The sequence below is a fragment of the Argiope bruennichi genome, chromosome 1 (assembly GCF_947563725.1).
Source record: "Argiope bruennichi chromosome 1, qqArgBrue1.1, whole genome shotgun sequence".
Lineage (NCBI taxonomy): Eukaryota > Metazoa > Arthropoda > Arachnida > Araneae > Araneidae > Argiope > Argiope bruennichi.
This window is the reverse complement of record NC_079151.1, coordinates 122911795-122983883: the sequence shown is the minus strand read 5'-3', so window position 1 is coordinate 122983883 and position 72089 is coordinate 122911795. Positions and strand designations below refer to the sequence as shown.

Here is a 72089-nt window from a genome sequence, read left to right as displayed (position 1 = left end):
TGGTTTCAATTGGTCAAAAAGAGGTGTATAAAAAACATGTTTTCTTACTTGCGTATTAAAATAGCCAAAGCGTCTCCTAGATACAAAATTGCCAAAATCCCAAAATTTTAATCGCCAAAAAATTATTACCAAAGATCACAAGTTAATAAGCTCTACTGTGACAATTGCTCGCGAATGGCATGCAGTTAATGATATAACAATAACTTCCTATTTTTACTGTAATGCTAGTCGGCGTCCTGGCTTAAGGGTAGCGCATCTTTTCAGTGATCTGAGTGTCTTGGGTTCGAGTACCGGTTCGGGCATGGTTGTTCCTCATCAGTTCTATCTGTGAGATGTGTGATTGTGCCCCCCCCCCCCTTAAAAAGAGGTTGTGCAAGCGAATGTGATGCGTGGGTAGCTAAGACGTACTCTTGACCCTAGTTGGCGCTACTAAAAAACAAGAGACGCACCCTCGGCTTAAAATCGCCGATTTCGTCAGCGAGCTTGTCCATGGCAAGTGCCATTATAAACAACAATTATAATTCTACGAAGTACACAATTCTCATGTGCGAGAGTTTGAAAATAAATATTTGAGCTCTCGTAGTATTCACCGCCTTCCGAAAAAGCATCTATTTTATGCGAATCGGAAGGCGAATAACACCTTTATTAGGGAGTACGTAAGAAAGTTTCGCGTACACCACTCCCATTAATTTTTCTTAACGACTATCTACATCCCCTAAAATAACCGCCTATCCAAACCTGATAGCTCTAGGCGCAACGGTTTACTCTATAAAATGTTTTGGGCGATTTGTTTCGTCAAAATCATCATATCACGCATAATCAAAGTTTATCGATAGAATGTTAAGAATTTAAATACTTACTATCATACAAGATGATAAACCCATCATGACGGCCCATTATCCTGTTAGAAATATCTCAGATTGATTGTGAAAGAATAATTAACATATCTTGTAATGGATAATGCCAATCACATTGGTATAGTACTTAAGAAATAAAATAAAAAACATATATTACTTTCAGTCCACTTTAGAAGTAAATATATAGGAAAGTTAAAAATTTTGTTTTCATGCAACAGAATCTTCTCTATCCATAACATTCACGAACAATCAGCTTCAAAATTAATCCTTTAAATCGATTTGAAGCAAGTAGGTATACACCAACAGAAAAGAAATGAAAAGTCAAAGAGATTATTCTGAAAGAAAGAGTCAAAAAAGAAGAGTCAAAAATTATTCTGAAAGAAAATATTAGCATAAATGTAAAATAATAAAAATTTCAGATCTCAGTTCATTAATCTTTGCTACAATCAAGCCACAAAAACATATGAGAAGGAATATGAAATTTGGGTTCCTATAACTAATTTTTATTCATGCTTAACTTTATTCAAGCATCCATCAATCAATTTAAACAGAAAAATAATCTATCTAAATTGCTAAATGTTAAAACAGAAAGTAGGCCGCGGTGGCCTGGTGGTAAGATCCCGGCTTGTGAGCCGTAGGGTTTCAGGATCGAGATCCGATTCCATCAAATAATCTTCGTGTAAGAGGGTCTCTTGCAAGTTAAATCCGTCATGCCAAACATCCTCCCGCTGGTGTGGTGTGGAGAGGGGGGTGCCAGCTCAGGTGTCGTCCTCGTCATCTGACCACGGTTCAAAATGACGAGGTCCGTCCCAAAAATAGCCCTAGTGCTGCTTTACAACGGTACGTTAATATAACTTAACTAATTAATTAACTAATTTAAAACAGAAATTGGGAGGTTTGCATGAACTAATGGAGAAGGCTCGAAGGGCGATGGTATATTTTATTCCACCCAGCGTTGCAAACGTTGGTGAATGATTATATATATAGTTTAGATCTCCTATAAGCTTTCCAACTCTTAGATATCTTATAAGCAATCATTATAGATCAAAAATTAACTTCTAACATCCTATTCCGCCATGCACCGGAACTACAGAATTCATTAAATTAATTTGATTAAGCGAAAACCTTTTATCGAAATTCTGGCGGAGTTTCTGAATCTGTTTAAAAATTTACGCTTTATTCGATAATTCTAATTCCAGGAAATGGGAAGATGCTTCCTCACATAAGATTACTTGAAGTTTCATTTGATGTACAGATAAAGATCGGTAAATGAAGCAGTTCATTCTAGAATCATGACCGAACTTTCGATTTCCTATCACTTTTCAAGATTTAATTAGAGATCATTTGATTCATTTTCCTAGTTCGAGATGAATGATTTTGGTCGCCTTTCTCTCTATCCAATCCAAATCATTTCCCTCTATTCATTAAAAATTTGATACAAATCTAACATATTAATGATGTTGGCACATGCCAATTTCTTTTGTTAAGTCGATTCTTTTTTTTCTCTTCTAGTTATTGCATTTAGGTGCATAAAAATACACAAACCAATAGACATTTGATGAAATTGGTCTAAAATTTCATCCAAAATCTACTATTCTAATGATAAATCTTCCTGCTAAATTTCATCTATCTAGTAATTTTTATTTTTGAATTATCTTAAGCAGGAACAGGAAAAAAAGACATACTAGAGATATGTTTCGTCCAAAATATGACTGAAATCTGCAATTGTGGTGTCAAAACTAGACACTAAATTTCAAGCCTCTAGCTATTTGGGTTTTTGAGTGATTGGATTCTCAGACAGACAGACAGATAATTCCAAAAATAGTTTTTTTTCTATCGAACCCAGAAAGGACTAAAAAAATGGACATTTATCAAAATCTTGAGATAAAATGCTTTGAAAATTGTTACTTCTGCTAAATTTCAATAACTTAATAGGTGAGAATATAAAGCATTTGTGGCTGGGATAGCCTGGTTGGTAGGGCGTTGGATTCGCGTCCCTTGTGTTGCGAGCTCGAACCCCGTTGGCCGCGTTGTTTTGAGATGATCAAAAGCCACCGTTTTTCTAAATATTGGTGATTTCAAAATAAAATTCATGTGAAAACATGGCGTTTATCTATCGAATGGATGCCACGTGACTTAAAAAATATGTTTTCACACCATAACTTGAAATTTGCGATAGCAGATTTCAATTTAAAAAAAAATTTTTTTAGATTTATTTACATTTGTTTTTAGCAAAATACTTTCTATAAAACAGCATCCATAAGAGCTCAGTAAAAGACCACGTCTACCTCAGAAATTATGTGACTTCGATGGGACAGTGGCAAATAGTTTCCCGTCTGGACAATTTTTTGTCATCGTCCTGATAACGTTGTCTCAACTATTCATATTATGACAAATACCAGGACAGCAGCAAAAAGACAATAATTGTATATAAAAGTTAGCCTTTCGAAAATGAATCTTAAACTTAAGTCAGCTGGAGTGGTCTCCAAGTAAACTGTCTCGCATACTCTCTTATAAAGGTGTGATCCCTGAGAACGCCTTACATGGTATTGGCGCACAATGGTTACGAAATATTAACTTTTGCAGGGAATTTAGCATTTGCACTGAATCTTTCGAGTCCAGATTAATTCTTGACATATGGTCAACAAGATCCAAAAACAGTGTTATTTTTAGATGCGATTTTCGCAAGCATTGAAACCAAAATTTGACGCAAAACTGCACTTGTAGACACATATATGAAATTTGATATATTTAAATCATTGCATTTTAGAATTATCGCGTTTACATTTTAGAATTATTGCGTATGTTTCTGAAAGTACAGACCGACAGACAATCCACCCGATGTTGGATTTGGATCAAAGTTTTTTAGATGTCTCTTCTGTAGATATTAAATCTTTATACCGGATTTCATCTATATAGCTCTCTTAGTTTTGTAATTATCGTGTTAACTTATATTCGTACAGCCGGACATACGTACTTCCTCATAACAATTTTTACTCGAAATTTGATAAAAATATGCAAAATTGATGTACAGATCATGTACGAAATTTAAACCGTCCGGCTCTATGTATTTTTGAGTTAACTTTGTCATAGACAGATAGACGGACATTTTCCAAAAATGTATTTTCGAACTCAGGAGGTCTAAAACGTTGAGATTCAGCAGAATTTCGAGTTCGAATTTTTTGACGATTAATATATTTTCTCTATACTACGTATTGGAGAAAGTAAAAAATTGAAAAAAAGGCAAGCATCGTAAATTTAGATTACTTCAAATAATCACGTGTTTTAATCACAGTGAATAAAATTAATGGAATTGCTCTGCCATAGCAACTATAGGGATGAGCGTTGTCTTCTGTTATCTATGAATTCATTTGTGATAAGCGTAATTGAGTACTTCTGGGGAATTCTATTTATAGAATATGGTAAAAGTAGGCCATGGCCTTGTCGAGATGTAATCTTTCGGTGCTATAAAAGATAATACAAAAACTTTTTCTCAGTTGATATTGTTATCAGGAAGTTAGGTAATAATTTTTAGATAACATTCCTTTATATTATAAAATCTGGCAGGTTAAAATTCAAGAATTTGACATTTTAAAAATCAAGTAGATACTTATTAATAAGTCTGTTACGCCCAAATTTTGAAGTTTTACTTTTTCTTATTGATTTAGGTCACAGATTAAATATTTTAAATATTTAGTTCCCATTTAAAAAAGACTAAAACTAATTTTCAAAAAAAGCACGCTTTTAGCACACGCAAAAAGCACAGTAAGAAGAAGAAAGCAAATTTTTAAAAAATCAAGAGATGAATTATGAATTCATAAAAGGTCATTGGTCATTATAAAGGATGTCTCAAAATTAACGAAAGATTTGAATTTGCCGCCATTCTTGCAATAAACTGTCGGCAACCCTAATAATTAAAAAAAAACCATTTGACAGCCGATAGTTGAGGGTTAGTAAAAATTGAACATTACATGATAGAACAACATATTTACATTATTGAACAATATTCAAAAAAATAATAAAAGTATGGCGACCAAAGTTCGAAAATTTGAGAATCGGTCCCCTAAATCGTGTAATTTAACACCACTGGATTTTTTTTATGGGCTTATTTGAAGTCAACGGTCTATGACAGGAAGCCCACAAGCACGCGTGCATTGAAGGAGGAAATTCAACGCTGAATCAACGAAATTCAGCCACATTTTTGCAAAATGGTCATGGAAAATTTCGACATGCGAGATTTCGACATTTTTTAAAGAGTACGTATGTGCCAGCAAAGCCTTGGAACCCTTTTTCAATATGTGTCATTCCATATATAACCTTATCCTGTGTACTTAACGATTCAATAAAAATATAAAAATTTAAAGAAAAACTGTGTTTTTTATTTAATTTATATCTTGCGTTTATACGTAGTTCTATCATGTGAATATTATTTACTGGATAGTTACCATTTTTACTTACCCTAAACTATTAGCTGTCAGCTGATTTTTTAATAGGGTTGTCACCACTTAAGTGTACGAATGGTGTCAAATTCAAATCTTGCGTTAATTTGGGGACACCCTTCATAATGGCTCTATGTAAATTGAAAAATTTACGCTCTTGTAATATATTTAATTTTTAAAGAACGATTGGGAATTTTCTTTCTTACGTTGTGCAACAACAGACACACAAACGAGTGTACGCATATTCTTCCTTATTATTTGTAGAGATTATGCGTATAATTTAATTAATAAAACTATTTGAAATTGAATGAATTTTCTTAATGGAATCATTTCTTCTTAATGTAACCTATGCATATTTCAAATAGAATTCTATTGATCATAAAACAGCAAGAAAACTAATGCGACATACTATCTCAGCTTAAGATAACGAGCTGTTAGATGTTATATGGCATGAGCAATTGTGTATGTCGCTGTTTCGCGTTCATTCCCATTTTCTTCTCTTTGCTTCTTCGGGCGATAACTTCTTACGACCCTTCCCTTTATTGGACAGACAGGAGAATTGGGTATATGGTGGACATTCTAGTCAAATTGTAACTTTTTGCTGGCGATATGTCGCCAAAATGTGACTGTTGATATATGATAATGATAAATGTCTTGATCATTTTACTATATGATAATGTCGCCAAATGTCTTTATCATTTTACTATATGATAATGTCGCCAAATGTCTTTATCATTTTGCTATATGATAATGTCGCCAAATGTCTTTATCATTTTCTAATAACTCTAAAAGTGAAAATGTTTCAAATGTTTCAAAAACGATAAACTGCCAGTTTTCTGCTCGTGAATTTTGAGGCTTTGAAAACCCAAAACCAAAACAACATCATGTTCTCACGTGATAATAAACTTCTTTTTTTTCCCTCCAAAATTACGGAAAAGAAAGAGATATAGGGAATTAAAGAGACATAAGTTGTTCTCGGTAAATATTAGGAAATCCTCTGCATCTTCGCGAATGCGTGTGAATGCGAAATTGATAAATATTTGAATTAAGGATAATGCAGAGTGAGGAGCATTCTCTCATCATAAATTATACGATTGTTCAGTATAGAACTGAACAGAAATGAGTTACCAAACGATTATTCTGAACCTAGAGGAATACTTTATCATACTTACATGCGAAGTTCCCATTAGTACGTAGTTCATGTATCACAATGGTGGGATGTCCTTGCTTGTTATATAATTTAAATTTTATGATTTATTAAGAAACATTTCATACATCTAAATTTCTACCTTTAATAAACTTTGTTGGAGAGAACCGTTAATATTGTAGATTTGTTTAAAAGGGGATGGATTTCTTATATTTTTAAAACGAACAATTCTTGCTTATAAATATAAATTTATTTAATTCGCATATCTCGGAAACGGCTTAATGATTTCGATCAAATTTTATATCTAGTTATAAAATTTGATTAGATTGCTTTTTAAGTTTATCTGTATCTTTCCTGAAAAAATGGGATTTTACACACAAAAAATTATTGGTAAATGTTAGAATAAGTATATTCAACTTCCTCTTCGAAGTTGGGCAGTGCAATATAGTAGTCAGAACGATAACCCGTGAGTTGCGGGTCCTTCTGTAAGAGTAGCGATTTTTGCTTTAATATTTTTTATAAAATATCTGAATTTTTTAAAAATAATAAATATTTATGATTTTTATATTTAATATTTTTGCTTTTTAAGTTTATTTATATAGGTGACTTTTCCAAAAAATGCGATTACGTAGAAAAACACATTTTATAACTATTACAGCCTTTTTCTATCTTCTCTCGCGCTGACAATGTCACATAGCGCCATCTCGGACTCGATTCCACCATGGTAAAACTGAGAGTGAGTTCAAAAATATAAGTAATGATATATAAACTGTAAAATGAATGCTGTAAATATATCAGATTGTTTCGAATAACATGTTAAACTAAGTGCATTCATGATTTTTTATTTAAATGGACAGGTCATACGTAGGTAAGATTGAAAAATATATGTAAATATATGTAATCAGTATGTAATTCGAATTTAAATATTTTCTAAAAAAAAGTTTGCTAAGCGAGCGTGATCTTTCAGATAATTTATTTTATCTTAGTTGTATTAACGTCCTATTTTAAAGTAACACTAGGCCTATTTCTGGACGGGCCTCGTAATTTTGAACCGCTGTCAGATGACGCTGGTGTGATGTGGAGGGGTCACCAGCGGGAAGAAGTTTGTCCCTGACGGATTTAACGTGCAACAGACCCCCTTACACGAGGGTTCTTCGGTAGAACCGGGTCTCGAACCCGAAGCCCTATGACTCACGAGCTGAGACCTCACCACTAGGCCACCGTGGCCTCTTCAGATAGTTTATAACTATTCGCATAAACACACTTTAAAGGTTAAAAAACATAAGAAAGGTTCGTTTGAACGGTGGATGTAAGTATTTTGCAATCACAGGCAGTGTGCATAATGTGACTCATCTTTTAATGAACTGTTTCATGTATTTTCTCACTTCAAATTAACATAATGTATTACATCAAATTAACTTAATCAAGGAGTTAATGATTTATTAAAGATAAATTTTTTCTTTGTCGTACGCAATAAGAAAATATAATAACCGTCAAAAAATTTCGTGTTCCAGATTTTGTCGAACTGCCATCTCCCTGAATTCGTAAGATACATCTCTAAATTTTTGTCTATCAAGTTGATAAGATATAGACTCTTTAAGAAAGACGGATAAAATTTGAAATGCAGTCTTTACTTCACTTTGATCTTCACATTAAATGTTCAGATTTTTATCATTTTTTTTAAAAAATCCATTTATAGTAACCCTATATTATTCAGTAACCCTATGGTATTTAGATTTAGCATCTAAAACATTGATACGAATGACATATCGAACGGAATCTATCAAAGAATCGAACTTCTCGCGGATTTCAATTTCCCGATCCACAGCATATGATAACACAAAAACGCAACGATTTAAATAAATGAAATTAGTTTCACCATTTTAGCTTCTGTCGTGTAGAGTATTGTAATAAAATATTGTACCAAATAACCACCCTGACTTTGGTCAATCCATTCACATGTACATAAATGTGATCACTCAAAAAATTCAACGATTTCGACAAATGGTATATATCTTATGGCATAAATGGCATTTAGTGAAATTATAGCTCTGTGTCAAAGTTTGCTTTCAATCGAAATCTAGGAAGAAGGCTTTCAAAATACTTATTTGGTTTCCTTTACTGCACTTCGATGCGGAACTCTGAAAATAAAAATCTGAGTACTTATGGGCTGCATGATCTTACTCAAAGTCCATAATTTTATGCGGAGATAAGGGAAATAAAACTTTTATTAGTAATATGTATGTAAGTTCGAGCTTTTATTTTAGAAACTTCATGAAAATCTACGTTATAATAATTCTATAATTATTGTGACTTAATTAAATCTATATTAATCTCAATTAATCTTGTGACTTAATTAAATCTATATTAATCTCAATTAATCTTGTGACTTAATTAAATCTATATTAATCTCAATTAATCTTGTGACTTAATTAAATCTATATTAATCTCAATTAGTCTTGTGACTTAATTAAATTATTAAATCTACGTTATAATAATTCTATAATTATTGTGACTTAATTAAATCTATATTAATCTCAATTAGTCTTGTGACTTAATTAAATTATTAAATCTACTTTATAATAATTCTACAATTATTGTGATTTAATTAAATCTATATTAATGTCAATTAATCTTGTGACTTAATTAAATCTATATTAATTTCAATTAATCTTGTGACTTAATTAAATTTATATTAATCTCAATTAATCTTGTGACTTGATTAAATCTATATTAATCTCAATTAAACTTGTGACTTAATTAAATTATTAAATCTACGTTATAATAATTCTATAATTATTGTGATTTAATTAAATCTATATTAATCTCAATTAATCTTGTGACTTAATTAAATCTATATTAATCTCAATTAATCTTGTGACTTAATTAAATTATTAAATCTATATTAATCTCAATTAATCTTGTGACTTAATTAAATTATTAAATCTACGTTATAATAATTCTATAATTATTGTGACTTATGATTCTGTCACGTTTATGTATAATATTATCTAATCAGACTATCGATGATTATAAATATTGTTTAACAAAATGGTCATAATAAAATACATAGGAATCTGTTCAATTCTGCTTGGCAAAGTGGTAATATTCTCCTAATATTTTATAATATATAGTATAAGTCACAAATTTATTATTTGTTTGGTAACTAAGCTAATTATATTTATGTATTAGCCCTTCGGCTTTAAATAGCTACCATTACGACTTTTGTTTACGCAGCAGTGATGGAACCAATCAGAAGTTAAAACGACATCATTGTCAAAACTATATCTGGAATTTATATTAGCACATTCACAATAGCAGCCAATAACAATTTAAAAAAGAGATAATAAATTTTGAATTTCAACATAGCAATTATTTTAATTTTTATCAAGTTACTAATTAATAAATTTTCTTTGCAATCTATATTTCGCTTTTTTGTGTGTTATTTCTTTATTATTTGCAAATGCTACTTTGCATTATATATGTTTTCTTTAATTATCTTTGAAATTCGATTTTTCATATCTGATCTCAATTAATGTATCGACAAATTAATACAAAAAATAATTTTGAATAAAAAAATTTGGAAAATGGTCAGATGTCGGGTTTTAAAATAGGCTTACCAAATTTCAAAAAAATTTAAAAATTGCGAAAAAATTTTATTTTACTTTCAGTACTTATTTTATTGCATTGAATATTCTTATATAAAAAACATCTTTTTATGCTTACAAGTTGGCTCTTTTTAAGCTCATAAATATTAAATGATGCTTTTTAAATAAAAAAAAAAACTTTTTAACTTCAAATGACTGGAAACAAATAATTAACTTCTTAAGTAAGTATTCCACCGATGTAAACTTTTAACTTTAAAAAAAATGTTAAAAATTTGATCAAATGATATAACGATCAAATATTGGGTTTTAAATTAGGCATACCTGTTTTTTTTAATTAATTTAATTGCGAAATTTTATTTATTTTACTTTCAATAATTTCATTTCTTTATATTTATTTTATTGCTCTGAGTGTTCTTATATAAAAAAGTATCTTTTTTATGCTCAAAAATTGGCTCTTTTTATTGTCTTAAAAATTAAATGATGTTTTTTAAATAAAAAAAAACTTGTAAACATTAAGAGACTGGAAACAAATAATTCTTAATTGAGTATTCTACTGATATAAAGTTTTAGCTATAAAAAAATGTTACAAATTAGACCAAACGATAAATTGGAAACTGGAGCGACGGAATTGTCTCACAGTTTGCCAAGTTTTTCAACAGCATTGTTTTTGTTGCGGTCGAAGCCGAAACGCAGATATGTATGCAAATGAACTGTTTATCACAAAATATCGTTTGACCTTTGGAGCGGAACTTCTCAACTCCGGACCACACTAAGTAATAAATTTGGCTTACTAACTTGTTCTCCTTACCACCTTTTTAGAACAGGAACGTGACCTCCGCATGCATCGTGCCTGAATTTTTAATGCATGATACTGCAGGAATTGAAATGTTGACATTATGTTCTTGTCGGACTGTTTTTACACAAGCAGAAAAAAAATTGTAATAAAAAATGTTGCATAGAATGACTGGGTAGACCAGTCAGTTAAAACTTTTTGTTCCCAATTCCCCCCCCCCCTTTTTTTTTCTTTGTTTGAAAATATCACTTAACAGACTCAACAGAGGCCGTGATAGCCTGGTTGGTAGAGCTTCGGATTCCCGCCCCTTGGTTGCGAGTTCGAACCCCGCCGGCCGAAGATTCCCCGCGTGCTCGGTGGCTGACGCGCGTTAAATTTGCCGTGGTCACAAAGTCCTCCATGTCGAGAGTAATACCACTGGGGGTACTGGATCAGGGGTGATCGCTGTCTGATTCAGGTATAAATTACGATCTGTGATTGAGTGAATATAAAAAGGGTTGTGACGTGTTTGTAGCTAAGTCGTTCTCTTGGCCCTAGATGGCGCTACTATAGAAACAAGAGGCATTCCCCCCCCCCAGGCTTAAATCAGCTGTCTTCGAACAGCGGGCTTGCCCATGGCAAGTGCTATAAGAAACAACAACTTAATCAACTGTTGATATTCTTTTAGAACCTGCGCACAAGCGGGATTAAACTTTTACGAGTATAAATGTCATAAAAATGAAGCTAATATAATGATTCCATAAAGGGTTATTATCTTTTGGTATTTTTGGCTTAAAATATCATCCAATAATAATCTTTTGATGTTTTTTTATCAATTGTGCATGAATATAATTTTGCTGTTTATGAATCTGAATATCGTAGAAATAATGTTAATACTGTCACGTAGGTGCTATAGGATAGAACTGAATGGCACACGCAAGAGGTAGAGATAAAACAATTTATTAACTGAACTCTGAACTGAGAATACAGTAACTGACAAATTTTTTGCTTTTATACAAGCAGAGAAAGTTCCAGAATACTCTTCTGGAGACAGTAAGAAAAGCCCAGAACACTTGTCTGGTAAACTAAAGAAATGTCCAGTATCTTCTGGAACATGAAATAACGGAAAACATACAATCAAACAATTAAGTATTTACATATACTAATAATCGCATTGTCTCTAGCGGGATTCGAACCCAGGTCTCTTGATCATGAGACCAGTGCCATGACCATTCGGCCATGCAAATTCAACTGTCGTTCTTCAATGTGGCAATAGTATTCTATTTAAAATATTATTATCTGCTGGTAATTTTATTATTAAATATCAATCATTTCTTTCTTCTTCTTTTTTTTTAGAAATTGCATATGATCAAAGTAATGTTGTTATGGATCTAAATATTATAATGATTATGCTTATATGATAATAGCAAAAGCATTATCAATTAGAAATTTTGGACTAAAACATCAGTCAATTTTCCAATGCTGGTTTTTTTTTGAAATTGCACATGATTACATTAATATTGATATTTGTCTGAATAACATAAAGATAGTGCTTATATGATGTTAGTATAAAGAAGCATTATCTTTTGGAAATTTTGGTGTAAAACATGTCAATTATTTGTTGATATTTTTTTATAACCTGCGCATGATTATGGATTTGAACAGCATAAAGGTGGAGATAACATGCTGATATCATGAAGTTTCTTATCTTCTAGTATTTTTGCTGTAAAACATTAGTAATTTATCTGTTCATATTTTTTTAGAAACTGCCTGTGAGCACGGTTATGGTGATGCAAGTTTTAATATTCCAATGATGTTAGTAATGTGATGGCGTCATACAGGATAAAGTGTTCCGAAAACATTGAAAACCAAGCATACGACATTGAAACTAGCATTTTATACGACATTTTGTAAATACTTGTGCCCATAGTTTAAAGTGCATCTCAAATGTTTTTTTATTTTAAACCTATTTATATTATTTGTTCAAAATTATTTTATTTTTGATACAAAAACTTATAACGAGTAAGTCTGTCTGTCCGGTTATCTGAGTGCAAGTAAATACGATAACGACAAAACTTAAAAAGCTATATATATATGAAATTTGATCCACTGGTTTAATATTGAAAGTGTCGCGTCGTATCAAATTTTAAACGAAATCTCATTAGCACTTGACTGTCTATCTACCTATATTTTCTTGACTGTCTATCTGACAATATTTTCTTGATTGTCAATCAGACTATATTTTCTTGACTGTCGATCTGACTATGTTTTCTTGACTGTCTATCTCACTATATTTTCTTGACTGTCTATCTAACCATATTTTCTTGACTGTCTATCTAACCATATTTTCTTGACTGTCTATCTAACCATATTTTCTTGACTGTCTATCTCACTATATTTTCTTGACTGTCTATCTGACTATATTTTCTTGACTGTCTATCTCACTATATTTTCTTGACTGTCTATCTAACCATATTTTCTTGACTGTCTATCTAACCATATTTTCTTGACTGTCTATCTCACTATATTTTCTTGACTGTCTATCTGACTATATTTTCTTGACTGTCTATCTCACTATATTTTCTTGACTGTCTATCTGACAATATTTTCTTGATTGTCAATCAGACTATATTTTCTTGACTGTCAATCAGACTATATTTTCTTGACTGTCTATCTCACTATATTTTCTTGACTGTCTATCTGACAATATTTCCTTGATTGTCAATCAGACTATATTTTCTTGATTGTCAATCAGACTATATTTTCTTGACTGTCTATCTCACTATATTTTCTTGACTGTCTATCTGACTATATTTTCTTGACTGTCTATCTCACTATATTTTCTTGACTGTCTATCTGACAATATTTTCTTCATTGTCAATCAGACTATATTTTCTTGATTGTCAATCAGACTATATTTTCTTGACTGTCTATCTCACTATATTTTCTTGACTGTCTATCTGACAATATTTTCTTCATTGTCAATCAGACTATATTTTCTTGACTATCTATCTCACTATATTTTCTTGATTATCTATTGCACTGTATTTTCTTGACTGTCGATCTCACTATATTTTTCTTGACTGTCTATCAGATTATATTTTCTTGACTGTCAATCTGGCTATATTTTCGTATGCGTTAAGCGTGATAATTCAAAAAGTAATCAAGTTATTTAAATAAAATTTGGTTCATAATGATGGCTTACTCTTCTATTTGGTTCATAATTGCAAATTCCTCTTCCATTTTTGAACCAAATCTATCACAAGATTGACTGTTTGCCGGTCTATGACGAATTGAGATGAGCGAGGATAGAACCTGGGACCTTGTGGTTCGCAGTCCAGTAACATGACCATGATACAAAAGAAATTGCTCGGGTAGCGTAGCTGTTAACTGGCTGATAAGCTTTCTCCACAGGTCTGTACTATCGAATTATGTAAATACAATAAATCAAAAACGCCCCGTCTTAAATGAATAAAACTTGCTATGTGATCTTGCAAGTACAATTATAGATCTATATCAAATTTTATTTTCGGCCGGACGGAAAAAAAGATATCCAATATACATATTCGATTTTCTTATAAATTTGTATAACAGCATGGTCACCAAACGACAAAAATAAGCAAATATCGATATTTCTTAACTATTCTCCAATAGTGTCATGTGATAAATTCACAAGTATCGATTTTCTTTACTATAATACTAAGCAGACGACACTAATGCGGTGGACTCTGAAAAAAAAATCTCCGAATTTGTAACATTCATTGCATTGACCAAGGTTCACTGACAGACGGGAAGGGGTTAATGTCAGTATTAGAGAGTATATGAGAAAGTTTTGAGGCGATCACTTCCGCTGGTTGTTAAGTATACGAGGGCTGTCTGAAACGTATTCCAGGGAAAAGTTATTATTTACGTGACGAAATTGAGACCCTGATCCCCCTCAAAGTAGAGGCCTTGAGCCTTCACACGCTTAGCCCACTGATCCTTCCAATTCCCTTTGGAATGGTGTTCCTCTCCGTTATCGCGTTCTGCATTGTCCCTTTTCTATTCTCAAAACAGATCCTTACAATGGTATCTTCAATTTGGAAGTCGCAAGGAGCCGTATCTGGAGAATAGGGAGGTGGGGAGACGACTGCAATTCCGTGTTTCGCCAAGAAAGTCTGGATCAGGTGTGACCAATGAGCAGGAGCATTGTCATGATGCAAGTGCCGGTTTTTCGTCGACCAGAGGTCAGGTCTATTGCACAGAAATGCATCTCTGAGTCGGTGTAAAACTTGTTGACAGTACTCTTTAGTCACTGTTTGTCCTTCCGCTGCGTATTCGTGATCCCTTCCACCGATGTGTGGCCATTTTTAAATCGGTGCAAACCGCTTCTTCACTTGTGTTATCCCCATAGACATGTCTCCAGACACTTGCTGAATCTTACGAATTGTTTCGCTTTGAGAGTCACCAAGCTTTTTAAAATATGATGCAGTATCTTAGCTCAACTCGTTTAGTCATCTTGAGAGAAATGAAAAATCCGAAGAACACTTATGACAGCACCTTACTCAGAGACTAGCAGGTAGCGGTTGACACACTCGAATACGGAGAAAAAAAATTCAAGAATGCTCAATAAGTTGTCTTCTTCCACTGAGCACAGTGGCGCCGCTCTGGCATCATTACCGTACGCAGGAAAATTCAAGGTCGGATACTTTTTAGACATTCCTCATAAACATATTGTTCACGAATAAGGGTTGCAGGAAAATGGAAATTTATCTCCTCTTCAAGAATTCCCTCATCACTCTAAGCTGATCAACCCATCTACGAGATCTTTGGAGGTTTTCATCCATTTTCCTTACAATGCATTCTTCTCCTATTTATATGCAGCCAAAATTATTGTGGTTATCACGTTCGTAAGATCAATGATAGAAAAAAATATGCAGAAATTGTCTGGAAATCTTGTTATAGGAAACATTGTAGCATCTAGTCTTTCTAAAAATAAACAACATAAAAGCGTGTTTTTTAGATGATGATGTCTCTTCCGCGTTACCATGGAAAGAGGGTGCAGTAGCTTCTGAGGGTAAAGACCCCTGAGCACCCGAGGGCAGAAGTCTGACTTCTAGCTCATATGAAGATGAAACTTACACATTTGCTAGCACAACCCTTTTTTACAGGGGGGCACATTCACACACCTTACAGATAGAACACAGACGAAAAACAACCATGCCCAAACAGGCATTCAAACCCGGGACGCCTAGATCACGGGAAAGACGCGCTACAACTAGGCCAGGACGCCGGCTGTTTTTTATATATACTAATTTTATTTCTGTACTTTTTGTAAATTTCAATAAATGTTACAAAATATTTTTAAGTGTATATTATAACAATAATTTCCATGGTTTTAGTTACAGCGTTTATGCATTGTCTTATTATGACAGAATTTTGTATATTTTTCTTGATTTCGCTTATACGAAAAATATCGAGGGAAAGTACCGTAGCAGTCAAAATATTCGAATTTCTCCGTGTTAGGCCTACTATTTTGAAAAAAAAAATCTTTGGAATTATGTCGTTTGTCGTGAACGCGATAACTGAAAAGCACATTGAACTATACAAATGAAATTTGGTATATGACGCTTTCATCAAATTTGTAGCTTTCTTCCCAGTTTTAAACAAAATCCATTTAGAGAAACTTTGTCTGTGTAGATATCTGAATATGCGTTAATACAGCAACTACAAAACGAGGAAAACTGAAATTTTATAAATTTGGTTAACTAATTTAAAATCTAAAGTAGATATGTGTCAAATTTGAAATAAAATCGGTAATTAATCGACCGTCTGTCAGTCTGTCTTTTCACAAGCCCACAATTCGAAGTCGCAATGACTTAAACAAATAAAATTTGTTACGTAATCTTATAACTACAATCATAATTCTGTATTGATTTTAATCGGTCAACAAAAAGGCATCCAAAATGCACATTTAATTCTTTAATATTTGTCTACTAATCTCATGGCAACCATTCATCGCCAAATACCACATGCTAATAAACTCATTCGTAATTGTTGTCGCCAAATTCATATGGTAAATAATGCAGAAATGCATTCATTAGGGAGTAAATAAGAAAATGTCTAGAAGTACATTCATTAGAGTACTTCTAGACATTATTAACCAACTAATAAATAAACTTATTGGAAAGTTTATTTTATAATTAAGAACATTTTTGCACGTTATGATAATTAATAACTAAGAACAAATTTTAAAAATAATATTAACATTGAAGTATCAATATTAAGTGTAAGATTTTTTGAACGATATAGACTCAAATCTCCATTAAATTTTTCCTGTTTCTTATACGAAATATACGGAAAGAAATTATAGCAAACGTAAAAAAAATTCGAGGTAATTTCAGCTATTCTCCACAAAACGCTCCAAATCCCAAAACCTTATTTTTGGAATAATCTCTCTCTCTCTCTCTCTCTCTCTCTAATTTTGAAAGACTTTTATTCTCAGAAAATTTGTCCGTCTGTCCGAGTACAAGAAAAAATGATAACTACAGAGTTGGATCAATAAAATTTCGTACATTTGGTTTTAACTTTTAAAGTATTGATCCGATCAGATTTTAAACCCAATCTATTAAAAGGTTGTCCGTCAGGCTATCCGTACCTCCACAATCATGTAAACGCAATAATTCCGAAACGCAGCTACTTAAATAAACAAAATTTAGTTCAGTCTTATTATTATGATCTCAGTTACATAAAATTATTACTGTTATTCTAGTTCTGTTATTTGATTTCAATAGATCGGCATTGGTGTACAGTTGTGGTGGTAACTTCATAAGCCTCTTAACAGCCTCCGGACTAGAGTGGTCACTTTTGTCTAGTAGTTAAGTTACGCGGCTGCGAACCCAAGCGTCGCGGGTTTTGTCATTGGCAATGCAAGTTTCCACGTTGGTGACCCGTACGTGATAAAAACACGCACAATAATAAGCTATCACCACACAGTAATTACGAAATATTAACCGTTGACGTGAATTTAGTACTTTTATTCAATCTATCAGGTCATCCATGGCTAGTTATTTAGCGACTCACCTGGAGTGCGGTTATTAACATCTGAAAATCGAATTAGTATTTTAGATGCTTTTTCCCAATCGATTGAAACAAGAATTTGTTAAAAAAAGCTAAGCTTACAGTCATAAAATCCCACACTAAATATAATATATTTTACTTATTGCATTTTTCAGTTATCGTGTTTATATATTTCTGAAAGTACAGACAGTTCACTCGTCATTGGATTTAGCACAAAATTTGATAGGTGTATACACTCTAGACTTTAAATCTATGTGCCGAATTTTATCTATCTAGCTCTCTTCATTTCGTAGTTATCGCGTTAATATATACGAGCAGCTAGACAGACAGACTTCCTCTGAACGGATTTTTGTCAAATTTTGATATAATTCTACAAATTTGATGTAAAGATCGTATACCAAATTTCATCCGTCTAACTCAGAGAATTCATGAGTTAACTCCGTGACAGACAGACAGACATTTTCCAAAAAGGTGTTTTTCGAACTCAGGAAGGTCTGAAACGTGAAGATTCGACAAAATCTCAATTTCGAATTTTTTGACGATTACTATACTTTTTTCTATACCACATATACCAGAAAGTAAAAAAGAAAAAAAAATGGTGAATACTTCCAAAATCTTCTCGAACAGATTCATACTCATTAACTTTTCGTATATTACCAATGAATTATAAAATAATTACGGTGTTCTCGACCTTTTGAGTTTATAAATACGAGCGGCGAACAACAAAAATAATTTAATGAAGAGATATAGAACGACAATGCAAAAAAGTTCTATTTAAAAAAATATATAATAATAAATAAATAAAATAAATAAATTATTTTTAATTTCATTTAAAAAGAATTCGTTGCGTAATATTTCGTTCATCTAAAAAAAATTGATTACGTGAGCTTAAATAAACAAGTAAAAGCAAACGATTCATACACCAGAGACAATAAATACACACAGCATGGAAATATGAATTTCAAATGAATTATTTATTTATTTTTACTCATTTTCGCTTTTGTTTACAGAACTATTTAATTGAAAAAATGGTTTAATCCATGTTTGTTTAGAAAAAAAACATTTCTTATAAGAATGCTCTCTTTAAGATCGTTCGTTTGAGATAAACTAGGAGAACAAACAAAGAACGGGAATTTTAAACAGAATCTTTAAATACTTCAAAAGATAGTAGCGAACTAGTCCTGAATCCCGATGGATAGCCCCAACAAAATTCGGCTTTTGTTTTGAAAAATATTTGCATCAGAAATGATTAATTATTATTAGAAATAGAATTAAGGTATCATACTTGATTTATAAATGAAAAAGGTGTAAACAAAATAAGGCATATATAAGGAGAAACCCCTCAAGTAGGCAATAATGCTCAAGAAAATAAAATAAAAATTAACCGCTTTTTTTTAATTCCCATACTACGATGCATAAAGAATATAAAATTTCAACTTAAATAAGAAAAGGAAAAAAAATTTGGATAATTTATAACAATATCCATCTTAGGTGAAAACTGATAAAAACTGAAGTATCCAAAAACAGGAAAAACTTAATACTAATCATAGAAATATCTCTACTTATAATAAGGAGAATGTGTGAGTGCGTGTGCATCTATCTGTCTATTTGTGTGCGTGTTGACGAATATGAAAAATTCTTTTTGGCCGATTTCTTCGAGATCTTCCAGAAATCTACAAATTTGGTGTTAAAAATCGCACATCAATTTTTATACATCTCCCTCAGAATGTTTTTTGGATTATTGAATCTATATACAGATGTAATTCTAAAAATGACTAAAAATGACAGATGTAATTCTTTTCTGACTTAGAGAGGTATAAAACGTAAAAATTTGTGAAAACCTTAAAATTGAATTTCTTTTACCAATATAGTACACGGTGTTTAAAAATGAATATCAAAACATTGCAGGGCTATTAAAAAAACAAAGAATAGCCTACTTGTTCATCAGAAATTGCACATAATAGTTGAAAGATTAAATTCATTCATTAAATTAACGTTATAAGTGTTCATTGCAAGCCCAAAATTCGAACGATACTGAGGTGATACGATTTTATTCCAGACTCTTTCAGCATCTCTGATGTGATGCTTTGAAAACTTGAAGGTATGCATTGTGTTAAGTTTGTGCGGGTTGAGGTTCGAACTCGCAACGTTAGGGTTTATAGCCGAGTAACATAACCACTAGTCAAAAGAGTACTCTCTTCTCCGGAAGTTGTTATCTGGCTTATAATATTACCACCACAACAGTCCCCCACCAGTGAGTCGGTAGAGTTTATTGCGCCAGTTATGGCGAGCGACGAACGTTGATATCGCGCCAAGTGTTATGGCGGGCGACGGCGAGTGTGTGTGAGTGGTTGCTGCCGGTAGATGGAGCCACGACAGCAGAACGAAGGATTCGGTAGTTCAGAACCAGGGTCACCAATGTGCAGGTTGAGGTTCGAACTCGCAACGTTAGGGTTCATAGCCAAGTAACATAACCACTAGACAAAAGAGTACTCTCTTCTCCGGAAGTTGTTATCTGGCTTATAATATTACCACCACAAGTTTATCAACGTCAGTTGGTAGCGAGGGGGACAAACACCTGTCGTTAGATAGAGTTCCAGAAAAAAAAATCTAGTATCCTCATTACGAATATTTCTTACTTTCAAAGCTTCACACCAGGCATGCAGAAAAAAATTGTAGGATAGGTATATTATTAGATGGCTTTCGATATTCTTCCTTTTTCTGGAGAAACTTACTCTGAACACTTATAAATGTGTTGGATTTATACTTCTAATTTTTAATTTCGATTTTTAATGAACAACAAGGTTTTCTTTTCTTTTAACAGACCTCTAAAATAGGGATATTCTTCGATAATCACCCTGTACTTTCTTTTTGCATATTGCGCATATGAGAAAGTAAATAGCTAACATGTTCTTATTTCGTTTTCTTTCCGGTGCTGAGGAAGAAATAAATTAAAACTTTAGTGGATCGACCATACATTAGCATCCATCCATGACTTGAACGATCATCCATGCATGTAACAGTTAAGAACATAATTTTCGATGCCAATGCACATTTACAAGAACAACTACTGAATAGTATCTTTAACAGACCTTCAATCATGTAAAAATTAGAAGTACGCATTTCAGGAAATACCACCGCTGAAGTACGTTCCGACTTATATATATTGTTACAAATCTGTAATTTTGCTACCCGGCATGAATAGTGCCATCGTGAGAAAGACCGTTGTAAGATCTGTGCTGAGCAGCTGCCGCGTCAATGACCTGAGAGCTTGGCGACTTGGCGACGAATTTGGCGACTAAATGGATAATAGTAGAAAGTTCGAGAACTTTCACGATCCATCCAGTGATAACCGAGATACACCCATGTACGCCGTGATTGGTCTGAAGATTCTAGCCCCGCCTCCCGGAACTATAAAAGACGAGCACTCTGAAGCTGCGAGGAAGTCGTGTATATCGTCAGAAGTTGTGTGGATCGTCAGAAGTTGTGTGGATCGTCAAAGGTTGTGTGTGTGAGAGGAGTCGGAGTCGCCGACAAATAAGAGAAATTAGAGGATGAGACAGCAAACAAACTGCTGAACTATAACAATTAAATGTGCTGCGTCATTACGATTGATCGACGGTATTTTTCTGTATAGAAAAATTTTGTAACAATATTCCGATTCGTACCTTTGAAGGCTAAAAATTGCATCGCTTGACCTGCTAAATAATTATTGTAAATCCCTGATAAGTACGCAGTTAATCCTTCATATGACGAAAAATACCATTTAAGTAATACTGATTTCTTCACAAGATGATTATTTTTTTCTGAAAGTGGTATTTTTCCCGTTTTCAAGGGTCATAAATAAATCGCCAAACTGTTGGCGATTTTTTTTGTTGGCGATTTTGCGAAAATAATTTAAATGTCGCCAACGGCCCTCGGAAACGGGAAAATACCCTGGAAGTATTCAAAAGAACAATAAGCGCGTAACTCCAACAGCACAAAGTAGATACCAACTAAGAGCAGGAATTAAAAATCTTTAATTATTAATTAAATTAATTGTTATTTTAATTAATTGTAAAAGGTTTTTTTTCCTTGGTTTATTCTGAATTAAAACTTAAGAAACGATGCAAAAATGAAATTGGAAAATTGATGGTGAAATAATTCGGTAAATAAAGGTAAAAAAAATATGGTCCATTGAATATAGTCCATCAAGATTATATGCTTTTTTAGCAAGGGTGGTGACAGCAGTGATTCCTGACCCCTTTGTCGAGTGTGACACTCCCACTTCTATCAAGGCAGGAAGTAAATATTGAAAGAAATTTTCTTGGAAAAGAATAGTTGCAATTTTTCTCCTTTTGTCAACTTTTCTTATTTTATCAGAAGAATTACGAAATTTGTGCAGAATCAAACGCTAAATCTTGGGTACTTTTAAGCATAAAAACTTTGATACCAAAGACACGCTTAGTTTTGGTGCATTTCTTTACATAAAATAACACGATTTTTGTAGAAGAAAATTTGTCGTGTTTTTTGAGGACGCAAGATACATCTAAACATCAAAAATTATTACAACTACAAAAATACATTTCTCGAGTTTGTGACGCAAAATGAATAGCATGATAAAAATAAAAGTTTACAAGATGAACGAGTTAATAAAAAAGTATATGCATGCAATTAGAGTCAACGTATGTATCAGAAAGAAGCTTTGTACATTTCATATCGTTAAAAGTTGTATACACAGAACAATCTTTCAGAATAGGCGTTATGAGATTACATAGTAACAGGCCAAGAAAAGTAGATTTGTATCATATAGTAAAAAATCTTGATAAAAAAATATCCAAGAATCCGAATTTAATTGCACTAATACCATTAGAACCTCTTATCATTAATATTAGCTGTCTTAATAATGAAAAGGTCTCTCTCTCTCTCTCTCTCTTTCTGTGTGTGTTGGCGATGTACAGGCCAGAACACTTGATCAGAAGTGAACACGCACCCTGAAGTGACTTTTTAAAAATTTTCAATTAGAATTTTAGTTAATTAAAAATTAAGCTGAATTTTATCGTTTTTTCGTCATAACTTCCAAAAATATTATTGCACAAAAATTCATTTTACACCGTTTCAAAATTTTTTAAAAAGTTGTCTTTTCAATGATACCATATAAATTATCGTACAAGGTTTTGCTGAATTTTGGCAATTTTTTTTTTAAATTTTTGTTTGATTCTAAAAATACATTGTTGCCCTGAATTTCGAACCGTTTTTCACTGTTTCGTCCACTAACAGATCGCATGATTTTTTTTTTCCTTATTGAAAGTTAAAGCAGTATTTTGTTTGATATCTGTGTACTTTACGAGATAAATTAAAAAATTGAAATTAAAATTCCACAAAATTTATAAGAAAAATGAACGCCACATTTATATTTTTAACAGCATCATTTTTTTTTTATTCTAAAAATACATTGTTGCCTGAATTTCGAACCGTTTTTCACTGTTTCATCCACTATCTGATTGCCTGATTGTTTCCCTTCTTGAAAGTTAAAGCAGTATTTTGTTTGATATCTGTGTACTTTACGAGATAGATTAAAAAATTGAAATTAAAATTCCACAAAATTTATAAGAAAAATGAACGCCACATTTATATTTTTAACAGCATCATTTTTTCTTCTTTGATTCTAAAAATACATTGTTGCCCTGAATTTCGAACCGTTTTTCACTGTTTCGTCCACTAACAGTTCGCATGATTTTTTTTCCTTATTGAAAGTTAAAGCAGTATTTTGTTTGATATCTGTGCACTTTACGAGATAGATTAAAAAATTGAAATTAAAATTCCACAAAATTTATAAGAAAAATGAACGCCACATTTATATTTTTAACAGCATCATTTTTTTTTGTTTGATTCTAGAAATACATTGTTGCCCTGAATTTCGAACCGTTTTTCACTGTTTCGTCCACTAACAGTTCGCATGATTTTTTTTTCCTTATTGAAAGTTAAAGCAGTATTTTGTTTGATATCTGTGTACTTTACGAGATAGATTAAAAAATTGAAATTAAAATTCCACAAAATTTATAAGAAAAATGAACGCCACATTTATATTTTTAACAGCATCATTTTTTTTTTTATTCTAAAAATACATTGTTGCCTGAATTTCGAATCGTTTTTCACTGTTTCATCCACTATCTGATCGCCTGATTGTTTCCCTTCTTGAAAGTTAAAGCAGTATTTTGTTTGATATCTGTGTACTTTACGAGATAGATTAAAAAATTGAAATTAAAATTCCACAAAATTTATAAGAAAAATGAACGCCACATTTATATTTTTAACAGCATCATTTTTTTTAATTCTAAAAATACATTGTTGCCCTGAATTTCGAACCGTTTTTCATTGCTTCATCCACTATCTGATCGCCTGATTGTTTCCCTTCTTGAAAATTAAAGAAGTATTTTGTTTGATATCTGTGTAGTTTACGAGATGGATAAAAAATTGAAATTACAATTCCACAAAATTTATAAGAAAAATGAACGCCACATTTATATTTTTAGCAGCATCATGATGTCATGGGACTGATATCCATGAGAAAATTTCATGTACTTAATGAGCGGAACATATGTAACATAACTGAATTAACACATCTTGATTGTCTGGTAATTCCACGGTTTTAGGGATATGATGCTATATCTAAACGATTTAACTGAAATTAAAGATATCCAGTATATCCGACAAAACAGCTGATCGCCAAAGGTGACTAGTAAAGAATAAAATCAAAATTTAGAAATGAAAAGTTTTAGCAACTCACTTCAATTATGAAAAAAGTAAAAATATATAAAATCTTTAAAGAATGTTTTGTTCATAAAATTTTTTCGAACAAAACTCTTTTTTATGTTCATCATAAAATATATTTCAATGCGCATATTCCTACGTATTAGTGTCACAGTGAAGAAAGAGATTTAACTATGTATAAAAATTAAGTTTTCTCATAAATTAAGTTTTGCATTAACTAAATCGTTAACAAAATAAATTAGGAAAATTAAGTAACTCAGTAAAATTAGGTTGGACTAAAGCATTTTCATATAAAGAAAGGGATTTATTATGACACCTTTCCTTCAATTGCAACAAAATTTAAAAAAAAAATACCTGAAACGCCGAATAATAATTTATATGGTTCATTAATGTTTTGCTCAAAATATTTTTCGAATGAAATTATTTGTTAATTTCTTCATAAAATATTCTGTAAAACCGATGTGCATTTTTCTACATGTAAGAATCGCCGTGATGCAAAAGATTTAGTTTTTCTAAAATTTGATGCCGTTATAAAGAAACACTCAATTGTACAATAATTACAATTTTTTTCGACATAGAAGTTTGTAATATTCTTTTTATAAAACAAATTTTTTTTCGTATATTTGACTTAATATGTTAAAAAAAAATATATATATATAATACCAAACGATAATACCAACAATAAGAGTCGACATATCTTTTGCTCAAAACATTCTTTTCGAACTAAATTATTTGCAATATTTTTCATGGAATAAATATCTTTCAAAATCTATGCACATTTTCCAACTTATCAGTATCCCAAGCGATTTTAACTTCTCAGAAATTCAGTATTGCGCTAAACAAACGCACCAGAATTTTGATTACAACTCTTGTAAAGTTGGGTTGGTCTTGGTGGCAGCTCATAAATCATCTTCCCGAGTAACTGTATCGATCTTCAAGAAGTTCATAAAAGAACCGTTTAGAAAATCCATTAACCAAGCATTTCTCGCATTTGTGCCGACTCGTTGCCATGGCTACCCATGAATATTAAAGTGTCAGTGTCTGTAAGAAATTGTCTAAAATCATTGGCTGTTTCTAAAAATATAACGATTACGACAAATCTCAAAATGCATCTGAATTGTTTCAAGCCTAACGCATGCAAATGAAATTTAAAAAAATAGCTAATATATATTTTATAAGATTCAAATTATAAAAGTTTTTTTTTTTAATTTTTAAAATAATATGAGATCTATTAAGTTCCGAATCGGAGATTCAATTTTAAAAGGATCGATATTGAATTGTTGCATTTTCGTATATAACTCTTCAGCTTTTATGATAGCAAGTTTTTGACTAAAAATACAAAAAAATTTGTGATGCAATTAGCGGTTTTGCATGCTTTCGAAAAAACTACCCGTTTTCTAAAGCTTCAAACTATAGCTTGTAGAGCATCTTAAATTCTTAAAACTTAAATAATACTCCAAGCAATTTAGAATTCCATCGGCTTGTTTATTCTTTCAACATAACAGCGTATCTTACAAACATTGCCAGATTCCAGAAGGTTTACAATTGATCATCAGCTATTATACAAAAAAATAAACGAAATAATATTAACAAAATATGTTTATCAAAGAAAAAATCGTTTGCTTTTACTTTTTAATAATATTTTAACAAATAAAAATAATAGCAGTTATAAAATGTCTGAAAAGGAATCGTTTGCTAAATGTCTTTTTACAGATTTAGATTATGATATTTACCGAACAAGCGGAATTGTTCTAACCTCGAATTTATTGTGTATTTGTGCAATATGGTTCATTTAATACTTTGCTTTAATATTTTTGCTTTTAAAAGGGATTAAAATATATGCATTTTAAATTCCTTCCTGTTCACTGATTGACTCTAATAAATTCTCACATAGATAAAAAAAAAAAAATTGAAAGATAGAAATTCGCTCGGGATTTATTGATTTATTTATTTATTTTTTTGCAAATTATTTTTTTAGAGGAAACATTTACGTACGAAACACATATTATATATGCATATTTTTCAATCTTACCTACATATGAACTGTTCATTTAAATAAAAAAAAATCACGAATGCATTTAGTTTAACCTGTTATTCGAAACAATCTGATATATTTCAGTATTCGTTTTACAGTTTATCTGTTATTACTTATATTTTTGAACTTACACTCAGTTTTACCATGGTGAAATCGGGTTCGAGATGGCACTTTATGACATTGTCAGCATGAGAACAAATAGAAAAAGACTAATAGTTTGTTATAAAAAATGCCATTTTTTTTTTGTGCGTAAAATCCCGTTTTTTCAGGAAAGACACTTACATATAGCCAAACTGAAAAATCAAAAATATCAAATATAAATATATAAGTAAACAAATGAAGTAAAAAGCGCGACATACTGTACGACCCACACTTCAAAGCGGAAGCTGAATATACTTATTCTAATAGTTAGCTATAAAAAAAATTGTGTAACATTCCGGTTTTTCAGGAAAGGTACCTACATAGATAAACTTAAAAGGCAAAACCTTATCTAAATATAAAATTTGACCCAAATCGTTAGAATCTTTTCCGAGATACACCAGATGAATTTATATATATATAAAAATTGCTCGTTTAAAGTTATAAGATTTTGGCACCAAAATCTCAAACTAAATTTCATTTATTTTGGTAATTTCACTTTTCCGTTACCTTGTTCATGTATATCGATAGAGAAGCATGGGATTTTATCATACACGGATTTACTTCAGAATAATACAAATATATATGCGTTTTGCGTAAAGACCATATGATTTGGATAATAAAGACCATATAATTCTTCTTTTAAATGATGAAATATGATGCATTTATTTCTAAATTCATATTTTTTATCGTACTTTTTACTTTCTTATGCATGAAGTATAGAAAAAGTATTGTAATCGCTAAAAATATGAATTCGAGATTTTCATGAATCTTCATGTTTTGTATCTTCCTCAGCTTAGAAATAAAATGTTTAGAATTGTGTCTGTCTGTTTGTCTATCAACCGGCAGGGAGCATTATGGCTCCGAAGGTTACTTTCACTCCAGAGGGTTACATTTATGGAAAGGTCTACCTGTCTGCGACATAGATAATTCATATACGCTGTGAGCAAGATGGATGGAATTTGGTGCATAGATTTTACACCATATTTGTAGATTCCTATAAAATGTTCAACAACATCTATTTAGAAAAAGTCTGTCTGTCCGGTTATTCGAATATAAATTAACAAGATAACTACAAAACGAAGAGAGATAGACAGATAAAATTCACTACATAGATGTAACTTCTATATTGTAGACACCTGTCAAATTTTGATCTAAATCCAACAAGAGTTTGAGCGTCTGTCTGTCTATACTTTCAAAGGAATGCTAAGACGATAACTCAAAAATGCAATGACTTAACTACTCAAATTAGAATATGATTACAAGTGTAGTTCTGTGTTAAATTTTTGTTTCAATCAGTTGGGAAAGCGTATCTAAAACACAAATCTGATTTTGAGATACTATTAACCGCACGCCAGAGATTAATCGCCAAAAAAATTCGCTAATGATTACGATGGATTGAATAAAAATGCTAAATTCACATCAAAAATTTATATTTCGTAACTATTGTTTGCCAATGCCATGGAAGGCGCTCTCTTCCTTATCCAAGGTTCACATTTTTTTCGCCGAAGGGGGGGGGGAATAGCACCTTTATTGAAGAATATGGGAGTAAGTTTTGGGAGACCACACCCACTGGTTATTATGAAATTCAGAACCTTCTTTCCTAAACGTTATGCGCTCAATGCTTTGAGTTAATCACTTCACTTGGCATTTATATTCACAGCTATTTAAAAGCCCTCGGTGGCCTTGTGGCAAGGTTTCAGAATCGGAGAGTTTCAGGTTCGATACATAATTCCATCAACGGATTATCGCATAAGCGGGTTTGATGCAAACTAAATCAGTTGGTGTCAAATATCCCCCCCCTGCTGGTGTGGTGCGAACTCAGGTGTCACCTCACCATCTGACTTCGGTCCAAAATCACGAGGTCCATCCCAAAATAGTCTTAGTGTTGCTTTAAAACGAGACGTTAATATAAACTGAACCAAGCCAAACTAATCACAGCTATTTAATCGGAATTGCATAACCAATTCTATTCAATATACATTACTTATCAAAGACTTTGGGATATAACAACATTCTAGAACTTCTAGATTTTCCCGTTATAATCTCCAGGGAAAAAAATCAATACTATGCAATTATGTTTGTTTATCCTGGTGAATAAAAAAAGAATAATTCAAAAATTAAACCAGTCTGAGAAATAAAATACGGTACTAAGCATTTTCTTTTTTCCTTCCCTCCTTTTTTTCTTCCTTTTTTTAAAAAAATTCATTTTATAAAATTATGGATTTGCATCAAAATTTGGATGATATCCACTTAAGGGTAATCTGTCTGTCCTTCTATGTGCATCTTCAGTCAATTTAACAGCCACATGAACAATAATAAAGAAGTAATTAACCTTCTATTAGAGATAAAACAAGACTAAAAGACTTCATTTTTAAGTAGTTCTTATTATACTAATAATAACATTATCTTTATCCCTGCCTATTAACTTTGCGCTTTAATTTTTTTAAAAGTTCGAACGCATTTCTCCAAATTCTTTAAAAAAAGAGAGAGAGAATGAAGCCCGCTGCAAAAATAAATGAGGGAATTTATTATAAAGTTAATTGCCTAATTAAAATTAATCAAAAAAATCTTAATTAAAATGACTTTATTAATAATAACGTCCATCTAATCAAGAATGTAATAGCAAACTTTATTAACTAATTATAAACCTGTTGAAAATTAATTAGAAATATGTTTTTAGGAATGAAGGACTGCAATTTATAACCCCGTCATGATGGAGTTATAAATACATAAGCATAAAACATGAGCTGACACTGGCGGCAGGTAAAACATAACTTAGTAGGATTAAGCTTTTATTTTGAACTTTGTATTTTTATTTTTACTTATTTATTTGAAAGCACTGTGATGACTAAATAAATGGCACACAATAGCTTCTATTAATAAGCATTACATTTTAATGATTTTTTTTCTTTTTAAAATTTATAATTGCTCCTCAGTTTACCTTCAGTAGAATTTACTGTAGAAATTCCTTTTTAGAAACAAATTTGATGCTTCGATTAATCACTCTTTTGTTATTTTTCTATTTAAATTAATACAATTATTCACATTACAAGACTTGGCAAAAGAATATGCGACAAAAATAATACCGATTTAATATGAAAACAATGTATTTTTTTACCCTGTTAGCTTGTATGATTAAAAAAAAAAAAAAAAAAAAAACTTCTTGAAAATTAAGTTCAAAATTAAACATAAAATTCACATTCAAGCATATTTTTGTAAGCTATTACTGGATATTTTGACTAATCCAGAAAAATTCTTAATTTTTGTGAGAAGATCCTGTTTTAAAATATTCAGATTATTTTTCCCTGAACATTTCCATATATTGATTCTCTTATAAATTGTGATGGAAAATTATTATGTTTGTATGTCAACAGAACAAACTCTCTTTTTCACAAATATCACCAATAAATTCTATATACATTTAAAATACAGTCTGTAGTGAACGCTTATAAGCCAGTTAACAGCTACGCTACACGGACAATTGCTTTTGTATTGTGGTCATGTCACTCGGCTGCGAACCACAAGGTCCCAGGTTCTATCCTCGCTCATCACAATCCGCCACAAATCCCTCATCTCCAATTTCGTCAATTTTTGTTTTATATGAATCTCCATGACTTCTGACCAATGATCGCCTATTCCCCCCTTTCAAATTTCAAAAACACTATTCCACTAAACATTCTCTCTAGGGGAAAAAAACATCAGCATAATCGTCCAACCCAATCACTATACTGATTTTTCCACTTTTATTTCGTTTGAAAACTTTTGACATTTAAATACATTATCAATGGGGTTTTTTTTCCCCTATATAACGAAATAAAACCTTGACACAGTCCATAGCCTCAATGGCTAAACTCTTTTTGTGTGCATATATGACCAATCAAAAGGCTTTGTGTTCATGGTTTAAGTATAATTTAAAATAGTGCTTTCATTTCTTATAATAAAATCAAGTTCTCCAAAATGACTTGGCATTATTAAATAAATGTCATTTATCATTGGCGAACCGCTATGGAAGGCGGTTAATTATTTGTAAGATATTTTATATAATTTGCGAATAATTTTTTTTTCATATTACTTTTCTATAATTCAGCTTTAGTTATTGTCTTTAACAACTGTCTATTTTGAGAAATTCATTATCTGTTAATATTTTAAATTAAGTAGATTTTGATGACATATATTTGACTCTATCTGGGCAAGAATTTTTGAAACATTTATTTTTAACATTTCAGAATATTTATAATAATGAATTATGAACTAAGGACTGAAATGTAATAAAAAAATTCCCCTTTCAAGTTCACTGATAAAAGTATGTTCTAAAAATATAATTTTTATTTTATATCTTTATTCGAATGTTGTTCTTTAATTAGTTTTAGAAAGAATTGTGCTAAAAAACTTAAAATCATATTAAAATTAGAAAACCTATTATAGCAATTTAATTTAATTATTTTTAAATATTGTCACAGTATATTTTACACATGTGCTGCTTTAAGAACAGCAAACATTTCCCTGTTATTATGTAGCTTACAATACAGAAGGCATCTTTTAATCCTGCATATTCAGTGCCATGCACGTATTGAATAAGCGATTTTTTCAGAATTAGTGAATATCAATAATATTCTAATGTGAATACCAAAGAAAAATTAATAAAATGCTATATAAAATAAGCTAAGATAAATGTTCGAAGACAAAGAAAAAAAATTCCCATCAACAAACTGGAAAACAAAGATACATTGATTCCTTATCATTTAAAATAATATTTTAAAATATCTTTTGATACTTTTACAAAAACTATGAAATAATGTATATTGAATCAATCATAAATTATATCTTTATTGTATAGAATAATTCAATATTCATTGCCATTTAAATAAATAACAAAGTAACAAATATTAATAAAATATAAACAGTTTATTTCAAAGTTTAAAATATATTATTAAAAAGCTTTGAAGTCTTTAAGCAAATGCCAAAAGTCGCGAAATGTTAAAAATTTATCGTCTGAATTTTAAACATATTTGAATAAATTAAGTATCGTTTTCAGTTATTTTTCGTTCTATTAAATGCGGAGAATAACATTTTATGATAAAAATTAAGAATTTATCGTTTGATTTTTCAATTATACTGGAGGAAAAATCGTCTGCTTTTCCCAATTAATATTGGAATTAAGATCTTCTCTAGTTGCAATTTTTAATACTTCATTTATAACTATTAAATGGAATAAAAAAGGAATTTATCATCCGTTTTTTTATCAATCTTTTGCTAAAGTTATAACGGTTCTTTTTTAATGTAGTTTGTTCTCAGTAATGCGACAGATAACAAAACTGCTAGATTAACAAAAACACTGGATCAATGAGGTATTACACTAAAGTATTTAAATTACTAATTTTGTTAATTAATGACAAAATTTATGTATTTAAATTACTAAATTTATGTTTCTTGCACAAAATTATATGGAAAATTATTGCATAATATAATTGTATACATAATTCAAAATTTGAGCAGCAACCTATTTTATACTTTGGCTAGGTAAGTAATATTCTTTTAGTAAAATACTTGATCATTATAAAGTCAGTTTCATGAAAAGTATTTTCAATGACCGGAATAAATCAGTATTGGATAGCAAAGAATTTATTCTAATAGCCTTTCATTACATTTAAAGAAATCTACTATAGAAGAAAAAACAAACACATGCCAAATTCAAATGTCTTGTCCTAATAATTAAAGAGGGTTCTGGCTCTTTATATTGTCATGAAAAAAATACAATTTTCGAAAATAATGTGGTTTATTTTGAAAGTTGAAATAACATCAAAAAAACAAGTTTACATTCTCACTTTGAAGATAAAGTTATTAATAAAATACATTCAAAACAAATAAACTTTAAATAATGTTGCCAATAAATATCCATCTCCTTTATTTTTATTTAATTAGATTTCAGTTGTTGTTTCTAGTAGCACTTGTCATAGATAAGCCTACTGACTTCAGAGGTGAGTGATTTTAAGCCAAGGGTGCGTCTCTTGTTTTTTCAGTAGCGCCATCTAGGGCCAAGAGTACATACATACGTCACAAACCTTATTATGGGGCGGACTTCGTTCATGCATTATATACATTCAACCACAGATCATAATTTATACCTGAACCAGATAACGATCACCTCTGATCTAGTATCCCCAGTGATATTACTCTCGACATGAAGGGCTTTGTGACAACGACATATTTATGCGTGCGCCAACCACCACACACACGCAGAGTCTTCGGCCGGTGGGGTTCGAGCTCGCAACCCAAGGGAAGCGTATCCAACGCCCTACCAACCAGGTTATTCCGCCCCAATTAGATTGCTTCATGTTATTAATCTTTAGACCAATGCATTTAAGCAATATCAAAGTAAGGAAAAGAAGTATGCTTACTTTTTTAAAGATTATTTATTAACTTTTTTCAAAATGGTTAATACAGATAATATTTAAAATAGCTGAAGTATTAAAAATCACTTTTTAGCCCCTAACTTCTAAACAATCGCAGCTAGCGAAAAACATTTAATACAGAAGTTGTCAGTCTCAATGAGACTAACTACTTTGTGTAATATGATCTATTCTTCTGTTTTCAAATGTAAAGAAAAAAATTAAAGTTTCAACATTTACCTCTGAACTAGATCACGTCTACGAACTAATTCGAGATTTTTATTTACGAATTCTACAGAGTTCGTATTTACGAACAGTTTTTCGTACTTTTCTACAGAGTATTTCATTTGTTGGATTCAGCAAATTTTATAAATGTAATATTACGAATCTATAATATTGCTTCCATTCCATGATTAAAACCATTTGAGAGCTGGCAATTTAGGTTTAACAAAATTGGAGCGTTAAACAATAGAACAGCGTATTAAAGCAAGATTTCAATTAAATATAAATCACAGTTTTTTTTCTTTAAATTGTTATATTTCTATTGAATCGTAAAGTACACAGAATAGGGCTTATGGAATAATACATATGGCGAATGGCCTACACGGCTTTGCTGGCACGTACGCCTTATTTTGATGAAATTTTCCATTGCCATTTGCATAAATGTGGCTGAATTTTGTAGAGGCTGCGTTGAATTAAACCCTTCAACACTCGAGTGCTTGTCAGCACTTTGGCATAGATCTTTGACTTCAAATTACCTCATAAAAAGAAACCCAAGGTGCTAAATCTCGCTATCTAGAGGCGGCCAATTCTCAAATGTTCAAACTATAGCCGCCAGACTTTCATTATTTTCGAAATACTGTTTAACAGTGAAAACACTTTGTTCTATCGTGTAACTCTCCATTTTTACTAATCCTAAGCTATCAGCTGTCAAATGGCTTTTAGTAGGATTGCCAACACTTTACTGTACGAATGGTGTCAAATTCAAATCTTGTATTGGGACACCTATGGGACACCCTTTATAAAATCTAATATATAGACTATCATTAGTAAGGCTTAAATCTTGATAAAATTAATGAATGTAAATAATTCGGGTGATTATAAAATCAGTAATCGCTGAATAAAATGAAACATGAACGATTAGATTTGTGTCGTATTAAACAGATCTAAATGTGTCAGCAAAAACATTCTGTTCATCTATTATTTCCTTTTTTTTTGAAATATACGATGAATTGCTATATGACAGACAAGCGGATATCCAGAAAATGTGAAACATTGTATTAGTGCTATGAACTATTGCATTAGTCAAAGTAAGGAAGTTGTCGCAAAAATATAATCAATTATTGCAGTTAATACGTGTTTGAAATAACGAACTGCGAAATGAAATACAATAAAGTTTTATTTGGGTTGAAAGTAGCGCGAAAATATATCCCTTACGAAAGATCGGGTTCTGAGAAACGAAATTTTAATTGATTTTTTTTTCCTTTAATAAATTAGCTTCATTTGCGCAATAAATTCAGATCCATCTCGTGATATTCCCAGAATTCTTTATAAGATGATCTTGTATGTGCTGTTTTCAACATTTATTATAAATGTATTATGAAAATGGCACCTTTTCAATCTTTCCTAAAGCGGTATACTTGTTCAAAATATCCATAATTTTTTTTGTCGTACAGGGAATATAATTTTTATGAAGTAGATTCTTTAACTGCGGTAAAGATTTTGATATTAAATAGCTATGTGATACAAGCGCAAAGAGGTGAGGTGAGTTTAAACAGCGTAAATTTTCTTTTCGAATCAAACCTCTCGATGTAGTCTTGGAGTCTTTATTAGTTTTAATTCAAAACCGTCATTTCCTTGTTTTGTTACATTTTTGAGTATTTAAAAATTATAAGCATCTTCTTTGTAAAGAAAAATCAGTTAGAGTTTTCGAACCTTTTTACCGAGACTTTCAATAGTTTTTCTAGAATTGAAGGATATGTAAAAATAAAATATCCAAATTTTACTTTTGTCTGAGTAGATTTTTTGCAATAGTACCCGAAATACTTCATTTTATTTTGTCGTATTTGTATATCTATCTCTACAAATAATAAAGATGAAAGTGTGGGACTTATGTATATGAGTGGGGGCACATTACAACGCATATCGTTACACCATAACTACCATATTCAGACTTGCTGAAGTGTGGGACTTATGTGTATGAGTGGGGGCACATTACAACACATATCGTTACACAATAACTACCATATTCAGACTTACCATAGAAGGTGAGTATTTGCATCTTAGAGCACCATACCCTTGAAATTGAAATCAGAATTTTAATCAATGAAAACTTAGCCAGATTTTGAAAGTTTTTTTCACCATAATTTCTGTAATATTACAGCACAAAAATAGTTCTTGAACCATCTTAAATTGAAACCATCGAGAGTGCTATTCCCACAACTTTCTTGCTTGCTCTCTAATAAACTTATCATGGACGCCTTGCATGATATTGGCGTACAATAGTTACGAAATATTAACCTTTGGCGTGAATTTAACATTTTTACGGAATTTATAGTGTCATCCTTGACGAGTTTTTTTTCAGATTATTAATAGTATTGTGGTGAAAGCTTATAAGCCAGTTAACAGCTACGCTACACGAGCAATTGCTTTTGTATCGTGGTCATGTTACTGGGCTGCGAACCACAAGGTCCCAGGTTGCTCATTACATTCCGCTCACATTGGTGACTTCGGAAGATGAACCGTACAGCTGCTGTGGCGCCATCTACCCACAGCAACACATAGCCGTCAGACTCACTTGACGCAGCAACAGCAACCACTCACCCACACAAGCTCGCCAACTCTTGGCGCTACTCAAATGGGTACAGGCGCATTAGAATCAACAGCTAATTCATCACCACTCAACAGCCATATCGTTCGTCTCACCTCCGACTCACTGGAGGGAGAGTCTGTGGTTAAAGCTTATAAGCCAGTTAAAAGCTAATCTACCCGAGCAATCACTTTTGTATCGTGGTCATGTTACTGGGCTGCGAACCACAAGGTCCCAGGTTCTATTCTCGCTCATCGCAATTCGCCATAGTATCCGAAAATCGAATCTGTATTTTATACACGTTTTTCTTAATGGATTGAAATAAGGATTTAACACAAAACTGCACTTGTAGTCACAAATTCCCATATCAAATACGATATATTTAAGTCATTGCGTTTTTAAATTATCGTATTCACATGTTTCTGAAAGTACCGAATGACATGCAGTAAACCCGTTATTAGTTTTGGCTTAAACTTTGGTAGGTGTATAGATGTTTAAATTAACTAGTGTACAGAATCTTATCTATCTAGCTCTCTTCGCTTTGTAGTTACCTTGCTAACTTATATAAGAGTACCCGGACAGACGGATTTAACAGATTTTACTCAAAATTTGATAGAAATTTGGAAATTTAGTGCAACCGTGTCAAAATTTCAACTGTCTATCTCAGAGCGTCTTTGAGTTATCTTTGTCACAGACAGAGAGACATTTTCCAAAAATGTGTTTTTCGAACTCAGGGAGATCTAAAATGTGGAGATTCGTTAAAATCTGGAGCTCGAATCTTGATGACGATTACAGTACTTTCCCTGTACTACTTATACGAGAAAATAAAAATTATCCTTACATGATCCAACTTAGTAGTCATACAAAATTTTCCCGAATTGTGGCAAATTTTTGAAAAATATTTTTCGTGGAATTTTTAACAATGGTTTTTATTGATGTCCTGATCTGATTGAGACAGAGAGACATTTTCCAAAAATGTGTTTTTCGAACTCAGGGAGATCTAAAATGTAGAGATTCGTTAAAACCTGGAGCTCGAATCTTGATGACGATTACAGTACTTTCCCTGTACTACTTATACGAGAAAATAAAAATTATCCTTACATGATCCAACTTAGTAGTCATACAAAATTTTCCCGAATTGTGGCAAATTTTTGAAAAATATTTTTCGTGGAATTTTTAACAATGGTTTTTATTGATGTCCTGATCTGATTGAGACAGAGAGACATTTTCCAAAAATGTGTTTTTCGAACTCAGGGAGATCTAAAATGTAGAGATTCGTTAAAACCTGGAGCTCGAATCTTGATGACGATTACAGTACTTTCCCTGTACTACTTATACGAGAAAATAAAAATTATCCTTACATGATCCAACTTAGTAGTCATACAAAATTTTCCCGAATTGTGGCAAATTTTTGAAAAATATTTTTCGTGGAATTTTTAACAATGGTTTTTATTGATGTCCTGATCTGATTGAGACAGAGAGACATTTTCCAAAAATGTGTTTTTCGAACTCAGGGAGATCTAAAATGTAGAGATTCGTTAAAACCTGGAGCTCGAATCTTGATGACGATTACAGTACTTTCCCTGTACTACTTATACGAGAAAATAAAAATTATCCTTACATGATCCAACTTAGTAGTCATACAAAATTTTACCGAATTGTGGCAAATTTTTGAAAAATATTTTTCGTGGAATTTTTAACAATGGTTTTTATTGATGTCCTGATCTGATTGAGACAGAGAGACATTTTCCAAAAATGTGTTTTTCGAACTCAGGGAGATCTAAAATGTAGAGATTCGTTAAAACCTGGAGCTCGAATCTTGATGACGATTACAGTACTTTCCCTGTACTACTTATACGAGAAAATAAAAATTATCCTTACATGATCCAACTTAGTAGTCATACAAAATTTTCCCGAATTGTGGCAAATTTTTGAAAAATATTTTTCGTGGAATTTTTAACAATGGTTTTTATTGATGTCCTGATCTGATTGAGACAGAGAGACATTTTCCAAAAATGTGTTTTTCGAACTCAGGGAGATCTAAAATGTAGAGATTCGTTAAAACCTGGAGCTCGAATCTTGATGACGATTACAGTACTTTCCCTGTACTACTTATACGAGAAAATAAAAATTATCCTTACATGATCCAACTTAGTAGTCATACAAAGTTTTCCCGAATTGTGGCAAATTTTTGAAAAATATTTTTCGTGGAATTTTTAACAATGGTTTTTATTGATGTTCCTAAAATTCAAATCGTTTTCTTTGTTTCATCAGACATTTAATCGAATGATTTTTTTCTGCTACTGGAAACTAAGAAAGATTTATTAAGAACTTTTAAAGAATTCTTTTTTTCATATATGTGTGGTACATTAATACATTATCTACATTAAAAATAAATTTACAGCACCGTGGCAGTTGGAAGATAGATAAACCAGAAAATTATGTTTTGGTTAGAGCTATGACGTCATGGGACTGATTTTCACACAAAAGGTTCACATAGTCAAAGAGTTAAACGGAACATGTAGAAGACTATTAAAATAATATGTCTTTTAATGACTTGGCAATTTGATGCTGATAAATAGTTTATTGACAAAATCTTAGACACAAAGTTATCTAAGATTTTGTCACTAATAATTGAAAGGAATTGGAATTAAAAACAAAAAGTATACCGATCGAACCAGTTGGTCATCTAGAGAGGCTAGTTTACTAATACACGTAACAAAAACAAAAGCAAAGTCATTTCTTGATTTTTAATGAACAAACTAGCTTAATTCTCATGATACTCAATTTTAAATCATAAATTTAACTCGATTACATTTCATATGATTACCTCTGTTAAAATAGTTGACGAATCTGTTTTATACGGATAATAAAAGAAATCATTAATGTTATATTCATGTTAAAAGATGACTCAGATTACTTTTTGAAGTACAAAAGAGTACATCTTAGTCTATTAAGCATATGGTATTATGAAATATAAGTCATTTAAAGTAATTAAATATTCTGAATATAAATCTGGAATGAAGCCGAAAAATAAAAAAAGACGTAAGAGAAATTCTAAAGTTCGATAAACTTTAATCTATACTTATAACTAGCAGACCCGGCCACTCGTTGCTGTGGCTAAGGTTTCTGTTATATTACATAGTAGTAAATTATTCAAGGGAAACGGTAGGAGAGCACCAATCATGGGGACCACCATGCTTTTTTACACAGATTCCATTTGTAAAAAAAAACATGGGGACCTCCATGATTGATTTTCTACTACCGTTGATATTGAGCAAAATCAATACAAAAAAAAATTAAATTTCTTTATTTTTTGTATTCAAGTTTGTAACAAATGAGTACATTACAAAGTTGTTAGTAAAAAACAGGTAACACTTAAACTTATAAATGAGGTAGGTAGGGCAGATAGTTTTAAATCTTTGACAATAATGTTTATTATTTTGAATTATAAATACTTTTAATTTCAATTTAATTTAGCACTAATCGGTGCACAATATTTTTGGTTAACCTGTCTTTAGCTAACACAAATAGATTTGACGGTTTTCCTACACGTGAACATGCAACATATAGTTGCCAATGAGAAAAACATGGATTTTCCAAATCTAAACCACAAATGGACACTGTTTGGACATGAGACTTATTTATAGACATGGCAAAAGCTAAACGAATTGGAAACTGTAACATTTTGAAGGGTATCGTAGATTCTGATGGTATCATCGGAATACGTGGCAACAGGACCACTTCTCCTTTAAACTTTCCAGTTAAAATGGTAGCTTCAAGTACATTTCCGGTGATCTTTTTGATGACCAAACGCGTACCGTTGCATAATATCGAGGTGGATTTAAATTACGCGGGAGAATAATAGGTGAACCAATCTTTAATCGAAGGTTATGTGGTGGCATTCCAGGTATATCTAGTGAATTTAAAAATTCAATTGGAAAATTTACACTATCATTTTCATCAACAACAGTATCGATTGATTTAAAAGACATCAGATCGCCTGGTAACAACTGTTGTATTTGGAAGTTAATTTCGTCAACATCAACATTTTTGGCTGCCAAAATAGCCCGATCACTGAGCCAATTATGATTCAAGTAATTACTCTGTATATCCGGAAAAATACTCTGAATCAATTCATTTTTTCCCTGAAGAACAGTGCAGAAATTGTCTGGCAGTTTAATGCATTGCGTATTTGGTTGCAGTTCTATTTTACCGTTCCCAATATCTAGTAATTGTTCAGAAAATATTTGTGCTGATGGATCATTTTGCAATTGTACCCGCATGTCTATGGCCAATCGAAGTGTTTCAACACTTCGCCATAAGAATGATTGTTTTAAACATGCATTAACCTCATACGCGAAAGTAGAGCGAGGTATAACCGGTAAGGTCTGACGGAAATCACCAGACAAAAGTAAGATATCACCACAGAAAAGTTTATCATTGCCGTTTAAATCTTGCATAGTTCTATGCAATGCTTCGATTGAATATTTGTGAGCCATTGTGCACTCATCCCAAATTATGATTGAACTCTTACGCAACACTGCAGCTATTCCACTATTCTTTTTTATGTTACATATTGCGTTTGGTTTATTATGAATGTCCAAAGGCAGCTTTAATGTTGAATGTGCCGTTCGCCCACCATCTAGCAAAGTAGCCGCAATGCCTGACGATGCAACTGCCAATGCGATTTTCCTTTGTGACCGTATTTTGGCAAGAATCAATGATATTAAAAACGTCTTACCGGTTCCACCTGGTGCGTCCAAGAAAAAAAAACCGCCTTGCTCAGCAGCAACAGTCAGCATAATCCGATCATAAATAATTTTTTGTTCTGCTGTCAATAATGGCTCACTGTTCCCGATAATTGTTGCTAAAATACCATGGTCATATTGCTTTTCTCGTTGTAAATCGGTGTTGACTAAGTCGGTAGCTGGGCGATCAGGTGATGGCATACCATAATGATTAAGTGGTAAATTTGAAATTAAAACACATGAATCCTCGATCAGCATTAACGCTTCATTATACATCTGTGGCGTATAATCAATGTTTTGGCATTGATCTGTTTGTCTAATTCGGTGCAATATGTCTTCTGTCATACAATTTTTATATTTTTCCCACAAAGTTTGTACTTGCGATGGATAACATGTCATCAAAATAATTGCAAACAGCTGACGAATGTTATTGGGCATTGATGTTAACGCAGCATCAGCAAGCGTTAAGTCCCAATGGTTATCGTCTTCTAGCAAATGCAGTTCACGGCATGCATCTTGGTATGTATTGAATACTCGGCCATTAAATGTTCGCAAAAATTCAAAAGACGTTGGTCCGGGAACATTCACCAATAACAAACGTAAATAGAAGCACTCACGTTGCTTCGGATGTACCGTGTAAAGCCGCCCCAATGTCTTAGCTTTGAATATGCCTGTAATGGAAGGATGTGTTTTTCCTTGTTTTCGTGACTCCCATTTTTTACCAGATTTGTTCCATGTGAAATAACGTGGAACATCACTATATATCAATGTCTTTGCGAATTGGCCAAAAATATCAGATTTTTTACACAATGTAAAAAATTCAGTTAGTGTCGTTTTTGGAGCCTCAAGCGCTCTTTGGAAAATATTTTCTTCAGTGAAGTATACTCGTTGACCGTTTTCAAGATGTATTGCTAGATGCTGGACAGAAGGGTCTCTTTCGTGTATGGGAAAGCTAAGAATATGCCAAATAGCTTCGTTGCTGCTAATGTATCTACCCATTTGGTATCGTGTTATTTCGTCATTTTTATTTATATTTTGTACTTCAAATATGGCCAAATCACTGCCTTTATTTACATATTTACAAATGTATTTAATTGATTTTACAGAACTGCAAAGCTCGACATTGATATGAGCCTCATAAGTTTTTGAAAGTAATGGTGAGTATGGTACCACCCACTGATTGTCAAATTCTACTTGATTTGTAAAATTCGGCAGTCGCATTGTGAATGTGTGGCCACCATTATCAGTATTTCTGCGGCGATACATTGGATAACCATCAATATCCGTGATAGTGTCATTCGTATACGGCTTTGGGAAATTTTTCTTGCATTTTCCATTTTCCATGCACGATGACGTCATGTTGAAAGCACCTCACGGCCCGTGGATCATGTGTTTGCTAACAATATCGAACAATTTTTGATCAATTGATGGGTCTGGAATTTCGGCTGAAATTATTTGATCAATTTCTTCAGAACGGATTTTATCTTGAAGCCAAATTAAAATGTGGGCATGAGGCAAACCTCGCTTTTGCCACTCAATCGAATACAGCCAACAACGTGTGATACCAAAAACTGAATATTTAACAATAAAATCAATTAAAGATTTCAATTTTTGTTTGAACACACGTGCAGTTATATCATGACGATGAATTGTTTGTTGTCCTGGTAATAGTAAAGTTTGTATCTCTTTCCAATTCGGATTACATGTGAATGTAATGAACAAATCTGGTCGACCGTAATGACGTACGTAAGTCATTGCATCTTGTATGTATTCCTGCATGTTCCGTGGACTGCCGATGTAGCTTGAAGGTAAAATGAAAGCTTTACCGATGTCATTGGGGTTTAAATTTCCATCGATATTTCCAACAACAGCATCTCGTAAGTGAATGTATTCTTCCGATCGTAATTTAGCCTGGTTGTATCGAATGAACCGTAATCGTTCGCTTTCAACCTTATCATACATATCAACAATGTATTGATGGAATAGCTGACGATATCGAAGGATATAGTTGTTCTGATTTAGTCTAACCATCAATCTGTGTGCGTAGTAGTTCATTGAACTAACTTTTTTATCTCCTTCAGCACCTAAAAAAAATAAAAAATTAAATGAAGTAAAAAATTAAAATTCGTACATACAGTAAGAGAATAAATAGTTAATTGTCAAATTTACCGGCATTTGGATTACACTGTTTGATGTTAAGGTGATATTCATCCTGTCCTTGCCAAAATATTAATGGATATTGCAGTGCGTCATATGAGCGGTATAGATCCGAAATCGTACTGACAGTGTTGTCTCGCCGTGTAATTTTTATAGCTCTTCTGTCAACTTTTGTCATCACCAACCATAATAACGGCAACCTCATCAACAGTTGGAGCGTTGAATCTGCCAGCATGTTCACCTAATGGTACTTTGTCTGCTTTTATGACGATTTGATAGTTGTCATTTTGCAATCGTGGCGAAACTCTTTTAAACAATCGAATTAGTTGATTCTGATCGTCTAAAAAATTTTCCAGCAATATCACAATCCCTCTTTCCTCTGCTTGGTCAATGAAATTATACTGGCACCGAGTTGTCACGCGCTCTTCACAATTGCCCATAAAATAAATTTGAAGAAATTTTGGATCATCATCAGGCATTGGCAACAATGATCCGATTTTATGGTACACCTGGCCTTGTACTTTGAATGTAGTTTCAAAATTACGCCCATTGGATGCGAGATCGCAAATTTTAGTTGCCCCAAATGACGTCATTTGGAAGCAAGAATTAAATTTGCGTATCTTACGCAAAAATAATTTTGAATCGTCTGACTCGCCAGCAAGAAGGGATAATAAAGGTTCCGGCGGAGTGGGTAGAGGTGACAGCACAACTTTTCCTGATGCGCAGCACATGCCGGGTGTTTCATTCCGAAATTTCAATGCCTGACAATATTGACATACTTTATCCATTGCACCGATACCAATTTTTGGATGCGCAGAGTAGTTAATATCTGGTGCATATTCGAAAGAAAGACGATCAAATGATGCACGTATTAATGAGCGGCTGGCCTGCTGCCTCTGTCGCTCTTGTACTCGTGCTGCAGCTATGGTTCGTTCTCGTGCCGCTCTTGTTCTCGTAATAGTCTGTCGCAGACGTTCTTCACGCTGTTCTTGAGATTCTTGTGCACGACCCTCTGCTGTCCTGATTCTTTGAGCTGCATTTCTTGTTGTGATTTGTTCTGCCGACTTATGAGCTCTTTCAACACGTTTGCGTCGTGCCTCTCTGCTAAGCTCGTTGTTGAGGTTAGATTTTTTCGGTGGCATTTGACTGAAAATAATAATTTAAATGTTCAAATATTAAAAAAAAACAAAAAAAAACTTTATGATGTATAATAAATCCTCTAACTTCAGTGATAGATTCTGGCGTCCTCAGCTATATTCCACACATGAAGTTGCCATGAGATTTATTCCGTCATTGATACATTTGTCTGTTGCAATAATTCAAAATTCATTTACAAAATGAAATCAGTTTCAGAAACATTTATTAAATAATGATAAGCATTGTAGCTGAAGTGAATGATAGCTCACATAACTTGATACGTACATGCAGTTTATTAGTAAAGAAATGAAAAACTGAAACGATTATTGTAACCATTATTTATTATCATATCTTCAATAATTTATATAAAAAAAAGATTAAATTTCATTTAGCATACAAATGAGTTAATATTTTTTTATTATCCTATTAGAGGAACTTATTCACTTACCTTTTTTACGATATCCTTAACAGAAGAAATAAAATCATTTAATTGAAAATTCAATGAAGGTAACAAATGTTATTGCCGTACAGCATTTTTCTTAGTAAACAGTCAGATAAAGAATCGGAATTCATTCAAAACGAAAAGTAATAATTATCCGTGTGCACCTCCAAGTATTTTTCCAAACTTCTTTATAAATAAAAAAAGCAGAATTTTAGAATGTTACATTAATCAGTGATCCGTTAAAACGTTTGAATTAATCATTTTCAAATAAAATATCTTATTTCTGAGAATTGCCACCGTGCACAGTAAAACAAAATTCAAACATAAGCTCGTGATACTTTATCCGGTTGGGAAAAAAAACTGAAGCGGTACTCATTTGGCGATGGAAAAAATGAAAAGTTTTTTTTGGCGGGAAAGTTAGTTTTTAATTAAAAATTAAAATTCTAATTAAAAATTCAAAAAAAGGGCTATCCTATCTTTTAAGTTAGATCAAACTGCACACGGTGTGCAAATTTGATTAAAATCGGTTTAGTAGTTTAGGAGCCCACCGCGGACAAACAACGTGACACGTAATTTATATATATTAAGATAAAGCTCAATGTGTGTGTGTGTGTGTTGGCGCTCTACAGGCCAGACCGTTTGACCTACAGCTACGAAATTTGGCACGTGTATACCTTGGAGGCCGGGAATGTGCATATCGGGGTTATTTTTTCGAATTTTTAATTAAAATTTTATTTATTTAAAAAATAAGCGAAATTTTAGCGTGTTTCTGCTATAACTTCCGAAAATATTACCGCACAAAAAATATTTTTATATCAAGTTAAAGATCAAAAATTTATCTTTTAAATGATACCAATGTTTTAACCTTAAAATTAAATTTATATTTTTAATTAATTTTTAAATAAATAATTTAACTATATTTTTCAACAATTTTTTTCGTACAAAATAAAAATAAAATTTAAGCTGCACGAGCACGTTTCGCATTCAAGGGGGAAAAATTAGCTTTTTTCAAAGTGTTGCCATCACATCGATTAAAGCTCCATTTAAAAATAAATTAAATCTTTTTGGAAATGAAATCTGCAAAAATATGATTTTCGTCACGTGTCTGTGGGAAATGAAACAAATATGAAATATTATTTTTTTCTAAAAAATAAATTCAAGAAAAATTATTTTATGATCTTTTACACTATTTGTATTATTAATCCAATAAATCAGTTTTATTTTAAGGCAAGTTTTGTTTAATATGAATAGGATATCCATTCAAATCAGAGCCACACTGCTAATTTGTAAGCCTTTAGTAATAGACACAGATCTGCTAAAATGGTCTAAATGGAAAATGATTATATTTTATGTAACTTGATCCAATAAATACTCTAATATATAACGAATTTTTGATTTTACATAAAGCTTCTGCTGTGGAAATCATGTTTAACAAAATGTTCTTGAAACAATAATATTTTAAATAAAGAATTAATTTCCAATCAACAAAATCAATCACTTAAACTGACTGATTTATAAAAATTTGAATATTACTATTCAAAAAAAAAAGGATAATTTTAGATTTTCCATCGATTGTTTTAAAGAAAATACGCCAATCAGCGCGCAGGTTTCTCAAGATTAATTGGCCTAAGATTATGAAAATGTTGAGTTTTTCTAAATTTTTAACATTCAAAACGTCATAAATCAGTCTTAGTTTCTTAGTTAATCGTGGAAAATAGAAACATTCATTCATTTATTTAAAATTTGGTGTGTCCAGAATATTTCTCAGAATATGATACCTTACTGCCTAAAATTTAGACTTCATAATTTTTGAAATATATTTATAGGCCGGAACAAAATATTATTATTGATTTCATTTCAATCCTTTTGAAAGCAAAACTAAAAACTGAATTTTATGCTGAATCTGAGAAATTTTTGTTGAATTATTCTTTGAGATATTACGCAAATTATGAAAAATATTTTGTAGTTCACATAAGACTTAAATACCGAACGATTCTGTTTGCAGTACTCATATTCAATAATAATAATAATAAATAAATAACAATAAAAATGATAAATAAAATAAAAAGCTTGGTTTCATTAAAAAATATCTTTATACTAATTGCAATTTCAGCATTTCCACTTTAAATTAAAGTTGAAGTTTTACCGGAAATGACAACACATTAGCAAAATATATATAGTAAATTGAACGAAACGATCTAAACAACAGTATAAGTTTGGTATGACTATCAAAATTTGAAGATTAAAAATGTTTTGTTTGAGAAGCTATTAATAGACAAGTTACTTAAAATATTTAATTGAAAATTGTAGCGAGCGGTAATACTGGTGAACCGGCTGGTCGCCAAAGGCGGCTAGTACTAAATAATTTAAATCTGAAACTCAAATAATTTAGACATTAATCTTCAAGTGAAGCAAGTTTATCTCACTAGTAATGTATTCGCTCTGACTGTATGAATTCACACAAGTTCACGATTGAAATTGGCCGTATGAAACATGGTATATAACATTACAAAATGAAAGGAAAAAAGGAAAAAAAAAAAAAGGTTTTAAACTATCTAAATATATGAGAAAGTCGAGAATTAATACTTCCATTGGTTTGTATTAAATCTAGTTAATATTCGGCATTCGATTATTTTTGTGGCTCCTACAATAAAATTCCAAAAAATACAATCCATCACTAAATTAGAGATTCTCAACTCGGCGTTAGAAATCTTAGCGCTATCTGAAACTTGCCACGTAAACCTATTAATTTGGCGATAACTTGAAAATCGTCAAGTAAGCCTAGGAGTCTTGGCTTTTTATGTATAATTTAGCGTGGCATTCTTGGGTTAAACTGAAAATCGTCAGGTAAACCCATTATTTTGGCATTCTTGGCTTAATCATCCGAAAATTGCCACATACACCTGGCGAAAACTTCGTATCTTGAGTATAAAGAAGTTTGGCGATCTTGGGATCTGAAAATCGCCAAATAAGCCCATTATCTTGGGGTTCTTGTTGTAATCATGAGAAAATCGCAAAGTAAACCCGGGGGCTAAAAAAAAAATGCTTAATATTTTTTGATATAAATAATTTACCAATATGCAAAGCTGCGCATAATATGAAGCACTTTATTTTATAAGAAATAATTTCGATTTCAATGAATTTTCTACAAGCACATCAAAGTATGCGTATTTCATCTTTTCTCAGAAATCCTTTCTGTTATAGAATGAGTTTAGCAAATACCTGTTGCGCCGTGACTCATTCAGTATTCGAATTGAACCGGGATCCCAAGACGATTTCTCTGTCTTTCCTTTCACACCTCTCTTTAACATTTCATCCCTTCCGTTTCTAATCCCTTTTGAATCAGAGCATCTCTTTGTCACGCCCGCACTGTGAGGATTGAGCCAAGCAGAATTCTACACTCATGAATCCCACGCAAGCCAAATAGAATCATGTGTCGGCATGAAGTACGAAGATTTAATACATGCTTGAATCGAAATTAGAAAACTTTGCCTTCTGCCTCTTCCTTTCTTTCGGAAAACGGCAAAAGGGTTGTTAGGAGCGTGCGTCCTCCTCCCCTAAAGGGAAGTATTTGCCTCCAAGATATTGATGTACGACTTCATTCTTCCTGCATTTCATAAGTCTCTCCGTTCTGTGGATGTGCAAATGATTTCAAAATTGAATTCATGAAAGCAAAGGGAGATTCCATGATCATATTCCCTTTATGGGAAATTCGGAAAAGTGTTAGTAGAAACGGATGATGATTTTGAGCTTTCGGTTTGGGAGGTATTCCAGTTTCCCAAAATATGAAGGCGGATAGAAAATTATCGCCAATCTCGAAATGAATTCATTTTCGTCTTTGGAAAGAATAAGTGTGTTTTAGGTATATTTTTCCTATGCACAGGATTTAATAAAATCAACATCACACAATTATCTAGATGAATATAGACTTTATCTATACTAATAATAAAAACGAATGCATATCTGTGCGTGTATGCTGACTCTGTAAAAAAGGAATTGGTACAAATGTAAACTAGAATATGGAAATGTGCAGTTAAGAGTGAATCTTTTGAAATTTTCATTAAAATTTTAATTAACTAAAAATTGAGCTTGACTTTAACATCCTCTTGCCATAGCTTCCAAAAATATTACAGCATAAAAATATTTTAGATCATCTCAAAATTTAACATATTTTCTTGTTAATAATATCAATTAAATTTAGTCGATTTGAGCGGTCATGGATGCAGTATTCTTTTTATAACAACGTTGTCAACAACGTTCACAAAGAGAAAAATTTAATGATTTTAAAAATAAAACTGTTTGCTAGATACAATAGTATAATATAAAATGATCACAAAATACACTGGGGCAAAACACAAAATAAAATATTATTAAAATACAAATATTATCAAAATGCAAACATAACCAAACAAAGTTGAGGTGTAATTTTTATTTTCTGAATTTCCCAATTTTTTTTTTAAATTTAGAAATAGATCTCATCGTTGCATTGACATTCAAATCATTTTCGCTGATTTCACCAAATATTTAATCGTTTAATTTTCTTCCGTTATTGAAAGCTTAAAAAAGGATTCTGTTCGATATTTGTGCGAATGTGTGTGTTCTTTGTGTAGCTTACATAAAGAAAATAATGAGAAGTTATTTTATAGCGAAAGCACGAAAATTGATGAACCCGATTCTTAGGTTTTTGTTAGCACTATGATATTTTGTAACTCGACCAAAAAGGTTATACGTATTAGACCATTAAGGTTGTACGTATTTCAGTTAAATCATTTAAATATATAACTTTGCAACTGTGCTTTGGACCTGTGCAACACAAAGGAGTTTTTACTAGAAATGTTGAAGGTAGATCATTTTCCACTGCGTACTACTTTTTAAAAAAATGCCAAATGGTGAAACTCAACTTCGCAGCTGTTTAATTTATTCAAAGACGCAAGATTCCGTATTTTGTTTTTGTTGTATACTGTTTACCGAAAGAAGACAATTTATAAATGGCTATAATAACTGGAGAAAGCTGTCAACTGTAATTCAAGATCATGAGCGTTCTAGTTGTCATTTTAATTCGTTTATTGCTTGGAAAGAATTACTAAAACGACTAAATTTATGTTCGACTATTGATAAAACAAATCAAGTTAATATAAGTAAGGAAACGGAACTACTCAAATTACTTTTCAAAGAATTGTGATTCTATTTTTAGCGTGTAATAATTTTCCACTTCGAGGAATCCACGAAATAATAAGCACGCCTAATAATGGAAATTTTTAAAGTTTGATCGAATTATTAAGTAAATACGACCCTGTGCTAACGGATCATATAAGCAAAATAATAAATTCGAAAAATAGAGTTGTGCATCGTTTAGCGCATAAGTCACAAGAATAAATTAATTCTGCGTTAGGAAATGAAGTCCTTAACAAAATGAAACACGATATAAAAGCAGCCATAACTATAGTATCCAAATGGATTGTACTCCTGATATTTCCCATAATTAGGTGTGTAAATTTTGAAGAGAAAATGTTAGCTATAAATGAGTCATTCATAGGGTTTATTGAAGTAAGGAATAAGGTTAGGGTTTATTGTTTAGGTTAGGTTAATAGGGTTTATTGAAGTAAGGATCTGACTGTTGAATGACTGATTGACTAGAAGAATTTATTGATATACGTAACGATAATACAGCGGTATCAGAAGCTAAAAGTTTATTAGAAGCAATACAAGAAATACCATTTATTTCATGTTTAATAGTATGGTTTCAATATTGTCCAGAATTAACACTATCAATAAACTATTTTAAGCAAAAACAATTGTTCTTGACTCGGCTTTTAATTTAGTCAATAAAATTAAAACTGAAATCCAAAATTTAAGAACAAAATTTAACACATTTTTAGACGAAAGATTTAGATTTTTACGTACTAGCAAAAGTGCTAACATTATATGAGCTATAGCAAGTGCTGAGCACTCTTTCAGCAAATTGAAATAAATAAAAAAATTATCTTCGGTCAAGCATGTGTTCAGAAAGCTTAAATGCACTTGCTAAATTAAGCATCGAAAAAGAAATTGCAAAAAGTTGTAATTTTTCTGAAGTAATTGATGTGTTAGCAAAAACAAAATCACACATTAAATAAACATGCATTAATGTATACGTGTTTGTATTTTTTTTTCTTCACAAAAAATTAGGACCCCAAATGGCTTCTTGCACCCGGGTCCCTTCATAGAGAAAACCGGCTCTGTAGGACGCCACTTAGCATAGAAATTTGAAGCTAGAAGCAAACCGCTATGCATTTAACTCTGTATGTGATAAATAGGAATCGGATAATTTTTTTAGGGGGTGGATATTTAAAGTACGAAATTATTTTTTGTTTCATTTTGAAAATTCTGTCAAACTGCATCTGATTAATGGCAAATAAATCTCAAAGCTCTAAGTTTTCTCTCTTTAAAAAATAATATTAAGTCGTAGATTTCAAGCAATCTTTTTGGGTCAATTATATCTACAAAAGTCAATCGTATAACGACCGTTTCCTTGTTTTCTTCGGATTTAGGAGCATAAAAAATAAAAAAAAACACTTCTGGGAAAAAGCAAAGAAATCTTCAAATTTCAGCTGAAACTTTAATTTTTTTTTGTTTTATTTATTTTCAAAAATTAAATCCGAATCGACCTGTTGCTTTTTGGTTTTCTGAAACTGGAGTAGGGGCTATGGCTTGAAAAAGTATTGAAGCAATAAACACACCACTATGGCCACAAAAGCAAAAAAAAAAAAAAAAAAATTCACATAAATCATTAAATCGCTTAAACTTTTCTCTCTTTAAAAAATTATTAAAAGTCGTAGATTTCAAGTAATTTTCTTCTTTTTTTGAGGAGAGGGAGACACTTTTATATATAAGAGTATATAACGATTTTTTTCCTAGTTTTCTCCGGTTTTAGCAGAAACGAAAATGTCAAAAACACTTCCAAGAAAATAGCAAAGGAAGCAGGTCGCGGTGGCCCCGTGGTAAGGTTTCGGCTTCGGAACGGGCGGGTTTCAAGTTCGAGACCCGATTTCATTGAAGAACCGTCGTGTAAGAGGGTATAATGCACGTTAATTCCGTCGGGGTCAAACGCTGTGGTGGTGTAGAAGCCTGGGGAGGGGGACTCCAGCTCAAATGTCGTCCTTGTCGTCTGACAGTGGTTCATATTGTAGCGAAAATTGCTCCTTCCGACCAAGCGCCGATGGCACAGTGGGCTGAACGGCGCATCTCATAGCGGAGCGGAAGGTTGAGGTTTCGAATACAAGCGAGACGAACTGTCAAAAATTGATTCTTAATTTCAATTTGCTTTATGTCAAACTTGTGTTAATTATGCAAAGTTATGCAAATTTATGTTAATTATTCTAATATGTTATTTATGTAAATTCCTAATTTTCTGCGGGCTTTCAAATTCTAGAAGGTTTTTCAACTGTATATAAGTAGTTTCCCAATCGTTTAGATTGGTATTAAACTCTTCAGTCGATCTTGAGTGTGTTCATTTCTATTGGACTTACTACATTCACCTCATCTACGTGACAATATTTACGAGGTCCATCCCAAAAAAGTCTTAGTGTTGCTTTAAAGCGGGACGTTAATATAACTGAACAAAGCAAAGAAAGTTTCAAATCTGGATAAAAATTTTGTCGCTTTTATTTGCAAAAATTAATTAATGATAACAATTAAATAATGACCTGTTGCGTTTTTGTTTTCTGAGGCTGGTGTAGGAAGTGTCAAAACCAAAACACTTCCGGCAAAATAACAAATAAATTTTGTAATCTGGACAAAACTTCAAAAATCAGGCTTTCACGTATCTCAAGAGATACTACAACGTAAAAATGAGTTAGATAAGTAAACAAGCATTAATCTACACTTAATTAAGAAAGTTGGCAATATATCATCCGTATCTTTTCTCTTGGTACAAAATAACATCTATTTTGGTGATAAGGAAGCAATTAAAACTTCCTAAAAACGTAACGCGCGATGAGATTGAAAGCAATCAGCGTAATCAGCCAAGTCCGCCTTGAAGAGGTATTTAAGCAAGAAACACGCCACTACGACCACAAAAACAAAAAATTATACTCATCAGCGCCAGGAAGTCAACCAATTCCAAACAAGAACGAATAGAAAAAGAGCGGGAAACGGGATCTTAGAAAAAAAAAAAATAGCTAGGCGCCAAGCTAGCGAAGACCGGGAGAAGTTGAGATTTGTTGGAACGTTGCCATTCTCGGATTATGTAACTGCATGTAATATTCGACATAGAATGACCTCGAAGAGTTTTTGTTTTTGAATGTTTATTTTCTTACTTTTGCTATCGCAGGCGTGTATTAAAAGGGATATATTCCAAAACGGAAAAAGGTTGCATAGCCATGAGTGTCTGAGATTTTCAATGTCATGAGTTTGTATTATGTTATATTTTTTTATTGTAGTAATAAATAGTACCAAAAAATTGTGCTGTTATGCTTTAAACGTCTCAAAATAAGACTGTTATGTAGGATTGGATGAGGTCCCAATTTTCAGGGCTTGAAAATAAAAAAAAAGTTTGCACCTAATATGCAGGGTTGAATTTAGACATTTTGCAGTCAATGAACAGTGTAAGATCCTTTTTTTTAGTAACTGCTCAATTAAGTTTCACATTTTTAATTAACTCAACGTACTAATGATTTCTTTTAGCTGAACTTATGAAAAATTTGCCGTATTTATTAATTAATGACTTCCTTATTAATTATTATGATACCATAATGAAATATAACTTATGTATAATTATAATGAAAGAATTAACTATTATGATATTATAATGAACTAATAAGTCCTTAAAAGTATGTAACATTAAAAGTTACTTTTTATAAAACCTACTTAGTGAAATGTAGTATAACAGCTAAATGAATAATTAATATTCATTAAATTATATACAGGAAATTAATTAAATACTAATTCCTTTCATAATTCAGTGGAAACATTGTTACTTCAATAGTTATCTATTGAAAAACCAATAAACGCCCGCGTCCTGACCGTGATCTGGGCGTCCCGGGTTCCAGTCCTTGTTCGGGCATGGTTGTAATTCTTTTGTGTTCTGTCTGTGAGGTGTGTGAATGTGCCCCCCTGTAAAGAGGGGTTGTGCAAGCGAATGTGACGCATGAAGTAGCTAAGTCGTACTCTTGGCCCTAGTTGGCGCTACTGAAAAAACAAGAGACGCTCACTCTGCTTAAATCGCTGACAGATTACTGTCAGCGGGCTTGTAAAGTGACATAAATCACAACATAAAAATGAATTTTCGTTTGTTCGTATTTTATACGCTATTGTACCGTTCAACCGATTGCAATAAAACTTTGCCAGCTTATTGCATGTACTTGCCCGAAGGTTATAAGCATAGTACAATTAATATATCTAAATTTTAAAAAATAGAATAAATATTATTTATACATCTCCTTTATATATTATTCAATTTCAATAAATGTATTCATTGTCAACAAGAAAATAAATACCATTCCTAATTAAACAAAACAGGTATTTCCAAGATTATTTCTTCTGCTGTAGCAACGCGCCGGGTATCAGCTCGTAATTTATAAAATTTGCATATTTTTACAAAATTACTTCAGCTCTGCACCGCTAGGCCTAGTCCCTAGTAATCCAACAATGCGAATGGGTTTAACAATTGAAACTGAATGTTGAAAATGAGTTTAGGAAGCCTAATGGATTAGCTTCCGCAATAAATAGTAAACAATTCGAAATTATATCGAAAATTTATATTCATTCTTTATATCGATATTATATGTTTACTCTTTATACCCATTTTAAATTTACCTTTTATTTTTAAAAAGTATCTAGCCGCCTCTAGTGACCTGTTGTTCGTCCACCATATACATATTTAAAATAAGCGGCAAAATCAAAGAACCGAAATTGGGGCAATTACTTATTTTAGAGTTTTCTACTCCCTCCATTCCCATACTCTAGAGATATTGCAATAGTCAAAGCTTTAACCTCAACAATTGGTAAGATTTTACAAATTTATAGTGCTACTTTGACTATATAGCTAAGCAATTAAAACACTCTATGTGTATTTATTTAATTACTACAGCCGGTCATCCCATTACCACAGTACTAAGCCGTATAAACAAGAATTATTGTGACTGGCTGGTATGCTCATTAACAATCTAACTTTTGCATAAGAACACAACGGCCAACAAAAGTTCAAAAATCTTCAAATTATTAGTAAAAGGTTGGAAATCTTTTCCATCACTTCTTTTAATATTTTTAAATTTCCAAGGTATTGTAATATTGAGTTAAAATTACTATCCATAATGAGTCTTCCATTAATCTCTTTGAGTTCGATACATTCTCTTATGTAGTGCTGGACAGAGCCCATTTCCCCACATAGAATACACTACGTTAATTGTAAAATTATAATTTAAAATAGTATTTTGTAAAAATTATATAAGATGTGATTAATCAAACAAGTTTGGCATCGCTGCATTAATCCTAAAAATATGGTGGACAAACAGCCGAAGGTGGCAAGTTTATATATTTAAAATAATTTAGAAAATCAAAGTCTTAGGGCTTCTAGCTTTAACCATTGATTTATTATTTCATATATTTAGACATCAATGATTGCTATCCCCAATCATCACTATTCTATTATCACTATATATATAAAAATGGACAAATCCTCCAGCCTTAAGTATTGAATCAATATCACCAATTTTTATTTTATTTTAAAGCGCAGGGCTGTTAGATTAGTAATCAAGAATCACCTTTTTCTTTCCTCCAATTTCTAACGATATTGAAAAATTAAAACATAGAAACTCCCCCAGCCTAAACAATAGGACCGACTTCGCCAATTCATTTCGTCATTTTAGAAGCATTGTCAGTTAGAGAGCTCATAATTTAAAATAGCACTTACATTGTTTTGGTAAGAAACAGTTCATCAAAACTGATCGAATCGCTTTGATTTTACCAATAATAATATACCAATATACTTAATACCATTAATGCGATCTCGGCTAGTATTAATAAAATTAATTTAATCTCTACAATTAAATTTGCTAATCAAAACTTCAAACCCAACCTGAAGTTTGAAACCCAATTCCACATCAAAATCGCCGTATAAATGGGTCTGTGTTAAATGTCCTCCAGTTTTCTATGCGCTGAAGCTTGCAGAAGGGTTGCAAGCTCAGGTACCGTTTTCGGTATTTGTTCATGGCTCAAAATTACGAAGTTCATTAAAAAATAATCCTACTATTGCTTCTAAACCAGTTGTAATTAGAACCAAATTGAAGTCCTATGTAAATTATTGCAGTAACTTTTAGTGGTTTAAGCTATGCAAGAAACATATTCTAATTTCATGATTTAATAAACCCAACTTCATTGCCTTTCTTCTTGCACAACCAGGCATCTTTCTATCTACAGCTATCTGAAAATTATTTATTCTTTTAAGTTGCACCAGACTTTTGAGCCATCCTTCATATTAAGCTTACTAATTCTTTTTATAGATTCTTTCTATCACATTTAACTACAAAGTTACAAATGCTATACACTGAACTAGGCTTAATGTGTACTACACACGCAACTTGCAAGCACCTACACATTTCTATGCTTCCCACTTTCTTTTCGTCACCAAGAGATAAACAGATAGACGGAGGCTTCGAGATAGACAGGTATTACTGCTTAAAACAAACCCAGTGAGAATTCTGTCTATGAGTGGAAAGAATGCGATTACTCTCACTACATTTAGATAATGACTACAAAAAAAAAAGATTCTATATTTACCACCTGCGCTGCACTTTCTCTCTCGTTCCTTCTCCACCCTCCCTTTTTTTCTGCTCGTGTCGTGCTGTGTATAGGACTCGTTCATCAATCAAAAGTGGGTGCCAAAAGTTGAAAATGAAAGCTAGGAAAAGAATCAATTTGTAAAAAAAATTGGAACAGAGGTTTGAAGACTCTTTTGCGCATGAATGATGATCTCGGCATTCTGGCTAATTTCCGACAAGAAAATGTGGGAGGAAAAGAATCTTTTTTTTTCAGCTTTAATATTAAATTATGTGTAAAGAAATTTTGAGAAGAAAGCTGCTTTGAATGTATTATAATTTTTTTACACGTTTTTTTAAATCGTTTTTTCTCTTTTAAAGTCGGAATTCTGGAATTGATTTTTCACTTTCTTCCTAGTGTGCGCAAAATAATGAAATTACGTAAACTTTTGTGCTCTCAATGATATTTCGATATTTTGTTTTTAGAAAATTGATTTCAGAACAAATGAAGCAAACCAGTTTCGAGTACTTTGCATCAATAAAAGGTTTCAGCACATTTGATTTATCACATTTTGATATAACAATTTGCACTGATACACTGATTTCAGAGCAATTGTAGTAGTTAATCAGTTTCAAGCACTTTGCATCAATAAAGTGTTTTAACACATTTTATTTATGATATTTTGATTTAAAAATTTCTACCGATACTCTGGTTTCAGAGCAAATGTAGTTAATCAGTTTTCGAGTATTTTGCATCAATAAAGTGTTTTCGCATATTTGCTTTACGACATTTTGATATAGCAATTTCTAATAATACACTGATTCAGAGCAAATGTATTTAAACAGTTGCATTAATAAAGTGTTTAAGCAATAAGGTATAACAATAACGATATGAAATTTGTTGAATTAATCGGATGTCAAATTATTTCTTAAGTCCGATTTTGTAGAAATTTTTTTTGTTAAAAGTCTATATTAAAAAAAATGTCCCGCTTCCCTTTCTTTGTTCTTTTTTGATACATTTTACAGAACTCTTGCTGATGGAAATGCAATCAATCAGCGTCGATTAAGTAATATCCTTCCTGGCTGAGTCTTATCTTTCCTCAATAATCATCCGCAAAACAGTTGTAGTGGTAATATTAACTTGAATGTGAAATCGTGAACGTTTCTTCCTACTTCATGAATTGCTTTTAATTAACGCCATTTTTCACGTTTTAGACATACCTGAGTTAGGGAAATACATTTGTAGAATTTTCTTACCTGTATATCAATGAAAATGATGGCCCAGAAATAGAGCAAGTTTGACAAATATGACACGATACTACGGCCTTTACAGCGGATTGTAAATTAGTATCATATTTTGGGACAAATTCGTCAATGAAAGGTCTGACTGTCTTTTCGTTTATCTCCATGTAAACACAATAAATTAAAAACGCATTAGGTAAAAAAAAAGAAAAAAGAATTAAGTTTGATATTTAGTGGTGATACTAAATTCTGAATCATAAACTTATGACGTTTTCTTTTAGTGTAATTAAAACATTTATTTAATCTTAATTTCATTTAACGAGGATAATTTTAGTAGATATTGTTACGAATCTGTAATGTTGCTTCCCAGCGCGGTTAGTTCAATCACTGGAGAGATCATTTTACTATTAGCTCTGTTGTATGCTGATCGGCTGCCATGTCAGTGCTACGAGAGTTTGGCTACAAATTTGGCGACAAAAAAATAGCACTGGAAACTTTCAGAATTTTGGCGATTGAGCCAATAGGAATCGAGATATGCCTAATTGTTCCAGAACCTTCTCTGCCCGCCTCCGGGAACTATAAAAGACAATCCGCAATCAGTCGTGTATTGAGTATCAGTCCAGCTAAGAGCAAGCGTTGTGTGGAGCTCAAGTGATTGCTGAATTGAGCTGTGTTCTGAGTCCTTGTGTTTATTGTGGAAGCAGCATCGAGTCGTGCGAGGAGTAGCCAGTCGTGTAGTAGTGAGTCGGCAGTTGGATGCAGCTAAAGCGAGAAGACAGTGGAGAATTGCAGGCGTCTGGAGAGATCGTAGAGTGAAGCTACATTGATTCCCTCCTCCTGCTGAATTCTGTCTAATCGCTTTGTGTGCTGTGGTTGTTATTACTACCGATTACTACTTGTCTACTTGTTGGCTATTGTTTGTTGTATTGTGCTGCTGTGTGTTGGCTGTGTTCGTCTCGACTGTATTCGTTGTCTTTGTATTCGCTTCCTTCGTGTTTAATAAAAGTTGTAGTCGTTCGTTATTGAGTCCTACTGATTGTTTTCAGACCATACACCCACTACAAGCGAATCCGGTGACTTTACGGACTAAGAGAAATTGAAGTTCCGTAACAATATTGAATATGATGAAGTAATTGATTCTTTCGAATGTTCATTTTTATTAATATTCAAAATAAATTTCATTGTGACCTTTCTTATTTTTTTATTGATCGAGTTATGTTTTCAATTACGGAAAAATATTTTTTTTAAATAAAAGTAAGAATTTTAAATCGTCTACTTAAACTTTAAAATTCTTTCCCCAATCTTTTATTTTATGTAAATACACACTTCAGTTCCATAGTTAATTTTCATCAGAGTTGCCATTTTGATCTAAGAAAAATGACTCCCTATAAATAGAATTAATTCTAGTAGACAGACAAGTTCTTTGACTAGAATCTAATAAAAATTACATTATCACTACAGCTATAATTATGCATATTTCTCATTTTATATTCCTTGCATTAAAGTAAAATGGCGAAGTTCAAATTACGAGAGAAAGTAAATTGATAAATAAAAAAAACTTGAAAACGATTTTTTGTTATTTTAGTTGTCGCTGAATGTTAAAAAACATCAATGAAATATTGTTTATTTTTATTTCATTTTTTTCAAACTCTATCAACTAGAATACAATATAAATGAAAATTTCCTTTCTAAAAGAATAAAAAATAAAATGGAAGGAAACAAAAAGAATACTTGCAACAGTAAAGTAAAAGAAGAGAAAGTAAATTTAATTTGCTTTGTTGTATTTAAAGGGAAAATACTAATTCTTCCTGACAATGTTCGTGCGAAGAAATCTGCTCTTTTACTACGTTGAGTGGGAGAAAAAGCAAAATTAGAGACTACCTCATTTAGAGCATTAAAGAAAGAATTTTCTTTAAAAAAATTTAGTCTTCCAATGAAGATAAAGATTTATTTTCTTCAAAAGAGAAAAACTTGTATTTTAATACATACTCTATTTTTTTAATAAAATAAGGCAGTTTAGAAAAAATTTCTTGTTTAAAAATCGTTTGCGATATTGAAAATATGTGAAAAGAATGCATTTTAATACATTTTAAAATTAGGATGATCATCCTGTTGCTAACAGAACTGAACTAAGCTCGTTGACGTGATGTACTTCCAAAAAGGCCTTGCCAATGGAATTTTGAATTTCTTTAAGTTTAAAGCAAGGGGGAAAAGTAAGGGGGAAAGCACAATCTAAGATAATATGCAGAACGGTTTTAGGTATCATGCAGTTGTCATATAATTATAACATGAAATGAATTTGAATACAAAAGGCGATAATTTACTCATAAATTGCCATAAACAGGTCAGAATCATTCCAGTAGATAAAAGTGATATATAACAATTTTTATATTTTTCTTGGATTCAAAGATAACACTTTTCGATTCCGTATAAGATTGTGGTCTTGCGCAATAGGAATGCTAGGAGTGCTCAGGTTTTTATTTCTCGAATTCCACACATAAGAGTTGTGTGCATCATAGTATAGTTAAGAAAAAATATCTTTATTATACTATATAGTAGAAGATGTTTATATATTAGAAGATTATATAGCAAAGATGTGTTTGCAAACAATAAAATATTATTCTCTGGCGTGAATATAGTGTGCGTTTTTTTCTTTTGGCAATTAATAGATGGCATGTGGTTCATACACAAGTACCAGAAAATCAAATATGTATTTACCTCTTTTTTGATTGATTGATTGAAATCAAAATTTGACTTGCAACTACAATTGTAAATGCCTCGAGTTTGATTAGTTGAGTTATATTAACGTCCCGTTGTGAAGCAACCCTAGGGCTATTTTGGGACGAACCTCTTAATTTTGAACCGCAGTCAGATGACGAGGACGACACCTGAGCTGGCACACCCCTCTGCACACTACACCACACCAGCGGGTGGCCGTTTGGTCTGACGTAGTCAACGTGCAACAGACCCCCTTACACGACAGTTATTTGGTGGAATCGGATCATGAACCTGAAACCCTCTCGGCTCATAAGCCGAGACCTTACCACCAGGCCACCGCGGCCCTGTAAATGCCTCGAAATTTATTATTTGAATTTTAAAAAAAACTTCAGTTATTTAAGTCATTGTGCTTTTGAGGTATCGCGTTTTATATGTATGCGAAAATACGCACCGACAAACGGTCAACCCTTTAATGGTTTAAGTTCAAAATTTAATCAGAATCTGCTCTTCAGATGTTGAAACTGCGAACGAAATTTTATTTACTTATGTTGCTGTTATTATTATTATTATTATAACTCCTTAACGAATTTGGTTCCAAACTTGATACTGATTTATACAGACTAATTTGACATGCTAAAGCTATGTACTAAATTTTATTATTTAGCTTTTTCCGTTTCGTAGTCACAGTATTTACTTGTACTCGGACAGCAGCACGAGCAGATTTAGTGTGAATGAATTTCATTCAAAACTTGATTACAATTTGATAAAATTACATATCTGGTGTAAAGTCTATGTACCAAATTCCATCCTTCTAGTTCAAAGCATTTTTGTGTTATTGTATTCATAAGCAGACAAACAATCATAATTCAAAATATGACTTTTGCAAATTTCGAAACATTGCGATTCGTCAAAAGTTCGAGTTCGAATTTTTTGACGATTATAATATTTCGTATAGGAACTTATAAATGTCATTGTAGGGATGTAAGTTCCACAACCAAACAGCTAGGTTAAATTCAATCAAATGTTAAGTACTTATTACTTTCATAAGAAAAAAATAATGATATCAATTTTTCAAAGCATAAAGATAACTGAACATTCTATATTATTTAGAATTTAACCGAAATTTATCTTTTCCTCGTAGCGACTTCAGAAGAAATTAATGCCATTCGAAATATTTTTATGCCATCTTAAAATTCAAAATTTCAGCTTTTAAATGATTGCTTGCTTTTTCTTCTATTTTAATTAATTCTTCAAAATTTAATAATTGAATTAATGCATACTCTTTTGAATTAAGTAAGTTTTTAGATACCCTGTTGGTATACAACGATGAGACTTTGAACTACTCTATCTTCATTTTTTTATAGTTTCTGTCTTATTTTCAAAATACTTTTGACAATATTTTTTATTTTTATTTTCAAAGAATTCTAAAACTTATTTTAATAAAAAAGATTTTAAAAAATACCACTCTTAAAAATTCTTTCATATTCACCTGCGTCTTCTGCGGAGCAAAATATAAGAATTATTGCAACTGAGATAAATATATAACTTTCTATTGGGAGAAATTTCGAACAACAATTTAACGATGGTTAAAAGAAATCGTAAATCCATCGCTCCAATTCAAAGGCAAAAAAAAAAAAAGTAAATTTTCGAGCAAACGATTTTTTTTATTGTTGAAGAACAATAATACAAACAAAGAGCTGTGCTAGAACACATTATTATAATTCTCGAAGGACATTAGAAGAAAAATTTTATGCAAACGATTAATAATTTATACTAAAAAGATTTATGTATTGATTTGGTTTATTTTTATTTCTTTATTAATGAAATATTTATTAGCTAATTCATTGTCTCAAAATGTTCCTTAAAATTTTTTCATGCTTCAGTATCTGGAAATTAAATTTGAAGTATTTATATAAAAAATATTAATTACGTATGGAGAAAATTAGCTATCAGCTTTTTTTAAAATTATTTTATTCGTTTGATATTAAAACTTGACTTATGGAGAAAATTAGCTATTAGCTTTTTTTTAAATTATTTTATTCGTTTGATTTTAAAACTTGACTTTTTTAATTTCAATAATTTAATTTAATTGACTTATTTTAATTTTTTTACAAAAAAAAACGTTCTCAAACGATAAAAAGAATTTATGTATTATAATATTTTATGCAAAAGCAGTTTTTACTTAAAAAATATTATACATAAAAATATTTAATCCCGATCAAAGTATACCAGCTAGTGAAAGATATTACAGCACAGTAAAAAGAAACTAAAAGTGAACTCAACGCCAAAGATTATTTTTAGACGTATCCGCAATTAAAGAATAATATAGATACCAATTTTTATTGCTTTTTCTTTCAAAAATAATCTACGAACAAATTTGAAAAAAAAAAAAAAAAAAAACTCGGATCGTCACGTTTGTAGAAACTCCTCGGGCTATTTTTCGAACAGATCATACGTAAAGCAATTCACAGCTAAAATTTCCAATTATGCTAGGAATTAATAACAAGGGAAGGAATAAATTAACTATCTTGGCAGCGGTTATGCAAGTTCGAAGGCCGAATGACTGGAGACAAAAACATTTAGAACTGGAATCATTCCAAACAAGAAGAGGAGACTTCTAAAGATTGAAACAGGAACACAATCGGGGAATAAAGCATGCTAGGTGGACCGCTGGCGCCTCAGGTAGTATTTTGCTGGGGGAGTGGTAATTCGAACGACGCCACGCAGCTTGCTTTCTTGAATAATATCCCTGTTTCGTTTGTCGTCAGAATGAAAAATAAAATTAACAAATTAACAGTTAACCTTGATTTCATAGAAAATATATTTCCAGTGGTTATTCTCTTAAGATGTTTAATTTCGTTTTAGAATTATTTTTGAAGTACCTCTTTTGGAGACCGATTGATTCGTCAGGATAAATCATTGCAAAAAGTTTTAATTAAATTTTTTTTCTCATTTGTTCTTAATGACTTCCGCAATAAAATAGTTTTTAACTTTAAATTTTGGTAGATATATATTCCTGCTATCTTAAAAACTTTATACTATTCTGTTATGCATTTACCTAATTTTCCATCTGTATCTTTCTACATCAATTATATAGCAGGAAAGAATAGCGGTAGTTAAAATAGTCGTATTTTAATAAAAATGCCTCTCTCCTCTCTCATCTAAATGCCTATTGTATAGCTGTTATATTAAACTTTAATTGTAAATGAAATAAATTTTCAAAAATTTATTAACAGTATGTCTGATTAAAGGTATGACCGTCAACAATGGATGGAAATTCTAAAATGAAATGTATTTATAATAACAGTGAAAATGATTTGAGTTACACTTTAAGAATTCAACAATGGAAAGAAATTCTAAAATGAAATGTATTTATAATAACAGTGAAAATGATTTGAGTTACACTTTAAGAATTCAACAATGGAAAGAAATTCTAAAATGAAATGTATTTATAATAACAGTGAAAATGATTTGAGTTACACTTTAAGAATTCAACAATGGAAAGAAATTCTAAAATGAAATGTATTTATAATAACAGTGAAAATGATTTGAGTTACACTTTAAGAATTCAACAATGGAAAGAAATTCTAAAATGAAATGTATTTATAATAACAGTGAAAATGATTTGAGTTACACTTTAAGAATTCAACAATGGAAAGAAATTCTAAAATGAAATGTATTTATAATAACAGTGAAAATGATTTGAGTTACACTTTAAGAATTCAACAATGGATGGAAATTCTAAAATGAAATGTATTTATAATAACAGTGAAAATGATTTGAGTTACACTTTAAGAATTCAACAATGGATGGAAATTCTAAAATGAAATGTATTTATAATAACAGTGAAAATTATTTGAGTTACACTTTAAGAATTCAACAATGGATGGAAATTCTAAAATGAAATGTATTTATAATAACAGTGAAAATGATTTGAGTTACACTTTAACAATTCAACAATGGAAAGAAATTCTAAAATGAAATGTATTTATAATAACAATGAAAATGATTTGAATTACACTTTAAGAATGAATACAATATTATAAAATATACTTAAAATATTTATTAAAAATTAATGGAAAGTAAAAAAATTATAAATAAAAAAATTATATTAATAAAAATAAAATATTTTCAATTTTAATGTAATACAAAAATTTATTTCGGGCTGTGATATATTTGGAATTCATTGTGAAAAAAAAATATCAAAATTTTGCTAAATTAGTTACAATTTTTAGAGAAGCATTCCTAATTGTGCATCTGCAAACTATATAAGTGTCAAGTTTGGTAATTCTAAATCAAACAATTTTTTCTGTAGAACGCCAGCAAACACGAATACACACATTATTATTATTATTTTTTTTTTTTTTCGTATTAGAGAGGAGATGATTGAGCAATAAAGAGGAAAAGATTTTTCGAAATTCAGTATGGCATCCTTTGAAGGTCACTAAGTCGAAATCTGGGCGTGTCCCGACTCATTTTATTACTAATAGTACGAACTTACGAATGACAGTTTATAATATACGAGGGATTTACGATGTGTTATTGATGTTATAAAAGCAAGATGACTGTATATGTATTTTAAACGTGATGGAAATAATATCTAATTGTGCATTCGATTATACTATGCTCTCTCTGAATGAAGTTCCTTTTCATATTAGATGCGCAGATGATCTTAAAATTAAATCTCAACATTTCAAACGTGAAAATTAGATGGTTATAAAGAATACTTTTCATAATAAATATTTGATAGAAAAGAATAAGTAATATTTTTTAAAAAATGTTTAATATGAAGAATAAAAAAAGAATAATTTTAAATATTTTATTTAATTAAAATTATTAGTTTAATTATTTTATTAATAATTATTATTTAATAATTTTATTTATAATTAAAAATTATTTGATTTAATTTTAATTAAAAATTTTAAATATTTATTTCTAATAATAAGGCAAATTGTGTGTGTGTATTGACACTCCACATAATAGACTGTTTGACTTAACAGTTGCTAAATTTGGCATAGGCATATTTTGAAGGGAAAGAATGTGAAGTTAGAAAATATTTTTTAAACTTTAATTAGAATTTGAATTAATTAAGAATTAAGTGAAATTTTGAATTTTTTTTGACATAACTTCTTAAAATAATGCAGCATAAAAAGGATTTTTATATCATCATAAAATTCAAATAAATTATCTTTTTAATAATACCAATTTAATTTTTGTGCAAATTTTTTTTTGAACGTTGTCTATTTTTAAGTATATTTTTTGCATAATTTTAAAGAATAGATTATATAATTGTAATAAAATTCAAGCCATTCTCTTTGTTTCGTCAAATTTTTAATAATTTAATTTTCTTCCATTGTTATAAGCTAAAGAAGAATTCTGTTTAATATTTGTGTAATTTACAAGTGAAATAAAAAAAATGAAGTTACATTACAAGAATTTAAGAAGACAAATTCTTTTAAAGTTGAGTTTCTAATAGCAATACCGTGATATCATCGGACTCTGTTAGGATGGTTCATATACGAAGGAACGGAATAAATACAAGGGTATTAAAATAATACGGTTTTGATGGTTACTATTTTTGAACATCATACGGTTTTACTATTTTTAAAATAATACGTTTTGACAGTTTCTATTTTTAAACATCAAATTTTGATGTTTTAAAATAGTTTCTTGAGGGAATCATGAACCTGAAGTTATGCAAGAGATTTTACTGAAAATAACACAAACAATATTCCTGGCGGCCTGGCTAGTCGCCAAAAACGGCTGATATCAGATAAAGTATCAAAATAGGATTGCCTGATTAAATCAGATATTTCTAGTTAATATGGGAATTCGAAATATTAAATTATTTTCATCAAATCAATATTCTTTCCGTATTTCGCACACAATCAGTTCTTGGTTTTATATAAAATTTTATATAAAACCATCCAATTTATATAAACCTTTATTTTTTATATAAAACTTTTTTTCCACATCACTTGAATGGTGTAATCTCAGGAGCGTAAAAAGATCTTCTTTATGTAAAACATAAAACCGAAGAATATTCTAATGAAATAACATTAAATATTTTACATTTTTTAAAGTTCTTTCTAATTTCGGATATTGTAGCTTCCCTGAGATGCTTACTTCAAAAATATACTCAAAATTCTGAAAAAAAAAAAAAACCCACAAATTAATGTCTAGTGTCACATATTTTAAAAAAAAATGATTTTTATTAGAAGGATATATCTTTGTATTATCTCTGTCATATTTTTGATGTTCGAAATTTTGAGATCTTCCTTGCGTTTTTTTTTTTTTTTTTTTTTTTTATGAAGACATCAATAATATATTTGCAATCGCTGTCTTCGTAACAGCGGGCTTGTCCATGGCAAGTGCCATAAGAAACAACAACAATATATATTTGTGATAATATATTGATTTGTATTTATTTTTGATGCATAAGCCACAAATTTTAGAAACAACCTTTCGCCGGCATCTTGGCATTGGGGTATCGCAACTTCTCCGTAACCTGGGCGTCCCAAGTTCGGGCATGGTTGTTCGTCATCTGTTCTATCTGTAGTGTGAATGTGCCCACTTATAAAAAGGAGTTGTGCAAGCGAATGTGACGCGTGAGTAGCTACTCTTGGCCCTAGTCGGTGCTGCTAAAGCAAGAGACGCTCTCTCGGCTTAAAATCGCTGACTTTGTCAGTGGGTTTGTCTATGACAAGTGCCATTAGAAACAACAGAAACAGCCACTTGCTTGAGAAAGTGTTTGCCAAATTTAGTAACGTAAATAATTATCTTTGTGAACATTTTGTGAAACTAGGAATCTCGGTTCTCTTCTCGCTTACGCTCACCAGTACCAGAAGAATTGCATAGCAACCCAGCTTGCTTTAATGCCTATAATAAGGACAACAACATGGCATAATAATTGTAACTTATGGCCGAGCTTAATTCATTTACTTATAATGCTTTCATTCAAATCAGAAATGAATAAAGTATTTTGGCAATTATTTTCTTTATTACTTTCTCGTATATGTAGTTTATACTGTAATATAAGTCAAAACATTCTTCGAGATTCTGATGAATCTCCACATCTTAGACCTCTTTGAGTTTGAAAAACACATTTTTGGAAATTGCCTATCTGACAGTCTGTCAAAAGCGCTTTGAGCTATATGGATGAAATTTGGCATACACCAAATCTGTAGATTTCTATCACCTTTTGAGCAGAATCCGCTGCAAGGAAGTCTGTATGTTCGATTACTCGAATATAATTTAACACGATAACTATAAAACGAAGATAATTAGATATATAAAATTCTATAGACTCTATATTTAAAATTGTAGTGTAGACACACCTGTCAAATTTTGAGCCAAATCCAACAAGAGATTCACCATCTGTCGATCTGTACTTTCAGAAGCATGTAAACGCGATAGCTCAAAAACGCAACGACTCAAATTTATCAAATTTGGTGTGTGGTTTCATGATTATAAGTATAGTTATGTGTCAAATTTTTGTTTTAATCGGTTTGGAAAAACACGTCTAAAACACAAATTTGATTTTCAGCTACTATTGACCTGCTGCCAGGGATTGATTGTCAAAAAACTCGCCAAGGGTGATGCGATAGATAGATTCAGTAAAAATGCTAAATTCACGCCAAAGTTTAATATTTCATATGCCAGAGATTAGTTGCCAAAAAACTCGCCAAGGGTAATGCGATAGATAGATTCAGTAAAAATGCTAAATTCACGCCAAAGTTTAATATTTCGTATGCCAGAGATTAGTTGCCAAAAAACTCGCCAAGGGTGATGCGATAGATAGATTCAGTAAAAATGCTAAATTCACGCCAAAGTTTAATATTTCGTATGCCAGGCATTAGTTGCCAAAAAACTCGCCAAGGGTGATACGATAGATTCAGTAAAAATGCTAAATTCACGCCAAAGTTTAATATTTCGTATGCCAGGCATTAGTTGCCAAAAAACTCGCCAAGGGTGATACGATAGATTCAGTAAAAATGCTAAATTCACGCCAAAGTTTAATATTTCGTATGCCAGGGATTAGTTGCCAAAAAACTCGCCAAGGGTGATACGATAGATAGATTCAGTAAATATGCTAAATTCACGCCAAATTTTAACATTTCGTAATTATTGCACACCATCGTTATGCAAGGCATTCTCTGGGTTAACACCATTTTTACATTTTTTGCAAGTAAGTTTCGAGAAACCCTCGCGCTGGTTTTCGTAAGTATTTAGAAGACGAATGAAACTAACACAGAAAGTCGTGAAAATGCAAAGAAAAGGAGATAAGAGTTTCAATATTATTTAAAAACAACCCTAAAACATTTTTTAGATTTAATATTGAAGAACTTGCAGTATGATATCTTATCACAATCATAAAAATTTAGTTTTGTAAATCAATCAAAATCTTTAATTGATTTTTTTGTACATCTTTGTCTTCATCAATACAGAATAAAAAGGTCTATTTTTGTTTTATGATTATATTAAGAATACAAATTGAACAGTCAAATGAAAGTTTACAAAAAAATTACTAAAGTGGAGAAAAGGGTGGAGTTGATTTCCAGGTGAATAACATGTTTGCCATTACATAAATAATCAATACATTGGTGCCAGTTAGAATTCTTTAAAACAACTAATAGACATTTAAAAATTTAATAAGTCGTAGATCAATATATAAACTTCATACTGAACTGTCTCATAAAATGAATATATAAATGAATGTGTACAGTGCTTCTTTATGAACACTTCTTTATTCAGAGAACTTCTTTCAGAACATACTTCTTTATTCAGAGAACTTCTTTCAGAACATACTTCTTTATTCAGAGAACTTCTTTCAGAACATACTTCTTTATTCAGAGAGACTTCTGTAATACTTTCAAATGATCTGGCCCCAGACAAACCAACAGAAAGCTGATCATGAGTTAATGCAACTTGTTTTACAGTGTATACAATTTATGAAAAATCCGACTTTAAAATTTATTTGTGGTATTCGGAAATGTTGAGCATATAAAGAAATATTTTCTTTTAAACTTACTGTCTCAAGGATGTGTGGTATTATTGAAATTACTAATGTATTGAATTGCACAAACAAAATTATGCAAATTATAACTGTAATTGCATTTGCTTCTTATGCATGTTAGAAAAATAAACATGTTCGCTTGACAGCTGTTCTCCTGTTCTAATCTGTGAATTGATTATTCATCTGCATGGCTTAATAAATAATTCATTTTTATAATATTGAAATGAATAGATTTAAAATAACAGAATGTTTCTTGAGAATATGATTCAATCATTTCTACATTATTAACATTGTGCTTGAGATCCACAAAATATTGTCTTCACTGGAGTCAAATATATAAAACTGACCATAGCCAGCATCTGACTTGTTTTTGATATATAAAGGTAAAACTTGTTCGTACATTTGACCAGGAATTTTAAAGCAAGATCGACCATTTCCTCTTATTTCTTCGATTTTGGCTCATTTCCATTTATGCGAAGGCTGTAGTAGCGAATAAGTAACTGGTAATTATAGGATTCAGGCGAATCGGAGCATAAAGGCTCTTGCATCAGTTCGGTACAATTCCATTACGCGGCAACGCCTATAGCATTTTTTTAATACTTATTGGAAGTATTTACTTCAATTTTCCAAAAGATAGGTCTTATGAAACTCGCAAATTTTTGCTATAGTTCCAATAAAGTTATCTTCAACATCAACGTTTTGATTGTCCTTATAGATATATACAAGCATGCTGAGCATCTGGAAACAATTTACTCCCTCTTCCCGAAAGCCTTTCAAAATTTTCTACAACCTAATTCTTTTGCCTATTGAATTTATCTTCTTTCATTGTTTTCATAATATTTTATAGCATGGTTGATATTCGTACTTAAGTAATAAAAGTAAGAAATCAAAATAACGTCTAAATCGAAATGTAAATAAAAGCAGCAAATTCTGAATCTCTTTAAAAACTGAAATTCATTTAAATGATCAAAAAAATTCCAGGTAAAATGAAAAACGAAAAGATTTATAAAAATTAATAGTTATTTTATTTACTATTGAAAAGCAATTTTACGTTTCAAAAATGAATTCTAAATTGAACCACAATTCTACCAGAATACATTTAGATTTTTTAATAATCGTTTGTCCCATCACTTTCTCCAAAAAGAATTCTAAACAGATCTACAATTCTACCAGAATACATTTACATTCTTTTAATAATCGTTTGCACTCTTAAAGGAAAAAAAATAGTATGAGTATTGCCAAATCTTATAACTTAAACGCGTTTTTTGGGAAGTGCATAAGAGAATTATTTACACAGAATTACATTTACATTTTTTAGTAATCGTTTTCGTTCTGACAGAAACAGTACCGTAAGTATTGTCAAATTTTATAGCTAAATAACGCGTTTTTTTAAAAGAAAGTATAAAAGAATTATTTATATAGATTCTTAACAAGTTTTCTGCAGGAACAAAGAATATAGATGTTTTTACTATATCCTTTTTCATAATTATTCTTATAGTCTTATAGTGCTTATAGTCTTTAATTTCTTTATGTATTTTTTAATATTTTTAAGATACAGTATAAACAAGTTTTTAATTCTTTATTCATTTTTTTAAAAAGTTTCCGGAATTTAACATTTATAACTTAAATTATTAATGAGTTTTTGTTATATGGCTGAGTGTATACAAATCTTAAATTTTTAATACGTCTTTTAATGTCTTGACATCTTAAAAATTTACAGCATTTTTTTTGTTTATTTGATGTTTTTTATGTGTCATATATTTTATAAATAGAATTATTTCTGTAATGAAGAATTTCTTTAATTAAGTCGATTCTGTGATCAAATTTTTTTCATTTAAGTTCAAAAATTAACCTATTTCTTCGCAGTGTTTTTACTCCTTTATATCTAAAATAGACTCTTTGTAATAAAACTCCGATTATAAAACAACCAAAAATTTCTAAATGGTATTATGCATGAGCAGTTGAATTAAACTTAGAATAGAAGATCCATATCAAAAGGAAAATTTGGCCTGAAGTAATTACATTTCCTGAATTTCAATATGGAATGCTCTAGAATCCGGGGGAACAATCTGGAAGGTAATAGGGGAGTTGGGAAAAATCCAATTTAAAAAATTTAAGGGGAATAAGATCTTGAATCCGAAATAATATAGCACGATAACGTTTAATGTTTCTTTATTCATCTGTCTTTATATTCTTTAAAAAATTAACATTTTTTTTATTGCAGCGTGTACATGATTATTACGCCGGCGTCCTGGCATAGGGGTAGCGCGCCCTCCCCGTGATCTGGGAGTCCTGGCTTCGAGTCCCGGTTTGGGCATGGTTGTTCTTCCGTTCTTCTATCTGTGAGATGTGTGGATGTGCCCTCCTGTGAAAAGGGGTTGTGCAAGCGAATGAGTGATGCGTGAGTAGCAAAGTCGTACTCTTCGCCCTAGTTGGCGCTACTAAAAAAGCAAGAGACGCTCCCCCACCGGCTTAAATCGCTGTCTTCATAACAGAGGGCTTGTCCATTGCGAGTGCCATAAGAAACAACTACAACGTATTTATTATAATTTAATATCTTCAGGTAATAATGGTAACTGCTCATATATAATGTATTCACTGTCGTTTCATATTTGGTTACTGCTTGTGCGTATAAACGCAGTAACCAAAACAAACACATCATTTTTAGATGCAATAATTTTTATTTAATTTTATGAAAAGAAGAGAAAATATTACTTGGAGATAAAAGTGATATAATTGAAAAGTTTATTATTTAAAGTTATATAAAAAGGATTTTGTGCTACAATATGTACCGAAATTATTGTAGAAATTTATTGTATGCGCTAAATGAAAATGAATTACGCAGCTTCCCGCAGAATAAGTGTAGAGTATCATATGACGGA

The 72089-nt window shown here is 31.4% G+C and overlaps 2 protein-coding genes and 1 long non-coding RNA gene across 3 annotated transcripts in view; 1 reads left to right on the top strand and 2 right to left on the bottom strand.

The window, feature by feature from the left end:
- Window positions 1–14729: 14729 nt before the first annotated feature.
- Window positions 14730–42119, bottom strand: LOC129974946 (uncharacterized). Its single transcript, XM_056087761.1, has 2 exons — window positions 40362–42119; window positions 14730–14864 (listed from the first exon to the last, which is right to left on the bottom strand). The coding sequence occupies exons 1-2, from the start codon at window positions 42117–42119 to the stop codon at window positions 14730–14732; spliced, it is 1893 nt and encodes a 630-aa protein (XP_055943736.1).
- Window positions 42120–43081: 962 nt separating this feature from the next.
- Window positions 43082–44059, bottom strand: LOC129974939 (uncharacterized). The gene has a single exon (XM_056087747.1). It carries the CDS (start codon window positions 44057–44059, stop codon window positions 43082–43084), a length of 978 nt encoding a protein of 325 aa, XP_055943722.1.
- A 27391-nt stretch (window positions 44060–71450) lies between these two features.
- LOC129961864 (uncharacterized) overlaps window positions 71451–72089 on the top strand; it is a 20398-nt gene continuing 19759 nt past the window's right edge. The window contains exon 1 of the long non-coding RNA XR_008783847.1: window positions 71451–71770. This is a non-coding gene — a long non-coding RNA (uncharacterized LOC129961864). The remainder of the gene's footprint in view (window positions 71771–72089) is intronic.

Coding starts and splice junctions, on each gene's coding strand:
- LOC129974946 (XM_056087761.1), bottom strand. CDS start 42,119: ATGACGTCATCGTGCATGGAAAATGGAAAATGCAAGAAAAATTTCCCA. Junction 14,865..40,361: donor GCTCTACTTTCGCGTATGAG/GTTAATGCATGT, acceptor TTTTGAGAATAG/AAAAGGGACAATGCAGAACG.
- LOC129974939 (XM_056087747.1), bottom strand. CDS start 44,059: ATGCCACCGAAAAAATCTAACCTCAACAACGAGCTTAGCAGAGAGGCA.